The 52,194-nt window shown below is 42.4% G+C and overlaps 1 long non-coding RNA gene across 1 annotated transcript; it reads left to right on the plus strand.

The window, feature by feature from the left end:
- Positions 1-15,960: 15,960 nt before the first annotated feature.
- On the plus strand, positions 15,961-16,630 carry LOC119303994. Its single transcript, XR_005148040.1, has 2 exons — positions 15,961-16,073; positions 16,174-16,630. It is a non-coding gene; the product is annotated as an uncharacterized LOC119303994 (long non-coding RNA).
- Positions 16,631-52,194: the final 35,564 nt, after the last annotated feature.

Consider the following 52,194-nt stretch of genomic DNA (forward strand, 5'->3'; position numbering starts at 1 on the left):
GGGCGTGGTGGCGCACCGCCAGCCACGGGCGGCGGGGGGCTGCTGTTTGGCCGGTGGTGGCTGGCGGCTCAGGGGGGTGGAGGTTGAAGATGAACCGCAGGCCCTTGATTTCGTATCCAACGGCTGCAAAATCGACTGACTAGAGATGAAAAAGTCAGTCGACCGACGTGTAGCCTCACCTTGCTAGTGCGTTCAGTTTCGACAGCAAAATTCAGTTTCGACAGCAAAATTCAGTTTTGACAGTTAAGTTCAGTTTCGACAGTTAAGTTCAGTTTGTACAGTTAAGTTCAGAGATGAGCGGCTGATGTATTTTACATCTAGCACTTTGTAGTTATGTATTTTACGTCATGTATTGGAGATGCTATTAGAATTCCACTCAGGTTAACATTGTTCGTTGTCTCTCTTATCCTGCTTCAGCCTCGGCGTCGTACAACTTACTGGAGCTGCTCCAACGACGAAACCCTCCATCATAGCGGAGCAGTACCTCGGGCTCCATCTCCAGACGCCTAAGATCTTCTTCCCCTCCTCCGATAGCCAAGTCAGCCGGAGCATCCTCACCGGCCAACCCAATCACGCTGAGATCGACATGGCTTCGCCAAAGAGGTTGTACACTTGTTGCATCTCTTTTTTACTCTACATGTTATATATATTTTCCACTGAGCACTCGTAGTAACGGGAAATACAATTATTTTATCCTACTATATGACAAGCAGTGAGGTACCAGGAAACTTAGCTATCCGTGCGGGACTCTCTTGAACGCCATCATTATTTATCTCTGCGCGTTTGAGTTGTGCATTTGTCGATGGGCCTGGGAGTTGAGCTAGTATGGCAGTGGCCTGGGTCCAAAGTAATAGAAGTAGCACAAAAACATTTTTTAGTGTAGGATTTTCCTTTCTCAGGCCTGCCTACTAGAATCTCCAGTGCTTGAAAGGAAAAGTGAATGAAAAACATAGGAATTGGAAAGTTTCCTATGGTACTACTTTTCATGAATTTGGTGCAAAGGAATGGAGCAAAGGAAAACTGTAGGATTTGTTCCTTTAGTGTCTCCTTGAAAGAAAAACCGTAGGAATTATAATTTCCACTTCTCCTCCTTTTCATATTCCTATTCATCAAGCACAAGACTAAGAGATAGTAGCATAATAGCATTATAACCGTACATTTTCTTGTGGTTTGACTTAATCTCACCATGCTTTTTTGCATCCTGTGATCTTCCAATTGTTGTGAATCAAACACCCAGATTGGCAGAGATCTTGTGTTTTTAAATTCTCTATTTTGCACGTGCATTCCTATCCTATTACTGTCTATTTCCTATCCTTGCATTGTTAGAATCCTCAAATTCAAACAAGCCCTTACTCAATTACTTCTATTACCGAAATGTGTCAAAGAAAACCTTGTGTGGTTTGTTCTGCTCCTGCGGCGTTGTGTTCCACCCCAGCTCAGCTGCTCCAACGACGGAAGGGTTAACCACAGCAGGGATCCACTCTCCAGACTGTCTTTCATCGCCTCAGATCTTCTTCCCCGCCGCCGGCACCCATGACAACTGCATTACCATCATCAACTAAGTAGATGACCTTGAAGACTACACGGGTCCGCAAGAGAGGACACACTCTTCCGTGTCTGCTTACGTTATGCGTCGCTTAATATGATGACATGCTACATTATCGTCGTGTTCACCTATTAGACTTCGAGTCAGGTCCAAACTAAAGCTGAAACTTGAGTTTTTAAATGGTTGTGGGGTACATATTGGGGCAGCAATCAGTACTATCTGTCTACTATCTGGTTAATCTCCGATGTCTACTATGAGTTTCATGTTGGGTGCAAACAAACATTAAAGGAGCCATTATTTGTATTTTTTTAACTAAAGCTATTATCTGCCTGCTATCATTGGTTTTGGGTCTATCTACAGTTTGCTACCATCACTCTGGATTTGTGCATGCACTCCTTACATAATCTCACTATGTTTTATTCCTATGCATGCCAGTTATTGTACACAATGGAACTGATCATGTAGAGAAAAAGAGACGAGCCTTGCGTGGCAATAAAATTTCATGCAGACGTCGTTCCATGGCGTGCACAAAGGCAGCCCGCCTCCACCCATTTCGGATCGTAATCAAGAGGAAGATAACTATTATGAGGGGGATTCAGAAGGAGAAGACCACTCCTATTTACCCCATGAGGTCTTCGCTCTAACTTGGCATGCTGATGTTGGTAATATCATGCATATGGTGCCTTGCATTGCTTACTGTATACATTAAAGATGTCATCTACTTAGTTTAGACATGTTTTGTGTCAATGCCATCTGTTATTTTCTTTATCGTATATGTGAATCATGCAATGCCATCTTGTCTAGCCAGGCATCATATATGTGAATTTTGCAGTGCCACCCTGGTTAGCCAGTCATCTTATATGTGAATTATATCATGCCATCATTTTTTATTATGCGTTAAATTTTTCAACAATTTTAGTACATTCAATTACTCTTCCTGTGCATCAGCCATTCGGCACGGTCATGGAAAAATCTGGAGTGGAGATAAGGTCTTCAGAGCAGACAATGCTATCTAACGAAGCGCATGTCTTGCTGGTTACCAATAGCTCCTCAGAGGAGGATTCAGAGACAGATGACCAGTCATATTTCCCCCCCCCCCCCGAGGTGCATGTCCTAACTTGGCAGGGTTATGTTGCTCATATCGTGCGTATGGTATCTTGCATTGCTATGTCATTTGCTTAGTTTAGACATGCTTTGTGTGAATGCCACCTGTTTAGTGTCTAATTACCATATTTGTGAATTATGCAATGCCATCTTGTTTCAAGACATTATATATGTGAATTATGCAATGTTATCTTGTTGCAAGGCATTATGTATGTGAATTATGCAATGCCATGCTGTTTAAGCAAGCGTCATATATGTGAATTATATCATGCCGTCCTTTTTTGTATTTCTCATTGCTTTTGTTGACAATGTTTGTATATTCAACTGCTCTTCCTGTGCATCAGCCATTTGAATTGGTGATGGAGAAATCTGGAGTGAAAACAAGGTCTTCAGAGCAGACAATGCTACCTGCTGAAGCAGATATCTTGCTGGTTACAGATAGCTCTTCAGAGGAGGATTCAGAGGCAGATGACCAGTCCTATTATCCCCCTGAGGTGTATGCTCAAACTTGGTAGGGTTATATTACTCATATAATGCATATGTTGTATTGCAATGCTTAGTTTTTACATCATATACACAAGATTGAATGCCATCTCCTTAGTTGACACATCATATATGCGATTGCCCTCTGCTCACTTCCTTAGTATATAAATCATATATTTGAATTATGTCATGCCATGATGTTTACATACACATCATGTATCTGAATTATGGCATGCCAACCCATTTTCTAAAGACATAATATAGTTATATCATCTCATCTTGTTTACATAGTCATCATATTTTATATTATGTCATTCTATCCGTGAATTATATCATGCCATCATGTTTCCATCGACGGCGTGTTTGTGATTTATGGCATGCCAACCACTTTAATAGACACATCGTATAGTTATATCATGCCATCCTATTTACATAGTCATCATATTTTGAAGTATGTCATTCTATCCTGTTTAGTTAGCCATCATACATGTGAAATTGTGTCATGCTATCCTGTTTAATTAGCCATCATATATGTGAAATTATGTCCTGCTATTCTGTTTGCTTAGACAACATAAATGTGAATTATTTCATGCCCTGTTTTATTCCTTACTATCCATTGCACATGTCTATCTTACAATGTTTGTACATTCAATTACTTTTCTTGTTTATCAGCCATTTCAATTGGAGGGAGCGATGGCAGTATTTGTGGGAGTAAAAACACGGTCTTCAGAAAAGATCGTGCTACCTGTCGATGCAGATAGAACCATGGTTGTACTTGCCCAAGAACCAGCCCCACCACACATAACCCACACTCATGCAATTTGTACCCCTACCAAGTTGGACAGAGAACCAGGTACACCCCTTCTAACCCCAACCCCAGCAGATAGACACCCAGTTCCCATTGACACAGCACCGTCTCCACCACAGAGAACCCAAACACGAGCAGTTAGTATGGCAACTGCAGTGCCCAAATCACGAGGACCACCACTCTGAACCCGAAGTCAACGCCTAAAGCAGAAGAAGAATTGTTCTCACGTCAGGGTCCGTAGCTATGGTTCATACTATTTTGCTCCTTCATCACTGTATTTACTAATACCAACCAATTTCAAATTTGAAGGATGCAATTGAAACTCCAATGGCGCAAGAGGTATGTTTTAAACCTGTTTCTTCAACGTGTTTGGCTGTTTGCTATTGTAACTTGCTCTATGTTGATTTCAGTTTCAATTGAATAAACAGTTATGTTCTCATGCCATGCACATTACAAGTGTTGTTATTGCTGGGTAGTTTCCCACACTTATATTATGTCTATGCTATTTTGTCTTAAATAGATATGATTCGAACTGTATCTATCTTGATTTGGCAACATAATCTAGAATGATATAGACCATATAGTGACCATACTACATAGATATATGTTTGTTTCATGCTGTTATCCTGTCCACCTTACTACTGAACTGGTTTACCAAAATGAGTTTCATATACTACATTGTAAACCTGAGATGTGTTTGTTTGTTTCTCATTTAGAACGCGGATAAAATATTGGAGAAGAGTACCCTGTTATGCAATGGTAAAGGAAGTAATGCAGATAAGGTTCAAGATAGTGAGACATCCCTGTTGGTCTCCAAGAAAGCTGATAAAAACTATATTGAAGACACTAAGACAAGCCCAAAGTCCTGTCTTGATGTAGTGTTCGAGTTACTGGCTACCACTGCTGGCACCAGCTCTTCGAACTCGTTGCCTGAATCAGTTTGGCTTCTTGAGTCTCAACTTCAAGTTGAAAGATATCGATCAGATGTTATGCGATAGGAAGCCGAAGGACTGAGGAAGTCCCTGTAGAATTCAGATGCATACTTTCTGGTGCAAGAGCAAGCGCTGGAGGACTTAAGCGCCAAACAAGAGAAAGTTAATAAGCTTGCTAAGCATCTTGCCAGCATTATGGGTACCCAGGATATTGTTTCTTGAGCTCTTCTGAAGTGGTTTCAGTGCTGGACTTGTTTTGCTGCGGCGTTTATATGCTACTGTGTTCCCTATATTTGCACTGGTGGCGAACTTTGATGCCCAGTGGATGTAATATGTGTAATAGCCGTGATAGCCTAGTGTAAGTTGCTTGCTTATTTATTTCCTTGTTGTCTTGTTTATTTGTTTACTTGTAGTCAGTGCAGTTCTTTTTCTGCGCTTTGCTAGTGGCTGCAATAACCTATTTTTTAAAACTAGGCCACAATAACCATGGGCTAATATTTACGGTAGTGACACTGGGCCTACGGGCCGTAGAAACAGTGGGCCTTCTATGGGCCATATAAACAGTGGGCCTTCTACGGGCCATATAAACAGTGGGCCTTCTATGGGCCATAGAAACAGTGGGCCTTCTATGGGCCGTAGAAACAATGGGCCTTCTACGGGCCGTAAAACAATGGGCCTTCTACGGGCCATATCATCAATGGGCCTTATACGGGCTGTATGATCGATTGGCCAAACATGGGCCAAATAGACCGCATTCTTGCCGTAAACGGGCTAGAGTTGGAATCGTCCATTCATGGGCCGACCATAATGGGCCATCGTTAATAGGCCGTATTTGATGACGCTATGAAAACGGCCCAACGTATTAACGGACCACAAATGGGCCGACTGTAACCATGGGCTGAATTTGGCCCACAAGCAGAAAATGACAGTAACGGGCGGTAAGTAAACGAATGCTGGAAATGAGCCCAAGAATAAATGGGCTCTGAGAAGGCCGAAACATAACATGGGCTGGAAACGGCCCAACAGAATAACATGCCGTTAACGGGTATAAAGTGATACACTGTTATATACGGGCCATTTTCACCACAGGATGTTAATGGGTGTAAAGTGATACACTATTCATTACGGGCCAGTTTCACCACGGGCCGTTAATAGGCCAAGAGTTACATAGGGCCTCATATGGACCGAAAGACATCATGGGCCATACATGGGCCAGAAGTGAAAACGGGCTAGAATCATATTGGATGGCCAAGATGACGCTACTGGGCCTAATTCGAATAGGGCGTACGGGCCTTGGGTTAGCGGGCAGTAAATGGGCTATATGCGAACATACCGTTAACAGGCTTTCGATGGGCCGGCCCGCCACCTTTTGACCAAGTCAAACGGGCCGGCCTTTTCACAGGAATGGGCCTCTGTTGGGTCGTGCCACGTGTCGACGTATCATAGGTGCCTTCTGTCCAATGAGTGGATGACATCTGTCCCAGCGATGAGCCGACACGTGTTTCCTCCAGCCAATGATGATTTTACACATGGAAAATCCCCATTGGTCGGGGCTGTTAACGGGTTATCGGATCCAAAACCCGACCCGATAGCTTAATGGTGTTCCATTACGGTGGATGCCACGTGTCGGTCACCCTTGACGAAAGCAATTCTATGATGCGCGATTTATCGTCATGGAAGTGGACACTTCCGTGATGATAATTTTGGTAATGTCATGGAACACTTCTACGACAGCACAGGTATGACTATCTTGATTCTGTCATAAATTTTTCATGGATGTACATGCATGACAAAAAATGCGACCTACTGTGACAAACACGTATCATCACGGAAGTGTATTTTTTTTGTAGTGAAAGAACTCGCAACCAACGCAATAAAGGGGTTGTCAATATCTTCAGGGCCACTTGCGAAAGTGAGATCTGATAGAGATAATATGATAAGATAAATATATTTTTGGTATTTTATTATATAGATGCAAAAAGTAAAGATGCAAATAAAAGTAGATTGAAAGCTTATATGATAAAAGATAGACCTGGGGGCCATAGGTTTCACTAGTGGCTTCTCTCAAGATAGCATAAGTATTATGGTGGGTGAACAAATTACTGTCGAGCAATTGATAGAAAAGCGAATAATTATGAGATTATCTAGGCATGATCATGTATATAGGTAGCACGTCCGCAACAAGTAGACCGACTCCTGCCTGCATCTACTACTATTACTCCACACATCGACCGACTCATGCCTGCATCTAGAGTATTAAGTTCATAAAGAACAGAGTAACGCATTAAGAAAGATGACATGATGTAGAGGGATAAACTCAAGCAATATGATATAAACCCCATCTTTTTATCCTCGATGGCAACAATACAATATGTGTCTTGCGGCCCCTGCTGTCACTGGGAAAGGACACCGCAAGATTGAACCCAAAGCTAAGCACTTCTCCCATGGCAAGAAAGATCAATCTAGTAGGCCAAACCAAACTCATAATTCGAAGAGACTTGCAAAGATAACTCAATCATACATAAAAGAATTTAGAGGAGTTTCAAATATTTCTCATAGATAAACTTGATCATAAACCCACAATTCATCGGATCTCGACAAACACACCGCAAAAAGAGTTTACATCGAATAGATCTCCAAAAGAGAGGGGGAGAACATTGTATTGAGATCCAAAAAGAGAGAACAAGCCATCTAGCTAATAACTATGGACCCGAAGGTTTGTGGTAAACTACTCACAACTCATCGGAGGGGCTATGGTGTTGATGTAGAAGCCCTCCATGGTCGATTCCCCCTCCGGCGGAGCGCGGGCGAAGGCTCCAAGATGGGATCTCGTGGATATAGAAGGTTACGGTGGTGGAAATTGTGTTTCGTTGGATCCCTGGATGTTTTCGGGGTACGTAGGTATATATAGGAGGAAGAAGTACATCGCTGGCCGCCTGTGGGGCCCAGGAGATAGGGGCGTGCCCAGAGGGGGTGGGCGCGCCCTCCTGTCTCCTGGTCGGCTCGCAAGCTTCTTGACTTGCACTCCAAGTTCTCCGGATCACGTTCGTTCCAAAAATCACGCTCCTGAAGGTTTCATTCCGTTTGGACTCCGTTTGATATTCCTTTTCTTCGAAATACTGGAATAGGTAAAAAAACAGCAATACGGGCTGGGCCTCCGGTTAGTAGGTTAGTTCCAAAAATGATATAAATGTGTAAAATAAATCCCATAAACATCCAAAAGGGGTAATATAATAGCATAGAACCATTATAGATACATTGAAGACGTATCAAGCATCCCCTAGCTTATAAAACAGAATTTTTGATTTGGAATGCTACCTAGCATAATTCTCAACGTGATTTTCTTTATTGTGGCATGATTGTTCAGATCCAAATGATTCAAGATAAAAGCTTATCAAACATAAAAATAATAATGCTTCGAAGCATACTAACAAATAATCATGTCCTATCAAAATAGCATAGCCAAAGAAAGCTTATCCCTACAAAATCATATAGTTAGGCCATGCTTCATTTCCATTACATAAAATACTCCCATCATGCACAACCCCGGTTTCAGCCAAGCAATTGGTTCATACTTTTTAACGCGCTTCAGCTTTTTCAACTCTTACGCAATACATGAGCGCAAGCCATGGACATAGCACTATGGTGGTATAAGGTGGTGGTTTTGAGGACAAAAGGAGGGAGAAGATAGTCTCACATCAACTAGGCGTATCAATGGGCTATCGAGATGCCCATCAATAGATATCAATGTGAGTGAGTAGGGATTGCCAAGCAACGGATGCACTAGAGCTATAGATATATGGAAGCTCAACAAAAGAAACTAAGTGGGTGTGCATCCAACTCGCTTGCTCACGAAGACCTAGGGCATTTTGAGGAAGCCCGTCATTGGAATATACAAGCCAAGTTCTATAATGAAAAATTCCCACTTAGTATATGAAAGTGACAACATAGGAGACTCTCTATCATGAAGATCAAGGTGCTACTTTGAAGCACAAGTGTCGAAAAAGAGATATTAGCATTGTCCCTTCTCTCTTTTTCTCTCATTTTATTTTTTTCTTTTCCCTTTTTTTCTTTTTTTCTGTTTTCTTTTTGGTCTTTTTTCTTTCTTTCTTTTTCTTTTCTTTTTGTAAAGTCTGAAGTCTCATCCGACTTGTGGGGGAATCATAGTGTTCATCATCCTTTCCTCACTAAGACAATGCTCTAATAATGAGGATCATCACACTTTTATTGATTTACAAGTCAAGAATTAGCTAGAACAAGATATGTCTCTATATGAATGCCTCCGGCGGTGTACCGGGATATGCAATGAATCAAGAGCGACATGTATGAAAATTATGAAGGTGGCCTTGCCACAAATACGATGTCAACTACATGATCATGCAAAGAGCAATATGACAATGATGGAATGTGTCATAATAAACGGAACGGTGGAAAGTTGCATGGCAATATATCTTGGAATGGCTATGGAAATGCCATAATAGGTAGGTATGGTGGTTGTTTTGAGGAAGGTAAATAATTGGTGCATGATACCGGCGAAAGTTGCGCGGTATAATAAAGGCTAGCAAAGTGGAAGGATGAGTGTGCGTATATCCATGCACTCACATTAGTCATAAAGAACTCATATACTTATTGCAAAATTCTACTTGCCCTCGAAGCAAAGTACTACTACGCATGCTCCTAGGGGAAGGGTTGGTAGGAGTTAACCATCGTGCGATCCCGACCTCCACTCATAAGGAAGACAATCAAAAGAGCACCTCATGCGACAAATTTGTCACACAACTTTTACCATACGTGCATGCTACGGGACTTGCCAACTTCAATACAAGTATTTCTCAATTTCATAATTACCCACTAGCATGACTCTAACATTACTACCTCTATATCTCAAAAAAATTATCAAGCATCAAATTGATCCTAGTGTTTTATGCACTTTCTATGATAGTTTTTATTATACCCAACTTGGATGCCTACCATTCTAGGACCAATTTATAACCATAGCAAATACCATGCTGTTCTAAAAGACTCTCAAAATAATATAAGTGAAGCATGAGAGACTAGCAATTTCTTCAAAATAAAGCCACCACCGTGCTCTAAAAGATATAAGTGAAGCACTAGAGCAAAAACTATTAAGCTCAAAAGATATAAGTGAAGCACATAGAGTATTCTAGCAAATTCTAACAAGTGGGCTTCTCCCAAAAGGTGTGTACAGCAAGGAAGATTTCGGTAAACTATAAATCAAAGACAAATATAATACACGACGCTCCAAGCAAAACACATATCATGTGGCGAATAAAAATATAGCTCCAAGTAAAGTTACCAATGAACAAAGACGAAAGAGGAGATGCCTTCCCGGGGCATCCCCAAGCTTAGGCTTTTGGCTATTCTTGAATATGTTGGGGTTCCTTGGGAACCCCCAAGATTAGGCTCTTGCCACTCCTTATTCCATAGTCCATCAAAGCTTTACCCAAAACTTGAAAACTTCACAACACAAAACTCAACAGGAAATCTTATAAACTCTGTTAGTGAAAGAAAACAAAACCACCACATAAGGTACTGTAATGAACTCATTATTTATTTATTTTGGTGTTAAACCTACTGTATTCCAACTTCTCTATGGTTTATAAACTATTTTACTAGCCATAGATGCATCAAAATAAGCAAACAACACACGAAAAACAGAATCTGTCAAAGACAGAACAGTCTGTAGAAATCTGTAACTAACACAAACTTATGGAACTCTAAAAATCCTACAAAAATAGGAAGTCCTGGAAAATTTGTCTATTGATCATAACCACAAAGGATCAACGCAAAATCACGTTTCTGTGATTTAACAAAACTAAATTCGTGTGCGCAAAGTTTCTGTTTTTCAGCAGAATCAAATCAACTATCATCATAGGTTATCCTATAGGTTCTACTTGGCACAAACACTAATTAAAACATAAAAACACATCTAAACAAAAGGTAGATGCAAAATTTATTACTAAACAGAAACAAAAATAAAATTGGGTTGCCTCTCAACTAGCGCTTTTCTTTAAAGCCTTTTAGCTAGTCAGTGATAATTTTAATGATGCTCACATGAAAGACAAGAATTGAAGCGCAAAGAGAGCATCATGAAACACGTGAAAAACACATCTAAGTCTAACATACTTCCTATGCATAGGCATATTATAAGCAAACATATTTGCAAGGCAAGCAAAAACTAGCATATGCAAGGAAGAAGAAAGAGACGATAGCAATCTCAACATGACGAGAGGTAATTTAGTAAGATAAAAATTTCTACGACCATAATTTACTCTCTCATAATAATTATAAGTAGGATCATAGGCAAATTCAACAAAATAGCTATCACATAAAACACGATCCACATGCATGCAAAGTTGACACTCTTCCAAAATAGTGGGATTAACATTAACTAAAGTCATGACCTCTCCAAGCCCACTTTTATCAAAAATTTCATAAGATTGATCAAAATCCAAATATGTGGGATCTAAAGTTGACACTCTTCCAAACCCACTTTCAATAATATTGGAAACACTATTATCAATCTCATATTCATCATGGGGGTTATATAAATTTTCAAGATCAAAACAAGAATCACCCCAATCATGATAATTGCAACAAGTAGTAGACATAGCAAAACTAGCATCCCCAAACTTAGGGTTTTGCATATTATTAGCACAATTGACATCAAGAGAATTTATAGTAACATCATTGCAATCATGCTTTTCATTGAAGGAACTACCAAGTATGGGTGTAATAGCAATGATCTCATGTTTAACATAAGGAACTATAGCAAAATCATCTTCATAAATATTGGCATCATGGCCACAAGAATAGAAAGCATCATGTTCATCAAGGGATGTTTCAATCAAATCATCGGAATCATTATCTATAGGTTCATGCACATCATTATTTTCTTCCAAAGAAACAGTCATTCTCTCAATACATTCTTTGACATAGACATTATGAGCATAGTTTTCATAGCAATATTTAAGTATGTCAAAATTTTCAGATTCATAGAGAGTACTATCATACTTTTCAATCAAAGAAGCAACTTCATAAGCACCCTTAAAAGCAACAAATTCTTCAATTTGTTCTATATCATAGTAACTATAAACACCCTTTGCATAATAAGATAAGATTTCATTATCATTAAACTCACATAGGTAGGGAAGGTGTTTTTTAGGGTTCTTAGAGCAACAAGTAAAATCACAAATTTCACAAAGATTCCAAGCATAACACAACAAACTGTTTATTTGATCCCATAAGAGTACCCATTTTTGAGACACACGATGACGCACAAAACGAGCATGCTCATCTAAAGATTTCCCATCAACTAGGCTAGTTGGGGTTTCAGCACGAGCGCATAAGGATCGAAGATGATCCAAGTAGAACAATTTAAGTGGATCCATATCTATAGATTTAGCAAGCAAAGATGCAAGCACATAGAAGGTACATGGAGACACAAGCAAACATAAGATCGAACGGAAGAAGGGCGAAGAAAACGGCAAGGGTGAAGTGGGGGAGAGGAAAACGAGAGGCAAATGGCAAATACTGTAAATGTGAGGGAGATGAGTTTGTGATGGGTACTTGGTATGTCTTGACTTGAGCGAAGACCTCCCCGGCAACGGTGCCACAAATCCTTCTTGTTATGTCTTGAGCTTGCGTTGGTTTTCCTTGAAGAGGAAAGGGTGATGCAGCAATAGTAGCGTAAGTATTTCCCTCAGTTTTTGAGAACCAAGGTATCAATCCAGTAGGAGGCTCCTCAAAAGTCCCACGCACCTACACAAACAAACAAAGAACTCACAACCAACGCAATAAAGGGGTTGTCAATCCCTTCACAGCCACTTGCGAAAGTGAGATCTGATAGAGATAATATGATAAGATAAATATAGTTTTGATATTTTATAATTTAGATGCAAAAAGTAAAGATGCAAATAAAAGTAGATTGAAAGCTTATATGATAAAATATAGACCCGGGGGCCATAGGTTTCACTAGTGGCTTCTCTCAAGATAGCATAAGTATTACAGTGGGTGAACAAATTACTGTCGAGCAATTGATACAAAAGCGAATAATTATGAGATTATCTAGGCATGATCATGTATATAGGCATCACGTCCTAAACTAGTAGACCGACTCCTTCCTGCATCTACTACTATTACTCCACACATCGACCGACTCCTGCCTGCATCTAGAGTATTAAGTTCATAAAGAACAGAGTAACACATTAAGAAAGATGACATGATGTAGAGGGATAAACTCAAGCAATATGATATAAACCCCATCTTTTTATCCTCGATGTCAACAATACAATACGTGCCTTGCTGCCCCTGCTGTCACTGGGAAAGGACACCGCAAGATTGAACCCAAACCTAAGCACTTCTCCCATGGCAAGAAAGATCAATCTAGTAGGCCAAACCAAACTGATAATTCGAAGAGACTTGCAAAGGTAACTCAATCATACATGAAATAATTCAGAGGAGATTCAAATATTTCTCATAGGTAAACTTGATCATAAACCCACAATTCATCGGATCTCGATAAACACACCGCAAAAAGAGTTTACATCGAATAGATCTCCACAAGAGAGGGGGAGAACATTGTATTGAGATCCAAAAAGAGAGAAGAAGCCATCTAGCTAATAACTATGGACCCGAAGGTCTGTGGTAAACTACTCACAACTCATCGGAGGGGCTATGGTGTTGATGTAGAAGCCCTCCATGGTCGATTCCCCCTCCGACGGAGTGCCGGCGAAGGCTCCAAGATGGGATCTCGTGGATACAGAAGGTTACGATGGTGGAAATTGTGTTTCGTTGGCTCCCTGGATGTTTTCGGGGTATGTAGGTATATATAGGAGGAAGAAGTACGTCGGTGGCCGCCTGTTGGGCCTAGGAGATAGGGGCACACCCATAGGGGGTGGGCACGCCCTCCTGTCTCCTGGCCGCCTCGCAAGCTTCTTTAATTTCACTCCAAGTTCTCCGGATCACGTTCGTTCCAAAAATCACGCTCCCGAAGGTTTCATTCCGTTTGGACTCCGTTTAATATTCCTTTTCTTCAAAATACTGAAATAGGCAAAAAAACAACAATACAGACTGGGTCTCCGGTTAGTAGGTTAGTCCCAAAAATGATATAAATGTGTAAAATAAATCCCATAAACATCCAAAAGGGGTAATATAATAGCCTGGAACAATCAGAAATTATAGATATGTTGGAGACGTATCACACTCTTACTTATCGAAAGAGGCTACAATTGATCCCCTATACTTGTGGGTTATCAAGACCTTTTTCTGGCGCCGTTACCGGGGAGTCATAGAGTGGGGTGAATATTCTCGTGTGTGCTTGTTTGCTTTATCACTAAGTAATTTTTATTTGCTGTTCTAAGATGTTCTCTGTCTTTAGTTATGGATATGGAACACAAAATACCAAAAAAATTATGTGTACTTGCTACTCATGGAGATGGGGAACCTCCTAAAACCCTCGATGCTCATTATGTGAAAGATATTATGTATTACTTTGATAATCCTGAGAAAACCCCATTCAATTATGTTATGGGAGACACGTTGGGTCAACATGAATACTTTAGGGATTATTGCTTGACATAAAAAGGGAAACTATTATGGGATCAAATTTATATGTTGTATTGGAAGCTAGGAAACTATTCTTGAGATATGATTATACTTGTTGCTCTAGGATGAAGGCTCCACACCTTCCCTTTTCATGCATATTTAATGATGATAAAACATTGGATTCTTATGCTAATGGTATCTATAATTACTATGATGTGGAACAAATAGAAGAATTCGTTGCTTTTATGGGTGCTTATGAAATTGAATCTTTGTTTAAAGAGTGTGAAAATATTGATGATGCTGTTTACAGACCCGAAATTTTTGCTATACTTAAATATTGTTATGAGAATTATGAATACAATTCCTATATTGATGCATTTATTGAGAAACTCTTCGCTGTCCAAGAAGAGACTAATATTTTGCAGGAGTCTATGGAAGAAGGAATTGATGAAACTGTGAGCTCATTGGATGAAAAAGATGAGGAGGAGAGCAAAGAACAAAAGGAGGAAGAGCGGGTTGATCACCCGTGCCCACCTTCCAATGAGAGTAACTCTTTAACTCATACATTGTTTAATTCCCCTTCGTGCTTACCGAAGGATGATTGCTATGATGATTGTTATGATCCCGTTGATTCTCTTGAAATACCCCTTTTTGATGATGCTTGCTATGCTTGTGGCCAAGATGCCAATATGAATTATTCTTATGGAGATGAACTTGCTATAGTTCCTTATGTTAAACATGAAATTGTTTCTATTGCAACCACGCATGATAGTCATATTATCTTTTTGAATTCTCCAAACCACACTATATCGGAAAAGTTTGTGCTTATTAAGGATTATGTTGATGGGTTGCATTTTACCGTTGCACATGATGATTTTGATAGACATAATATGCATGTGCTTGCTGCTCTAACACTACGGGAAACAGGAGATTTGCCGTCAGTACTTTCTTTGCCGTCAGCATTTTATCGAGGAAGACGGCAAAGAAAGGGTTTGCCGTCATCAGCAGACGGCAAAGAACAGATGATGGCAAATACATACTTTGCCATCTGCAAAAAAAACCACAGACGGCAAAGAGTCTTTGCCGTCTGCAATTTTATTTACAGACGGCAAAGAGCTCACTTTGCCCTCTGTAAATATAAATGCGGACAGCAAAGACTTTGCCGTCTGTGTTTTTTGTTACAGACGGCAAAGAGCTCACTTTGCCGTCTGTAGAAAAAACCGCAGACAGCAAAGAAGAAAGCACAACACGCGGATCCACCTCGCGGATCGATGATGTGGCAGTAATCCACCACCGCGCGCTGCTCGTGTGCACGATCCACCTCCACCACGCCTCTCCTCTTCTCTCTCCCTTATACTCTTCTCTCTCTCTCCCATCCCCCACGCCTCTTCTCTCTCCCTTATCCTCTTCTCTCTCTCCCGTCCCCCACGCCTCTCCACCTCCACCAAGCACACCACGCTCTTCTCTCTCCCTTATCCTATTCTCTCTCTCCCATCCCCACGCCTCTCCTCCTTCCCAGCCGAGATCCACCTCCACCTCCACCTCCAGCCGTTCCCCAAGCAGCTGACGAGCACCAGGTCAAGCTCCGCCACCTCCACCTCCAGCCGTTCCCCAAGCAGCTGACGAGCACCAGGTCAAGCTCCGCCGCCCCTAGCTCCTTCTCCTTCCTCCTGCCTGTCTTCCTCGTTCTCTATGTCTCTCCCATACCTCATCCCTTGCCCTCTCCCTCTCAGGCACCCGACGCCATGGACGGCCGCGGAGCTTTTTGCCACCGACGTCAACCGCATCGCCGCCCCAAGGGATCCGTGCGCGTGGACGCGTTGAACCGCACGCGTGCTAGATCCATCTGCCGGTGTGTGCCGCCCCAGAAGTAGGTCCGGCAATGACTCTCGGCCCAGCCGTTTCACTGCTCCCACCCAAGCCGGCCTCTGCTTTCGGACCCCGTCACCGGCGCACTGCCATGCCCGTCCTCGTCGCACTGGTGTTGTCCTCCAGTATGATTGCTGGCTGCGACTGGGGCCTGTACACATTTGGTTCGGTTGCAGCGCTGCTACTTTTGATGGATCTAGGCTGCCCAGGCTAGCAACGTGTGTGTTGCTTTCTTGATGCGTTTTAAGTGCATATGAATTTGATGTATTTTGGCACTTGTCCGTGTGTGAATCTGATGTGCAGAACACTTATAAGTTGCTACTCATATGATATTCTTGCTCGTATGTATACATGTGAAGAATGGCTAGCTTGTAAATTCGTTTTCCTTTTGTTAAAGAAATATACATTCATTCTTATTGGATCTGTATTGCAAATCTGTATTGCAAATCTCTGTAGTGACGCCATCGTCCTCTTTTGCTCTAGCCACGCTGTGCACTGAAGTTATTTCTAAAAATAAAAACTAAAAAACATCTTTGCCGTCTTTAGTTTAGTCTCGATGACGGCAAAAAAATGTTTTGACTTACGGCAAAGACCACATTCTTTGCTGTCTGTTAATTATAAGGCTGGCGGCAAAGTAGATTTGGATGACGGCAAAGTATTCTTTGCCGACTTATCTTTGTCGTCTGAGTTTGCCGTCTGCTTTCTGACGGCAAAGTCTTTGCCGTCTGGATTTCAGTCTTTGCCGTCTGTGATCCACAGATGGCAAATTACCCGTTTCCTGTAGTGTAACTTGCAATTATTATGATAGAGGAACAACATCTCCGCCTCTTTATGTTTCCAACATGATAGAATTGCAAAAAACTGCTTAAACTATGCATTGGCCTTTACTTGGTGTGCATGAATTGTTCTTTTATGACATGCCAATGCACAGGAAGAGAGTTAGACTTCGTCATTACATGATATATGTTAATTTGTGCTCACTACTAAATCACAAATCATTGTTAATTAAAATTGGCTTTGATATACCTTGGGATCCAGGTGGATCCATTACTTGAGCACTATATGCGTAGCTTAATGGCTTTAAAGAAAGCGTTGCCATGGAGACAACCTGGAAGTTTTAGAGAGTCATTTATTTATGTTGTGTGCTTTCATAAAGTTTAATAACAAAAAAAATAAAGAGGGGAACCCAAAACTTTTTCAAAAAGAAAAGTGAAAGTGAGAAAGACGAGCATTGTTAAAGTGGGAGCTAGCCTTGAACTTTGTTCATGCTCACGAAAACTTTGTGAATCTTGATTACAGAAACTTTTCAATAAAAGTAATTATCCCCTTGTACAATTCCATTGTATTATAAAAATATTGTGCCAAGGTTTGCCTTTAGGATGTTTACAATGCTGGTTGGTTTGTGCGGTGCAGGACAGAAACTTTGGCTGTAGTGCGCGATTTTACATTTTTACTGGAACGTCAAACGGTTCTGAAACTTTTTGCACTGTATTTCTATACAAATTGTTTATTTTTCCTAATTTTGGCAGAATTTTTGGGGTACCAGAAGTATGGTTAATGTTCAGATTACTACAGACTGTCCTGTTTAAGACAGATTCTGTTTTTGATGCATAGTTTGCTTGTTTTGATGAAACTATCAATTTCTATCAATGAATTAGGCCATGGAAAAGTTATATTACAGTAGCTACAATGCAAAAACAAAATATGAATTGGTTTGCACCAGTACTTAGAGTAGTGATTTGCTTTATTATACTAACGGATCTTACCGAGTTTCTGTTGAAGTTTTGTGTGGATGAAGTGTTCGAAGATCGAGGAGGTCTCGATATGAGGAAAAGGAGGAGAGGAAAAATCTCAAGCTTGGGGATGCCCAAGGCACCCCCAGTAAATATTCAAGGAGACTCAAGCGTCTAAGCTTGGGGATGCCCTGGAAGGCATCCCATCTTTCTTCAACAAGTATCGGTATGTTTTCGGATTCGTTTCATTCATGTGATATGTGCAAATCTTGGAGCGTCTTTTGCATTTAGTTTTCACTTTTCTTTTATGCACCATGATGGTATGAGATAGTCCTTGGTTGGTTTATAGAATGCTCTTTGCACTTCACTTCTTTCGAGTATGGCTTTATAGAATGCTTCATGTGCTTCACTTATATCATTTGAAGTTTGGATTGCCCGTTTCTCTTCACATAGAAAACCGCCATTTGTAGAATATTCTTTTGCTTCACTTAAATTTGTTAGAGCATGGGCATATGTTTTGTAGAAAGAATTAAACTCTCTTGCTTCACTTATATCTATTTAGAGAGATGACAAGAATTGGTCATTCACATGGTTAGTCATAAAATCCTACATAAAACTTGTAGATCACTGAATATGACATGTTTGATTCCTTGCAATAGTTTTGCGATATAGAGATGATAATATGTGGGAGGTTCTAGTAAATGGTTGTGTTTAGTAAGGATATTGGTGTTTAGGTTTGTGATTCTCGAAGCATGCATGTATGGTCTCCTAACTATGTAACCAAATTGGCGTGCATTGTATTTTGATTGTTTATCTTTGCATGAAGGCCGGGGGCGCGCGATGGTTAACTCCTACCAACCTCCCCCCTAGGAGCATGCGTAGTAGTACTTTGCTTCGAGGGCTAATAAACTTTTTCAATAAGTATATGACTTCTTTATGACTAATGTTGAGTCCATGGATTATACGCACTCTCACCCTTCCATCATTGCTAGCCTCTTCGATACCGTGCATTGCCCTTTCTCACCTCGAGAGTTGGTGCAAACTTCACCGGTGCATCCAAACCCCGTGATATGATACGCTCTATCACACATAAGCCACCTTATATCTTCCTCAAAACAGCCACCATACCTACCTACCTATCATGGCATTTCCATAACCATTCCGAGATATATTGCCATGCAACTTCCATCATCATCATATACATGACTTGAGCATTCATTGTCATATTGCTTTGCATGATAGGAAGATAGCTAGCATGATGTTTTCATGGCTTGTCCATTTTTTGATTTCATTGCTATGCTAGATCATTGCACATCCCAGTACACCGCCGGAGGCATTCATATAGAGTCATATTTTTGTTCTAGATATCGAGTTGTAATATTGAGTTGTAAGTAAATAAAAGTGTGATGATCATCATTATTAGAGCATTGCCCCAGTGAGGAAAGGATGATGGAGACTATGATTCCCCCACAAGTAGGGATGAGACTCCGGACTTTATGAAAAATAAAAGAGGCCAAAGAAGCCCAAATAAAAAAAAGAGGCCAAAGAAGCCCACCAAAAAATGAAAAATAAAATAAAAAAGGGAGAAAATAAAGAAAATGAGAGAAAAAGAGAGAAGGGGCAATGTTACTATCCTTTTACCACACTTGTGCTTCAAAATAGCACTATGTTCTTCATATAGAGAGTCTCCTGAGTTATCACTTTCATATACTAGTGGGAATTTTCATTATAGAACTTGGCTTGTATATTCCGATGATGGGCTTCCTCAAATTCCCGAGGTCTTGATGAGCAAGCAAGTTGGATGCACACCCACTTTCCAGTTTGAGTTTTCATACACTTATAGCTCTTAGTGCATCTGTTGCATGCCAATCCCTACTCCTCGCATTGACATCAATTGATGGGCATCTTCATAGCCCATTGATTAGCCGCGTCGATGTGAGACTTTCTCCCTTTTTGTCTTCTCCACATAACCTCCACCATCATATTATATTCCACCTATATTGCTATATCCATGGCTTGCGCTCATGCATTGCGTGAGGGTTGAAAATGCTGAAGCGCGTTAAAAAGTATGAACCAATTGCTTGGCTGACACCTGGATAGGTATGAGGGGTACTTTGTGTTAAGAAAAGGGAGCATAAAAGACTATATGATTTTGTAGGGATAACGTTCTGAAGCATTGATATTTTGAAAGACATGATTGCTCGTTGGGATGCCTGAAGTATTGTTGTTTTTATGTCAAATGATAGACTGTTGCCTTGAATCACTCGTGTCTTAATATTCATGCCATGATTAGATTACATGATCAAGTTATGCTACGTAGCATTCCACATCAAAAATTATCTTTTTTATCATTTACCTACTCGTGGATGAGAAGGAATTAAGCTTGGGGGTGTTGATACGTCTCCGTCGTATCTATAACTTTTGATTGTTCCGTGCCAATATTATTCAACTTTCATACACTTTTGGGAACTTTTTATACTATTTTTGGGACTAACATATTGATCCAGTGCCCAGTGCCAGTTCCTGTTTGTTGCATGTTTTATGTTTCGCAAAAAACCCATATCAAACCGAGTCCAAACGGGATAAAAATGGACGGAGAATATTATTGGAATATTTACGATTTTCGGGAAGAAGAATCAACGTGAGACGGTCCCCGAGGGGGCCATGAGGCAGGGGGCACACCCCAGGGGGTGGGCGCGCCCCTGACCCTCGTGGGCACCCCGTAAGGCGGTTGCTGCTCTTCTTTTGCCGCAAGAAAGATCATTTCCGGAAAAAAAATCACGTTGAAGGTTTCAATCCAATCGGAGTTACAGATCTCTGGGTATATAAGAAACGGTGAAAGGGCAGAATCAAAGAACGCAGAAACAGAGAGAGATAGAGAGACAGATCCAATCTCGGAGGGGCTCTCGACCCTCCCACTCCATGGAGACCATGGACCAGAGGGGAAACCCTTCTCCCATCTAGGGAGAAGGTCAAGGAAGAAGAAGAAGAATAATAATAAGAAGAAGGGCTCTCTCCCCCTCTCTCCTGGTGGCGCCGGATCGCCGCCGGGGCCATCACCATCACCGCGATCTACACCAACACCTCTGCCATCTTCACCAACATCTCCATCACCTTCCCCCATCTATATTCAACGGTCCACTCTCCCACAACCCGATGTACCCTCTACTTCAACATGGTGCTTTATGCTTCATATTATTATCCAATGACGTGGTGCCATCCTATGATGTCTGAGTAGATTTTCATTGTCCTATCGGTAATTGGTGAATTACTATGATTGGTTTAATTTGCTTGTGGTTATGTTACTGTCCTTTGGTGCCCATCATATGAGCGTGCACATGGATCACACGATAGGGTTAGTTGTATGTTGATAGGACTATGTATTGGAGAGCAAGAGTGACAGAAGCTTCAACCTAGCATAGAAATTGATGCATACGGGATTGAAGGGGGACCAATATATCTTAACGCTATGGTTGGGTTTTACCTTAATGAACATTAGTAGTTGCGGACGCTTGCTAATAGTTCCAATCATAAGTGCATAGAATTCCAAGTCAGGGATGACATGCTAGTAGTGGCCTCTCCCACATGAAACTTGCTATCGGTGTAGTAAAGTAGTCAATTGCTTTGGGACAATTTCACAACTCCTACCACCACTTTTCCACACTCGCTATACTAACTTTATTGCTTCTTTATCTAAACAGCCCCTAGTTTATATTTACGTGCTCTTTATATTTTTGCAAACCTATCCAACAACACCTACAAAGTCCTTCTAGTTTCAGACTTGTTTTAGGTAAAGCGAACGTCAAACGTGCGTAGAGTTGTATCGGTGGTCGATAGAACTTGAGGGAATATTTGTTCTACCTTTAGCTCCTCGTTGGGTTCGACACTCTTACTTATCGAAATAGGTTACAATTGATCCCCTATACTTGTGGCTTATCACTGTCGCAACCCTAGAGTTCTGACCGGGTTGCATGCCAGCCATGAAGATCCCGACTCTGTTCAGCGTCTCAAAGGGGTCTGAAATACTGTTGCCATCGGAACAGCCCCCAAGCCCGCCATCTTGTAGTTGATACAATGAATCCGTCTCACCCATGGATGACTCACCATCAGAGTAGATGGCCGTCTCACCGCCAGACATAGATCCTTCAGAAAATTCCCCTCCATGGACGCATCCCATGAAGGCATGCTTCACGGCGGGCTGAGCTCGGGCGGGTCACGCACACTGAGCGTCTCGACGATGTCGGTGCAGATGTCTGACTCAGGGCCTGGCTCGCTAATCTTGTCAATGAAGACGTGGATTCCGTCGAAGGGGACCCGGTACCCGTACTCAATTGAGACGGCTTCGGGGCCCCAGCCCACATTGCCAATGTAGAGCTTGCCGCGACGACTGTTGGTCATCCAGCCCACAGCGTGTCCCTTGAGCCCTTCAAAGTTGCCCTTCAAGAACTCAAATCCACCGTGCGCATGGAAAGTGTTGGAAATTACTCAGTCGTTTTCGTTGACAGAAAAAGTATGCCTCCCAAAATATTTTATTTCTCAATTTAAGCTTTTTGCTCTGGCACCTTTACAAATCCCTACTTCCCTCTGCGAAGGTCCTTTCTATTTACTTTATGCAATTTTATTTTTATTTGAGTCTCCATCTTCTCTTATAAAGCACAAACTAAGGGGTACTATGATCGTACTTGAGCATTGCTTGTAGCTAATATGCGAGTGTGTTTCATGAAAGGATCAATGATTGAGCATGATGGGCTAGGGATAACTTGCTTTAGTATTGATATTTGGAAAGAGATGGTTGCTTGTTGATATGCTTGAGTATTGAAATCATCATGTCAAAACTAGACTATTGTTTTGAATCATATGAAATTCCATATGTCCATGCTAAAAAAAAAATAATATGTGATGAACATGATAGGCAACATTCCACATCAAAAATTCTGTTTTTATCATTTACCTACTCGAGGATGAGCAGGAATGAAGCTTGGGGATGCTGATACGTCTCCAACGTATCTATAATTTTTGATTGTTCCATGCTGTTATATTATCATTCTTAGATGTTTTACAATCATTTTATAGCAACTTTATATCATTTTTGGGACTAACCTATTGACATAGTGCCCAGTGCCAGTTCCTATTTTTTGCTTGTTTTTTATATTGTAGAAAATCAATATCAAACGGGGTCCAAATGCAGTGAAACTTTTTGGAGATTTTTTTGGACCACAAGACATCAATGGGCCAAAGAAGCACCTGGGGGGGGGTGCCCTGAGGGGGGCACAACCCACCAGGGCGCGCCTGGGGGCCCAGACGCGCCAGGTGGGTTGTGCCCACCTCGGTGGCCTCCCGCACCGCCTCTTCGCTCTATAAATGCCCAAATATTCCAAAAACCCTAGGGGAGTCGACGAAATTTTGTTCCAGCCACCGCTAGTTCCAGAACCACAAGATCCAATCTAGAGCCCTTCTCTCGCACTCTGTCGGAGGGGGGAATCATCACCGGTGGCCATCTTCATCATCTCGGTGGCCACCATGATGAGGAGGGAGTAGTCCACCCTCGGGGCTGAGGGTTTGTACCAGTAGCTATGTGTTTAATCTCTCTCTCTCTCTCTCTATCTATCTATCTCTCTCTCTCTCGTGTTCTTGAGATGTCACGGTCTTGATTTCTCACGGGCTTTGTTCGGATCATATGGTGTTTTCCCCTCTCTATCTTGTGATGAACTGAGTTTTCCCTTTGAGATTTCATTTTATCGGATTGAATACTTTTATGGATTTGATAACACTTGATGTATGTCTTGCTATGAATACCCATGGTGACAATGGGTATCGTATTGATTCACTTGATATATGTTTTGGCACTCAACTCGCGGATTCCTGAGGTGACATTGGGGTAATATATGCATAGGGGTTGATGCACATCCTTGTCCTTGTTTCTTCAGTAGAAATCTTGGGGCACTCCTTGAGGTTCTTTGTGTTGGATTGAGTATTATGAATTTGAATTTTCTTTGGTGTTATTTTAGTACGAACTCTTGGATAGATCGATCGGAAAAAATAGTTTTGAGGTGGTTTCGTATCCTACAAACATTTTCTTCTTATGTTCTCCACTAGATAGGAACTTTGGAGTGATTCTTCATCGCACGCTGAGGGATGGCTATATGATCCAATTATATTAGCATTGTTGAGAGATTCCACTAGCGAAAGTACAGACCCTAGGCCTTGTTTGCAATACCGTTTTTATGCCCGTTTACTATTGGCTACCTTGCCGTTTTTTATTGTTCCTATTACAAAAATCAATATCTACTAGCATTACTATGCTTTTATTACCATCACTTCACCGAACTAGTGCACCTATACACATTACCATTGTATTTGGTGTGTTGGGGACACAAGAGACCTTTTATTATTTGGTTGCAGGGTTGGTTGAGAGAGACCATCTTCATCCTACGTCTCCCACGGATTGATAAACCTTAGGTCATCCACTTGAGGGAAATTTGCTACTGTCCTATAGAACCCTGTGCTTCGAGGCCCATTATGAGTCTACAAGAAAAAGTTGTGCAATATACATCAGTCGTCTTGAGGAAGGATGCCATGGGATTGATTGGCTTCTCTGGTTATCAGAAGTGCACGGCCGCACTACGGGTTCTTGCATATGGCGCGACCGCTAATTCATGGGACGAGTATCGACAGGTGTCTGAGAGCACATGCGGAGATGCCATGGTTAGGTTTGCAACTGCCATAGTCAAGGTGTTGGGACCTCAGTACCTGAGAGAACCAACTGTGGTAGACACCTAGAGGCTCCTAGTAATCTCAGAAGCAAGAGGGTGTTCAAGTTTACTTGGATCTCTTGAGCACATGCATTGGAAATGAAAGAATTGCCTGAAAGCTTTACAAGGGAAAAAGCAGAGTCATGTTAAGAAGCCCACATCGTTCTTGAAGCAGTTGCTCACATCATCTTTGGATTTTGCATGCTTTTTTGGCATGCCCGGATCTCACAATGACATCATTGTGCTGCAGCAATCACCATTGTTTGCAAGGTTGATTGAAGGAAAAGCTCCTCCTTGCCACTATACTGTCAATGGACATGAGTACATGCTACTTGTGAGCCGCGTTGGAATTTCCTCGAAGAGGAGATGATGATGCAGTACAATAGAGATAATTATTTCCCTAAGTTAAGAACCAAGGTTATCAATCTGGTAGGAGAACCACGCAACACCTCGTTAGCAGTACATACACACAAAATAACAAATCCTTGCACCCAACGTGAGCAAGGGGTTGTCAACCCCTCAACGGTTACTTACAAGATTAAATTGTATGGTGCTAGATAGATAACTAAACACAAAATAAAATAAATAAAGAAAAATTGCAGCAATGGATTTTTTTATTTTAATATACAATGAAAAGCAGACCCGAGGGCCATAGTTTTCACTAGAGGCTTCTCTCTTGAAAATAACATACGGTGGGTAAACAAATTATTGTTGGGCAATTGATAGAAAATATATAATCATGATGATATCCAAGGGAATGATCATGTATATAGGCATCACATCCTAGACAAGTAGACCAAAACGATTGTGTACCTACTACTATTACTCCACACATCGAGCGCTATCCAACATGGATCTAGAGTATTAAGTTCATAAAGAACGAAGTAACGCCTTAAGCAAGATGACATGATGTAGACAAAGTGAATTCACGCATTAATAAACCCCATCTTTTTATCCTTAATGGAGACAATATAAATACATGTCATGTCCCCTTCTGTCACTGGGATTGAGCACTGCAAGATCGACCCCATCACAAAGCACCTCTCCCGTTGCAAGAAAAATCAATCTAGTTGGCCAAACCAAATCGATAGATCGGAGAGAAATACAAAGCTATAACAATCATGCACAAAAGAGTTCAGAGAAAACTCAAATAATATTCATGGATAATTAGATCATAAACTTACAATTCATTGGATCCCAACAAACACATGCCAAAAAGTCATTACATCGATTGTATCTCCAAGAACATCGAGGATAACATTGTATTGAAGATCAAAGAGAGAGAAGGAGCCATCTAGCTACTAGCTATGGACCCATAGGTCTCTCGTAAACTACTCACACATCATCGGAAGGGCAGCAAGGTTGATGTAGATCCCCTCCGTGATTGATTCCCCCTCCTCTAGAGTACCGGAGAAGGCCTCCATATGGGATCTTGTAGGAACAGAAACTTGCGGCGGCGGAAAAAGTATTTCAGGTGGCTCTCCGATGTCAGGGGAATAGTTAAGAATTTATAGAGGCGGAATTAGGTCAAGAAGTTCCACAAGGGGCCCACAAGCCTGGGGGGCGCCCCGGGGGGGGGAGGGGCGCCGCCTGAGCTTGTGGCTCCCTTGTGGCTCTTCAGGTCTTCTCTCAAACCTTCTAGGGTCTCTTCTGGTCTAGAAAAAAATTAATCCAAAGGTTTTACTCCATTTGGACTCTGATTGATATTGATTTCCTAAAAAACCAAATGCCAGCAACAACAGCAACTGGCACTCGGCACTAGATTAATAGGTTAGGCCCCAAAAATGATATATAATGGCATATAATTGCTACAAAACATCCAAGATCGATACTATAATAGCATGGAACAATAAAAAATTATAGATACGTTGGACATGTGTCAGGCATCCCCAACCTTAATTCCTGCTCGTCCTCGAGTAGGTAAATGACAAAAATAGGATTTTTGATGTGGAATGCTACCTATCATGTTCATCATGTAATTTCTCTTTGTGGCATGAATATTAAGATTTAAATGATTCAAAGGAATAGTCTATATTTTGACATAAAAACAATAATAATAAAGCATACCAATGAACAATCATATCTTTCAAAATATCAATGCTAAAGAAAGTTATCCCTAGAAAATCATATAGTCTTGTCATGCTCGATCTTCTTAACATAAAGTCTTTATCATGCACAACCTCGATGTTAGCCAAGCAATTTGTTCATACTTTTTAGCGTGCTTCAGCTTTTTTAACTCTCATGCAATACATGAGTGCAAGCCATGGATATAGCACTATGGGTGGAATTGAGTATGATGTTGGAGGTTGTGTGGAGAAGACAGAAAAAGAAGAAAGTCTCACATTAACGAGGCTAGTTAATGGGGTATGGAGATTGATGGAGTCTTGGACTAGGGGGTCCTCGGGATGCCGACCTACTTCTTATAGGTCGAACTAGAGGGCCATTGTGTGACTATCAGAAGGCCAAGCTATGAGGCAACTTCATGTCCGGACAGGAAACCCTCGAAGTCTTGGTGTGTCCTCCAACTCAAGATAGAAGATTCGACATGTTTATTTCCATTGTTGTAATAGACCATGTGTAACCCTAGTTACACTGGTGCCTATATAAACGAGAGGGTTTAGTCCGTAGAGGCTAGAACAGCAACCATCATCCTACTAACCTAGGGTTTAGTTCATCTGATCTCGTGGTAGATCGGCTCTGTAACCATCTTATGCACTTCAATATAATTGAGTGGGACGCAGGGTTTTACCTCTTAGAGAGGGCCCAAACCTAGGTAAACATTCTGTCCTTCATCCCCTATTCCCCATTGATTTAGGATCCACAGCTCGGGACCCCCTACCCGAGATCCACCGGTTTTGACACCGGGTGCTTTCATTGAGAGTTCCCCTGTTGGATCACCGAAGGATTGATGGATCGCCTGATCATTGGACACGGCGTTAGCACCGGGGATATCTTCGTCCCCATCCTGCTCTTCTCGTTTGGCAGCGTCGTTCTGCATGCCAATTCGACCGGTCATCTCGACTAGGTCGACAATTTCGCCCTTGAGCGCCAGATTAGTTTCGGTAACCTAGAGTACGTTTTTGATGTTTGGGGCGATCTGATCCTTGTGGGCTTCTCAACCCGATATGAGATGCCCATGGACCCCGAAGCATCAACTTTGGGGCCTCTCCCTGATCCGATCTCTGGATCGTCCCCTACCTCGCGACTGGCTTTGAGCCCAGACGCAAGTACCACGTTCGAAGACCGGGAGTCACCCTCGGCCAGACTCACCTACCATACCATAGACCCAGCTTTGATCCTTGGTGCAAGTTCAGCACCCGAAGAATAGGAGTCAACCCTAGCCAGGCCCGCCCCTCGCCTCACCATCACGCCGGAGGTTGACTCCTAAGAAATCTCATACGCCTATCCGGCCAGTCTCGCCTTGTTAAACGAGGAACTTGATCGGATTCAGATGATGACTATCTTGGATGGCCCATCCTCGGCCTCGCCGAGCGGGGCCTCAAGATGGCCCACCCACCACCCACTTAGTAGCCAATGTTGAAGACTTAACCGACATGCTGGACTACGCATATGAGGAGGCTGACGACATTGACAAAGACATCGACGCCATGGCCCATGCTGACACTACCCCTCCCGTCACCGATCGATGGATGACCACCTCCACCTATTATGTTTACATGATGGATACCCCCAACGACAATGGCAATGACAATAATAACAGGGATGACACCCCTAGGAGAGATAGCAACAAGCCCGGTGAAGAGCGGTCCAAACGCCGAAAACCATGCCGACGATCCAGGGGGCGTCAGGGCAGGGAAAGCAGCACGGGCACCAGAGAAGATGACAACCCGGACAATATGGAAGAACTCGGTGACCCCGCTCCCGCCAAACAGCAGCCAGACAATTCGGAGCAGCGCGAGGAGCAGTTTGATCCCGAGGACCTCAATGATTCTGAGGACAGTAATTACCTCCCTCTCAGTGTGGAGGAGGTTAGCCTTGGAGATGAGTATTTTATTGTCCCCGAGGATCCACTAGACCAAGAACGGTTTAAGCGACAACTTATTGCCCCCGCAAGAAGCTTGAAGAAGAAGCAACAAAAAATAAAATCCAAACAGGACACCCTCAACGACAGATGGACAAAAGTCCTACAGCCAGAGAAGGATACGACTATGAGCGGCAAACCAAGAGCTACCCAAAACAAAAGTTTCTGCCACAATTTGACGACGAGACCCTTGCCCCTGCACCAGCAAGGTATACTCAGGCAGACCAGCTCGATCGCCCCCCTTGAGGAAGGGACAAGCCTACTGGAGAGGTCGAATACCCACCCGCCCCTCCTCGCCGTAAAGGCAAAGAGGCGGCACAGCCAGAATACCAATATGAACTCTGTCATGACCTGGCCAATAGAGCAAGACAGACAAGATCCATTTATGGATCTCGGGAGTATGCCTCGGCTGGACAGGACAGATATCAAGCATGGTGCTGCCTAAACAATAGAATTCGGGAGCAGCACCTGACTGGTACGGCCACCTATCTATGGCAGGACGTAACCCAGGTTAGGGGCACCGCACACCCGATGTGCTTCATGGACAAGGAAATGCGGCACCAGTACCCCGAAGGTTTTGAACCCATAAACATCAAACAATACGATGGGACTACAAACCCAACCGCGTGGATCGAAGAATTTCTTCTCCATATTCATATGGCTCGAGGGGACGACCTCCACGCCATTAAATACTTGCCATTAAAACTCAAGGGACCAGCAAGGCATTGGCTGAAGAGCCTCCCCAAAGACTCCATAGGGAGTTGGCAAGAACTCGAGGATGCTTTCTGAGCTAACTTTCAAGGCACCTATGTCCGGCCTCCAGATGCCGATGACCTGAGCCACGTGGTCTGACAGCCCAGAGAGTCAGCTCGGCAATTTTTCAATCAGTTTTTGACCAAAAAGAACCAGATCGTTAACTTTCCGGACGTAGAAGCTATAGCTACATTTGGGCATAGTATCAAGGATGAATGGCTAGCGCGCCAGCTGGGTTAAGATGAGCCAAAAACAATGTCAACACTTACCTCCTTGATGACCCGCTTTTGCGCAGGGGAAGATAGTTGGTTGGCTCATAGAAGCACCAACCCAAAAGACCCTGGCACCTCAGAAGTCCGGGATAGAAATGGGAAACCATAGTGCAACAGAAATAAGCGACATCACAACAGCGGTGAAGCCGAAGACACGGCAGTGAAGGCCGAATTCTGCAACCCCAAGTCAGAACCGCGGAAAAAGCCATCTAAAGGAAACCAGGATGGACTCACCAAGTTGGATACAATCTTGGACAGGCCCCGCCAGATCCACGGCATCGTTGAAAAGCCCGCCAACCACACCGACCATAACTTTTGGGTGATAAAATAGGCCGGCAAGCTCACAGCTGAGGACTCAGGAAAAAGCCCCTGCATCAAGGATGATGAGGATCCTCGTAGGGTGAACAATGGAGGCCAAAAAATCCTCCTGAGGTAAAGACGGTGAATATGATGTATGCCACTCATATACCCAAGAAGGAGAGGAAACACTCATTTCGGGACACCTATGCCGTAGAGCCTGTAGCCCCGAAATTTAACCCATGGTCAGCATATCCGATCACCTTCAACCGCAGAGACCATCCAGCCAGTATCCGTCACGGAGGATTGGGCCCTGGTTCTCGACCCCATTATCGATGGGTACCACCTCACCAGAGTCCCCGTGGATGGTGGCACTAGCCTTAGTCTGATTTATGCAGATACAGTGAGGAAAATGGGCATTGACCCGTCAAGGATCAAACCCAGTAACACTACCTTCAAAGGGGTAATCCCAGGCATGGAGGCCCGCTGCTCAGGAACCCAGACTCTAGAGGTGGTGTTCGGCTCGTCGGACAACTTCCGGAGAGAAGACTTGATCTTGTACATTGTCCCCTTCCGCAGCGGGTATCATACACTCCTGGGTTGAGCAACGTTTGCTCATTTCAATGATGTCCCCCACTATGCATACCTCAAATTAAAAATGCCCAGACCTAAGGGCGTCATCACGGTCAACGGCAATACGGAACGCTCACTCCGGACTGAGGGAACACACTGCATCTCTGGCAGCCGAAGACTAAACCAGCGTCGAAGGGCCAAAGTACCAGCCCACCATCAAGGCCCGAGAAGCAGGCAAACGGGCTCGAGTCCTATCCCCATTCAGGGAGCCTCCCTACATTCGACGTAAATAGGGATACAACCCCCATGGTATGCGCACCCCAGTCGCACACTACGTGCCTCGCCAACACAACTTTGCACTCAAGATACCATGGGCTACCGTGGGTTGATGACCCACAAGTATAGGGGATCAATCGTAGTCCTTTCGATAAGTAAGAGTGTCGAACCCAATGAGGAGCACAAGGAAATGACAAGTGGTTTTTAGCAAGGTATTTTCTGCAAGCACTGAAATTGTCGATAACAGGTATTTTGATTGCAAGATAATTATTAACGAGCAAGTAATGGTAATGGTAAATAAAGTGTAGCAAGGTAGCCCAAGCCTTTTGTGGAAAAGTACAGGCCAAAGCGGTCTCTTCTAATAAGCAAAATGTTCTTGAGGGTACACGAGAATTTCACCATATCACTTTCATCATGTTGGTTAGGTTTGTGTTCGCTACTTTGATAATTTGATATGTGGGTGGACCGGTGCTTAGGCGATGTTCTTACTTGAACAAACCTCCTACTTATGATTAACCCCCTCGCAAGCATCCGCAACTACGATAAAAGTATTAACACAAAATCTAACCATAGCATTAAACTTTTGGGTCCAAATCGGTCTCTTACGAAGTAGCGCATAAACTAGGGTTTAAGCTTCTGTTGCTCTAGCAACCCATCATCTAATAACTACCCCACAATGCATTCATTAGTCCCAAGTATGGTGAAGTTCCATGTAGTCGATGTTCACATGACACCACTAAAGGAATCACAACATACATATCATCAAAATATCAAACACATATCAAGTTCACATGATTACTTGCAACATTACTTCTCACGTTACCTCAAGAACTAGAATAACTACTCACAAATTATAATCATGCTCAAGATAAGAGGGGTATTAAATAGCATAATGGATCTGAACATATGATCTTCCACCAAATAAGCCATGTAGTAATTAACTACAAGATGTAATCAACACTACAAGTCACCCACAAGTACCAATCTAAGGTTCCAGTACAAAGATTGAACACAAGAGATGAACTAGGGTTTGAGAAGTGATGGTGTTGTTGAATATGTTGATGGAGATTGGCCTCCCAAAGATGAGAGGGTTGTTGGTGATGATGATGGCTTCGATTCCCCCCTCCGTGAGGGAAGTTCCCCTGGCGGAATCGCTCCGCCAGAGGGCAAAAGTGCTCCTGCCCAAGTTTCGCCTCAAGACAGTGGCTCTCCATCCAGAAAGTCCTCACCTTATTTTTTTCTAGGTCAAAATGACTTATATACCAGAAGATGGGCACCGAAGGTGGGCTGGGCTGAGCACAACCCACCAGGGCGTGCTTGGGGGGCCTGGCATGCCCTGGTGTCTTGTGCTCACCAGGTGTCCCCCCTCTTGCTGTTATTTGCTCCAGTATTTTTTATATATTCCAAAATAATTCTCTGTAAAATTTCAGCTCATTTGGAGATGTGCAGAATAGGTAACTCTGACATAGCTTTTTCAGGTCCAGAATTCCAGCTGCCGGCATCCCCCCTCTTTGTGTAAACCTTGCATATTTTGAGAGAAAAGACATAATAATTACTCCATAAAGCATTATTATGCATAAAAACATTTGTAAATAACAGTAGGACAACATGATGCAAAATGGACGTATCAACTCCCCCAAGCTTAGACCTCGCTCAAGCGAAAAACCAATATCGAAAAACATGCCCACATGCTTAGAGAGAGAGAGAGAGGTGTCGATAAAAACAAAATACGGACATAGAAGCATCATGCTTAGTATTATAGAAGCAACAAACTTTATCATAGAACTTTATCATATAACTCTATCATATAACTTCTAACAATTTATCACAACATCGAAGTAAAAGCATAAACTCTATTGAAAACTGACAAACTATCTTCTCAGTCAACTTTGCAACTACAATTCATCATCTTTTCAGGAAGTGTCACGTACAGGAGCCTTTTGGCAAGTCCACATACTCAACCATCATATAATTTTCTATGATTGCTAACACTCACCTCATACACATGAGCAAAAAGTTTTAACCGGACACACGTAAAGATAGGGGCTTATAGTTTCGCCTCCCAAGTATTCACCTCAAAGATGATGTTAACAATAATAATTCATGCTCACTCATATCCAACTGGATATATGTGCCTAGATCTTTCCTAATGCTTGCAAAAAGAGAAAATAAAAAAGAATAGGGAAGAATACTTTGACTCTTGCATAAAAGTAAAATATAGGCCCTTCGCAGAGGGAAGCAGAGGTTTTCATGCGCTTTTTGGTTTGTATGTTCAATCTCTTAGTGCAAAAGACACCACGTTATATTGCTCCTTATGATATCAACATTTATTATGTAGTCTGTCGCTTTTATTATTTTGCCATCACAAGTTCGTACAACGCTCAATTTTCTCTTACACTAAATGATCCAACACATTTAGAAGCAAATTTTATTGCCTTATTGCACCGATGACAACTTACTTGAAGGATCTTACTCAATCCATAGGTAGGTATGGTGGACGCTCAAAACAAGAATCGCAATCCATAGGTAGGTATGGTGGTCGCTCGAAACAAGAATTTGGGTTTTAGGGTTTTTGGATGCACAAGCAGTATCTCTACTTAGTGCGGAATTTTTGGCTAGCAAAGATATTGGGCAAGCACCACATGTTAAAGGAACTATGACATATAACTTCTATGTGAATATGAACAAACATAAATCATTATGTTGTCTTCCTTGTCCAACGTCAACAATTTTGGCATATAATATTTTGATGGGGGATCACAATCATAAAAGATGTCCAAGATAGTGTATTTGCATGTGAATCTTCTTTTCCGTTATTAATTCTTTCATGAATTGCATCATTGACCAATGCTATGTTTGTCAACTTTCAACAAATTTTACCACTTGTACTTTTCTATTGTGATGTCATTACTTACCATAAGATTAGCATATGATCTTTTTCTTTTTCTTTTTCTTTTTATTGAAACATAAAAGTAAAGAAAGCAAAACTCGAACTAAACTTTTATTATACATCTCACACACGATTACATAGATAGATCACTAAGCAAACATTCAAAAATAGATTGAACTAAACTTTTTATTCAACTAAATCAAAAGATAATTAAAGATAAAACTAAGATAGATAAAGGCAAAGAAGGTGGTGGTGATACGATACCGGGGCACCTCCCCCAAGCTTGGCACAAGCCAAGGGGATTTCCCATACCCGTTGCTCAAGTCTCCTTTGGTGGGGAAGATGACGATGGTGGTGGAGTAGTCGTGTCACACTTCAGGCTCAGGAGGTACTCCAATCTACGAATGACGCTCCGGAGGGCGTTGATTTGCTCTTGTAACAGAATATTTTCATGAGTGAGATATTTATTTTGAACATGAACCGTTTTGATGATCCAAAAAGCTTCAATTTCAGTAGGGGTCAGATGATTGTATTAAGGTTGAAGGATATCCTCTTCTTCTGCTGCTAGCATGGCATGTTCTACTGCTGGGGCGTGATCTCCCGTGGCTTCCTTGCTCTTGTCCCCCTTGATGGCTTCCTTTGGTTCCTCTCTCTTCAGTTCTATCTTCATCAACCAAGAATCCTCTTCTATGTTGTTGGAGGAGGGAGAAGACATGATGCTAGCTCGAAGGATCTGACAGAAAAACAAAAAGAAACAAGAACAGAAGATTTCTCTACGATACGGTGGCCAATACGTTCAGGGTATTTTTTATACTGGGAAACAAGCAAAACGGAAGGAAAACGGAGTCCAGAAGGTTCCCGAGGTGGGCACAACCCACCTGGGCGTACCAGGCAAGGCAGGCACGCCCTGGTGTCTTGTGCCCTCCTTGGTTGCCTTCCTAGTTGTTTCTTATTTTCCTAATTTTTATATTCCAAAACTGACAGAAAATGTTTTTGCGGATTTTTTGGAGTCTGTTTACATACCGTATCACGTGCCTCCTCCTTTTTATTATTCTAGAGGGTTCTGGAAGGTTTCTTCCATGTGTTCCTATGGTGTCATGGTTTGCATAATGTTGTTTTCAATATTAATAAGCATACCTGAGATATAGTGTGTAATTCTTTGTCCATTGACCACTTTCGGGTTAGTACCTTCATCATTATTAATTTTGATACCTCCAGAGCGATAAACGTCCTCAATAATATATGGTCCTTCCCATTTAGAGAGAAGTTTTCCTGCAAAGAATCTGAATTGTACAAAAGAACATATTCACCAACTTTGAATTCCCGCTTTTGGATCCTTTTATCATGCCATCTTTTAACTTTTTCTTTAAATAGTTTGGCATTTTCATAGGCTTAGGTTCCCCATTCATTTAGTGAGCTAATATAAAATAACCTATTTTCACCGGCAAGTTTGAAATCATAGTTGAGTTTTTTAATTGCCCAAAATGCTTTATGTTCTAACTCAAGAGGCAAATGACAAGCTTTTGCATAAACCATTTTATAGGGAGACATACCCATAGGATTTTTATAAGCTATTCTGTAGGCCCAAAGTGCATCATCCAATTTCTTAGACCAATGCTTTCGGGACCTTTGACAGTTTGTTGTAATATTAGTTTTATTTCTCTATTGCTATGTTCAACTTGACCCCTAGATTGAGGATGATAGGGTGATGCAATTCTATGGTCGCCATCATATTTATCAAGCATTTTACGGAAAGCACTATGAATAAAGTGTGAACCACCATCAGTCATTAAATATGTAGGGACTCCAAACCTTGGGAAAATAACTTCTTTAAGCATTTTAATGGAAGTGTTGTGATCAACACTACTAGTTGGAATAGCTTCTACCCACTTAGTAACATAATCAACAACAACCAAAATATGAGTATACCCATTAGAGGAAGGAAATGGTCCCATATAATCAAAACCCGAAACATCAAATGGTTCAACAACAAGTGAATAATTCATAGGCATTTCTTGACGCTTACCAGTATTACCAATTCTTTGACATTCATCACAAGATAAAACAAACTTACGGGCATCCTTGAAGAGAGTAGGCCAATAAAAACCAGGTTGCAATACCTTGTGAGCAGTTCCATCTCCTGCGTGATGTCCTCCATAAGCTTAGGAATGACATTTCCGTTGGATTTGTTCATGTTCATGCTCTGGTACACAATGTCTAATAATACCATCTACTCCTTCTTTGTAAAGATGTGGGTGATAATCCCCAAGTGCAGGGAATCATTGTAGTAATTCCCAAAGGTGGAAGCGATAAGTAATGAGCGTCGAACCCACAAGGAACCAAAGGTAAGATCAATATTCTCTCAAGCCCTATCTGCCGCTGATACGACTCTACGTGCACCGAATGTTTGCTTCCAAGAAATAAAACTGTGTTGTGGGTATAAAGAGGATAACTTTGTATGATACCGGAGAGCTAAAATATAAAAGTAGGTGCTGTTATCATAAAGTTAGAATATATTACTAAATAATATCAATAGCGAGTATGGAATAATGATGGATCGGTGTGCGGAATTGCCCTAGGCAATTGTTAACAAGATCGATAGTCGTCATTGCAATTTCATATGAGGGAGAGGCATAAGCTAACATACTTTCTCTACTTGGATCATATGCACTTATGATTGGAACTCTAGCAAGCGTCCGCAACTACTAAAGATCATTAAGGTAAAACCCAACCATAGCATTAAAGCATCAATTCCTCTTTATTCCCATATGCAACAACCCCCTTACTCGGTGAGGGAGTGCTGTACTAGGGGGTGTCCGGATAGCCGAACTATCATCATCGGCCGGACTCCAAGACTATGAAGATACAAGATTGAAGACTTCGTCCCGTGTCCGGATGGGACTTTCCTTGGCGTGGAAGGCAAGCTTGGCGATACGGATATGTAGATCTCCTACCATTGTAACCAACTCTGTGTAACCCTAGCCCTCTCCGGTGTCTATATAAACCGGATGGCTTTAGTCCGTAGGACGAACAACAATCATACCATAGGCTAGCTTCTAGGGTTTAGCCTCCTTGATATCGTGATAGATCTACTCTTGTAACACACATCATCAATATTAATCAAGAAGGACGTAGGGTTTTACCTCCATCAAGAGGGCCCGAACCTGGGTAAAACATCGTGTCCCTTGTCTCCTGTTACCATCCGCCTAGACGCACAGTTCGGGACCCCCTACCCGAGATCCGCCGGTTTTGACACCGACACTCGGGTTTGTGTTTCAGTCACTCACCAACCCACTATAAGCGAATCATGAATGTATTGCAACACCCTACAACGGGAATCCCTCACGCTTGCGCGAGACGGAGGGCACCATAGGACAACACCAAAATAAAACATACAACTCGTACCAATCTAGACCATCAATCAACCCAAGGACAAAAGATATCTACTCAAAACATCATAGGATGGCAACACATCATTGAATCATAATATGCGGCATAAAGCACCATGTTCAAGTAGGGATTACAGCGGGGTGCGGGAGAGTGGACTGCGTAAAAGAGATGAGGATGGTGATGATGATGGTGATGTTGATGAAGACGATCACCGCGGCGATGATTCCCCTCCCGATGGCACTCCGGTGCCACCAAGAGAGAGGAGGAGAGGTTCTCCCCCTTGTGCTTCCTCCTCCATGGCTTTCCCCCTCTGGTCCTTGGCCTTCATGGTGATGATGGCCCCTCCGAGATCCTCCTCCATGGCCTCCGGTGATGATGGCCCCCTCTGGCAGGGTGCCGGAGAGGGCCTAGATTGATTTCTCGTGGCTACAGAGGCTTGCGGCGGCGGAACTTCCGATCTAGGTTATTTCCCAAAGGTTTCTGTATTTATAGGAATTTTTGGCGTAGGTTTCAAGTCAGGGGGGTCTCCGGGCTGTCCACGAGATAGGGGGGCGCGCCCTAGGGGGGTGGGCGTGTCCCCCCTAGGGCGCGCCCCCCACTCTCGTGGGCAGCCCGGGACTCTTCTGGCCCAACTCCGATGCTCCGTGGTCTTCTTTTGGTCCATAAAAAATCATCAAAAATTGGCACGTCAATTGGACTCCGTTTGGTATTCCTTTTCTGTATAACTCAAAAACAAGGCAAAAACAGAAACTGGCACTGGGCTCTAGGTTAATAGGTTAGTCCCAAAAATCATATAAAATGGTATATAAATGCATATAAAACATCATAGATGGATAATATAATGGCATGAATACTTCATAAATTATAGATACGTTGGAGACGTATTAGCATCCCCAAGCTTAATTCCTTCTCGTCCTCGAGTAGGTAAATGATAAAAGAAATAATTTATGAAGTGTGAATGCTAGCAGGTGCACAAGTTTGATCAATGATAATTTCAATCACCTTTTCTAGCATCAATATGTGTCATAATAGTAGCTTATCTCATAAAACTTTTCATGATGAAGTAACAATCTATTCACAGTGTCAAGTATGGTTCAGAAACTTCATTGAGAACTAAAAAACTATAATCTCAGTCATTGAAGCGATTGCAATTTATCATAACATCAGAAAGAGTCAAGAATAGAGCTTTTCAGCAAGTCCACATACTCAACTATCATATAGTCTTCTACAATTGCTAACACTCACGCAATACTTGTGGTTATGGAGTTTCAGCCGGACACTGAGAAAGATAGGGGCTTATTGTTTTGCCTCCCAACGTATTCATCTTTAGGTGATGTCAACAATAATAGCCCATGCTAACTTACATCCAATTGGATATATATATATATATATAATCTTTCAAACACGAGGAGCTTGCCGAAGGATAAAATGAAAAAGGGAAAGGTGAGAATCACCTTGACTCAAGCATAAAGTAAAAACATAAAGTAAAAGATAGGCCCTTCGCAGAGGGAAGCAGAGGTTGTCATGTGCGTTTAGGGTCGGATGCATAAAATCTTAATGCAAAAGAACATCACTTTATATTGCCCCTTGTATGTGGACCTTTATTATGTAGACTGTCGCTTTTATTGCTTCCACAACAAGATCATACAAAGCTTATTTTCTCTGCACCAATAAGTCATACATATTTAGATAGCAATTTTTGTTGCCTGCAACATGTCAACTTACTTGAAGGATTTTACTCAATCCATAGGTAGGTATGGTGGACTCTCATGGCAAAACTGGGTTTAAGGATATTTGGAAGCACAAGTAGTATCTCTACTTGGTGCAAGGAATTTGGCTAGCATGAGGGGGAAAGGCAAGCTCAACACATTTGGAAGGTCAATGATAATATAATTTAACTGAGATGTGAGAAAACATAAACCATTACATTGTCTTTCTTGTCCAACGTCAACTCTTTTAGCATGTCGTACTTAATGAGTGCTCCCAATCATAAAAGATGTCCAAGATAATATATTTGTATGTGAACCTCTCCTTCCTTATTACTTCCTTTTAATTGCAACAATGACCAAAACTACGTTTGCCAACTCTCAACAACTTTTATGCCTCATACTCTTTATATGTGAAGTCATTACTATCCATGTTATAAGGATATGAAACATATATAAGTTAAGATTTATGACATTCAATTTATTCCCCCATTTACTCATATGATAAACATGAAGCACATGAGTAAATGACAAACAACTCCAAAAGATGTGAGTGAAGGACACTGAGTAGTCAAATAATTAACTAGCCATGGGAGGGTTCCTTTTTTATTCAATATTTCAGATCCAATGACTTTATTCAAACAACAAGTAAAAATTGAAAATATGCTCCAAGCAAAACACATATCATGTGACGAATAAAAATATAGCTCCGAGTAAGGTATACCGATAGTTTTGAAAACGAAAGAGGGGATGCCTTCCGGGGCATCCCCAAGCTTAGGCACTTGAGCCTTCCTTGAATATTATCTTGGGGTGCCTTGGGCATCCGGAAGCTTAGGGTCTTCCGACTCCTTATTCTCCTCCTATCGATATCTCACCCAAAACTTGAAAACTTCAACCACACAAAACTTAATGGAACTTCGTGAGATAGGTTAGTATGATAAAGAGTAAACCATTCACTTTGGTGCTGTAAAAGACAAGGTTCATAATTGTTTTCACACAATGCCTACTGTACCATATCATTTCTACAATTTTTATTGCGAAATATAACTCATAGAAACTAGAAAACAAGCAAACTATGCGATGAAAAGAGAATCTGTCAGAAACAGAACAGTCTGTAATGATCTAAGCACTAACCATACTTCTGCTACTCCAAAAATTATGAAATAAAACGGTGGGCGTGAGGAATTTGTCTATTAATCTTCTGCAAAAAGAATCAACTCAAAAGCACTCTTCTGTAAACAATGAAAGCTAATCTCGTGAGTGCAAAGTTTCTGTTTTTTACAGCAAAATCACATTAACTCTCACCCAAGTCTTCCCAAAGGTCTTGCTTGACACTTTATTGAAACAAAAGGTATAAAACATGATTACTACAGTAGCTTAATCATGTAGACACACAAAAACAGTATGGTTAAATATTGGGTTGTCTCCCAACAAGCGCTTTTCTTTAATGCCTTTTAGCTAGGCATGATGATTTCAATGATGGTCACATAAAAGATAAGAGTTGAAACATAAAAAGAGCATCATGAAGAATATGATTAGCACATTTAAATCTAACCCACTTCCTATGCCTAGGGATTTTGTGAGCACACAATTTATAGGAACAAGAATCAACTAGCATAAGAAGGCAAAACAAGTTTAACTTCAAAACTTTAAGCACATAGAGAGGAAACTTAATATTATGGCAACTCCTACAAGCATATATTCCTCCCTCATAATAGTTTTCAGTAGCATCATGGATAACAACTTTGTTCTCATACTCAATTGGAACCTCTTCCAAAATAGTGGAATACTAACTAAAGTTGACACTCTTCCAAATCCACTTTCATAAATATCACACTAAGATTCAACACCCTCCAAGATAGTGGGATCACTAATTCCTAAAGTTGACACTCTTCCAAACCCACTTTAAATTATAGTATTATTCATACTCCAAAATATATAAGTGAAGTTCATGGAGCATTCTACAATTAATATAGACTAACCAATGTTCAAACTCAAAATATATAAGTGATGCACACGAAGCATTCTATAAAACCACAACCAAACGATTTAAGTGAAGCACAAAGAGCAATTCTATAAGATCATACTTAAAAGATATAAGTGAGGCACATGAAGTATTCTATAAATCAATGAAGAGCTATCTCAGACTAGCATGATTCTTAAAGAAAAATAAAAACACAAAGGACACAAATCATGTGAACAAAACAAAAACCGAGGTATACCGATATCTGTTGAAGAAGAAAGATGGGATGCCAACCGGGGCATCCCCAAGCTTAGACATATTGTCTTGTGGCTGCACACGGAAGTTTCTAGTCATGAAATATCATATGATCCCTCTGAGCCTGGGTGGCGAACCGAGGAAAAATCACAAGGGTACTCCGGGATTTCCCTTAATGCACAACACTGGATTCTCCAGGTGCCCCAACCAATCCACACAGATGTGTATTAAATTTGCCACCTTAGTGTTATCAAAGATTAATAACTCTCATCACTTCCATGTGAATCATGATCCAAACCTTGTCTACGAGCATGGATAAGCAATAATAGAGCATAACTTATATTCCCGGGGTGATCAAAAGGTATTAGGTTCCTACCTCAAGTAATACAACCAAACCACATGTTCCCAATCCTACTCATGCAAATATTTGAGGGCAGAACTAATGCATATTAAAAACTGGGTATAGAAGAGTATGATCAAAGTGTAACTTGCCTTGCTGACGATCTGCAAACTCTAGGGATTCGTAGTAACAAACTTCACACTCCGGGTAATCTAGCGTAGACAAACAGTAGCATACAAAAGCAATCACTAAAACGAAACAACGAGAAATCAAGAAAGATCCAAATCAAACACGAAACAAGAAAACGTCTAAACTACACAGAAAACAAAACCTAACAGCATTATTATCATGTGGATTAGATCTTAACAGCAGGTACATGTGATTAGCTACGCTTTGCAAAAATAAATGAAACAAATAGAGTTACGAAACTCAAGATACAAACTAAACAAGGTTGTTTACTAATGTGAGCTAAACTCAAATTTTAAATTGTCAAAATCATGTTCAAGTTAGTTAAATGGAAAGAAGAGATCGATGTGAAGATTTAGGCGCCAGTTTCATCTAATTTGGACCAACGAGCAAAAAGTTACGCTAGTTTTAAGATGAGGGGCTAAATCGCCAGAAAAACTATTTGCGGATAAGTCCTTGGCCGAAAATAGAACTAAAAAGAAAAAAATCTATTGAGCGAACGTTCGTTAACAGAACTAAATGAACGAAAACCGTTTGCTAACCAATCTAAACGAATGAACGTTCGTTAACTAATCTAACAAAAAACCGATCTAACTTAATAAACCAACTAAACCGCGATAAACCGAAAGAACCGACCGGTTCTTACCGGTCAACGGTGGCGGGTCAACGGCGGGGCGGCGGCGGCTCAGCTTAGCTCCAGTGGCGGTGATGCAAGGCGAGGCGAGGCGAGGCACGAGCGGCGGAGGTGGAGCGCAGCGGCGGCAGCTGGCGGCGGCTGCAGTGCGGCGCGCGGCGATGCGGTGGCGTGGCGGAGGGCTGCGGTGGCAGGGCTGGCTGCGAGGAGAAGAGGGGGGTCCTGACCCTTATAAGGGGGTCCCTGAGGTGGCAGCGCGACCCGTAGTCCAAGAGGACTCCGGCGGCATGTCGGGGCGGCTTCCCCGAGCGAGAAGGCGGCGGCGCGCAACGGGTCGGCTGGGCCTTCGACCCAGTTCGTTCCGGGAAGGTTTTTTTAAGTAATTTCACCGGAGAGAAAAAATTCTAATAAAATAAAAAAAATTCTAAAAATTCCGGAAACAATTTTCACCATCGAAATGTAATATTTAGGATAAGATGAAATTTTTCTGGACTAAAATGAAATTTTCAAAATGCAAGTTTTCTCTAATTAAAATAAAATAGCAAATAAAATACAACTAAAATAATAATTTGATTTCAAAATTTCTTCTCCAATATTTCTCTTAGGTTTTGAGGAAGTCATTTTATCCCCTCTCATTTATTTTTATTATTGGACATAATTGGAGAGAAAAATATTAAAATCAAATTGATCCTCTTTTCAAATTTGAAATAGATTTAAATATGAATTTTGTGAAACCTCCAACTCTCTCCTTGGGTCCTTGAGTTGCATAAGATTTCTAGGATCACAACAAAATGCAAATAAAATATGATATGCATATGATGATCTATGTATAACATCCAAATTGAAAATTTGGGATGTTACAACCGAGAAATATTCCTTTGTCCTCTTTGGGTACCTAAGGATAATTTTGACCGCTATCCAGTGATCCACTCCTGGATCACTATTGTACCCCCTTGCCAAACTCATAGCAAGGCACACAACTGGTCTGGAACATAGCATGACATACTTTATAGAACCTATGGCTGATGCATAGGGAATGACTTTCATTCTCTCTCTATCTTCTTCCATGGTTGGGCTTTGAGTCTTACTCAACTTTACACCTTGTAATACAGGGAAGAACTCCTTTGACTGATCCATTTTGAACACTTTCAAAATATTGTCAAGGTATGTATTCATTGAAAGTCTTATCAAGCATCTCGATCTATCTGTATAGATCTTGATGCCCAATATGTAAGCAGCTTCACCGAGGTCTTTCATTAAATAATTCTTAGTCAAGTATCCTTCTATGCTATCCAGAAATTCTATATCATTTCCATTCAACAATATGTCATCCACATATAATATCAGAAATGCTACAGAGCTCCCACTCAATTTCTTATAAATACAAGCTTCACCGTAAGTCTCTATAAAACCATATGCTTTGATCACCTCATCAAATCGTATATTCCAACACCGAGATGCTTGCACCAGTCCATAGATGGATTGCCGGAGCTTGCACACCTTGTTAGCACCTTTAGGCTTGACAAAACCTTTTGGTTGCATCATATACAACTCTTCTTAGAGATATCCATTTAAGGAATGTAGTTGTCGGATTACGGGTTCCGCAAACCCTTGAGAGGTTCGAACTCTAGGGTGCGTGCGAAGATCTCACTCTCCCCAGTCTGTCGACTCACTAATCTCACATCCTAATGCATTGAGTTCGAAGGAAATGGGACACAACAGTTTACCCAGGTTCGGGCCACCTTGCGGTGTAAGACCCTACTCCTGCTTTGTGGTGGATTTGCCTCGAGGGCTGAGGAAGAACTAGTACAGTGGAGAACAACCTAAGGAGGTGTGTTCTTTGGCTCAAGTGAGCTGGTGAGCTGGTGAACATGGAATGGGTCCAATCTCCCCCTCCTAGTGGTGGCTAGGTACTATTTATAGTGGCTTGGTCCTCTTCCCGAATGGAGGCGGGAAGGGATCCCACAACAGCCAAATTTGAAGGGGGACAACGTGTACATCTTATCCTGACTGAAGTGGCCTTCGCCTGCAAAAGCCTCTGGTCGTGACGCTGCGGTGGGCTCGACAATGGCCTCTTTCCTGCCGTCCTCGCGGTCTTGGTCTTGTTGCACGGGATTGGAAACCTTTGGCCGCTTCCTCGGTACTCTGTGTCTGCTGCTTGCCTCGTCTGCACCAAAGATAAAACAGGTACTCTGCACACGCTGGCACCCTCCTGGCACCCGCCTGGCCTTGATTGTCATGGCCCACATCATCTGAACCTCATGAGGTGAGCCTTGCATAGAAATCTCTGCTCCTCAGGGGCCAGCCTGAGGAGGCTGATCCCCTTGGAGGTCTTGGTGTCGTCCGCCTCGTGAGGCTTGGCCCCTCGCGAGGGTCTTGAGTTGTTGATGTCATAACTGGGTCATACCAGGCTGCAGGTGGAGCCACACCGCGGGCCGCATGCAGACAATTCTAGGTACCCCCGTATCCAGAATGCTGACAGTAGCCCCTGGGCCCAAGGCGCACTCGGACTTGGCTTCTAGGCAAAGCCAAAGGGCGAGTGCAAAGCGCCGTGGCCCCAACCGCCTGCGGCCTTGGGCGAAGCGTGGCGATTGATGGGACATGGGCGTATGCACTTCCCCACGCTGCCTTGAAATCCGCCAGGCCTGGCGGCCGCCCGTTTCTAGTGCAGTCCGCCTCCATTGATTGTCTAGCTTGGCCTTGGCTCCTTCTCTCCCCAAACTTGCAATCCTTCTCGCGGATCTGGCGTCACCGTTTTCCTTCCTTGCTTCTGCCATGGCCCTGCAGCAGAGGAAGAAGAAGGGGAAGTCCCATGCTCTGACCGAATTTGCGCCGGTCTTATAACCTGCTCTCGAGCGGTCGACGATGATCAACCGAGAGGGGCTGGCCAAGGTCCGCCCAGCTCTAGCCACCGATTCCAATGAGTGGAAGGAAACGATTGCCCGGCCTGCCTCTTGGTCTGCGGGTGACATGAGCTCCACCAAGATCCCTATCCATCTTCATGCCCTCTTTGCAGGCCTGATTCCCTCTTTCTCCCCTTTCTTCAATGCCATAATCTCTCACTATCAGATCCATTCGCTGCACCTGGATCCCCGATCCACCATCCTCCTTGCTGTCTTCACTTTCCTTTGCGAAGCCATGGTCAACATCTGAAAGTGCGTTATATCGACTAGAGGGGGGTGAATAGGCCATTTTTATGAATTCTTCACTAAGGAATTTGCTGGTGAGGAAATTCCTAAATGAAGAACTACATGTAGTGGAATAAGTAATCAAAAGTAAACATAGCAGAACACAAGCATAGTCATCATGATGAAATGAAGACAAGCACAAAGTACAGAAAGCGTAAGCACAGGATAACACAGGATGAAGACGGACAGACTGAAGAAATTGAACTAAGGAAATTGAGAAAGTGTTTAGTCCAAGCCTTCAAACAGATATGAACAATCACACAACAACTAAAATGAGGAAATGAGTTGAGGAAATAGAACCAGTAAGCTTGGTGAAGACAAAGATTTGGTAGACCAGTTCCAACTTCTGTCTCAGTTGTACGTCTGGTTGGAGTGGCTAGTTATTTAAACTTGAGGACACACAGTCCTAGACACACAGTCCTCACCGTATTCTCCTTGAGCTAAGGTCACACAGACCTCGCCCAATCACTCGTGGTAAGTCTTCAGTTGACTTCCAAACCTTCACAGACTAGGTCACTCGACGATCCACAATTCCTCTTGGGTGCTCTAGACCATGACGCCTAACCGTCTGGAAGAAGCACAGTCTTCAAAGGTAACAAGCGTTGGATCCACGCAGGATCAATCTCTTCAGTGATGGTCAATCACTTTGGGTTTGAAGGTGTTTGGGTTTGGGTTTTCCTCACTTGATGATTTTCGCTCAAAGTCCTGGAGGATGGGATGCTCTCAAATGACAAGTGTTAGTTTCTCTCGGAGCAGCCAACCAGCTAGTGCTTGTAGGGGGCGGCTATTTATAGCCTAGGGAGCAGCCCGACATGATAAGACATAAATGCCCTTCAATGATATGACCGTTAGGTGGGTAGATATTTTTGGACAGCTGGCGCATAGGAGAGCAATGGTCGGAAATTTGACTCTCAAATTCCTCAGGACTATAATGTTCCTCACTGTGTCGGCAATCCGCACTAGCAAATTCCTAACTCCTCAGTATGAACAAATTCGTCAGAGACCAGAAGAACTTCGTCTCTGTCACTGAAGAATATGACTGAACTGTGTGAGATTTCCAATGGCTTCACTCAAAGGGATTGGTAAGTATAGGATTTTGAGTTGAGCATCACATGGAAATTTTTCCTTAGTATTTCCTCGACCCCCTTTAATAGTGCGGTGTTTCCCATGACTCAAGAAAGAGAAAATGAAACTACGAAAATAAAAGTCTTCACGCTTCATGTTCCTCGAATGGTTGATAGGTCTTCAAAGTCACTAATTTCTTCACTTTCAAAGTCTTCAGAAAGTCTACAGAAATCCAAAGTCTTCAGTTGAAGAACTTCATTTTTAGGGATCGACTTTCTCTGTAAATATCAAACTCCTCATAGACTTATAGACATGTGTACACTCACAAACGCATCAGTCCCTTAACCTATAAGTCTTCAATACACCAAAATCACTAAGGGGCACTAGATGCACTTACAATCTCCCCCTTTTTGGTGATTGATGACAATATAGGTTAAGTTTTCAACGGGGATAAACATATGAAGTGTAAATACTGATATTGAGGAATTTGATTGCAAGATATAGAACAACTCCCCCTGAAGATGTGCATAGTGAGGAAATTTTTTTTGAAGCAATGCACACTTGAAGAGTATAATCATGGAGATCTCCCCCTATATCTTGTAATTCATACACGCATTTGACATATAGTATGAAGAATTTGAAATGCATGATGAAATATGGTGACTGATGTAATTCAGCATGCGTGCATTAACATTAATGAGGAATAAGCATGCATAAGAACTCAGCAAAAGTATCAGGCCACCTTAGAGTTTAAGATTACAACACGATCCAGCAAAGTCATCAAAAGAATGAGAGTTGTAACTCAGAAAAAAAACGCCCGTATAAGATAGACCCGCTTGAAGACTAACTCAAATTTCTCCTGCTTTGACATTGAATGACCAAAAGGTTGAAAATGAGGACTAACGCCCTTGAAGAATATCATGATGATGGAGGAGCGCCAGCGTTGTTGGGGTCTTGAGTCGTTGTAGGGCCTGCCGCAGTGCCGTCCAAGTCTTCATACTCGTCCGTGTCGCGTGATGAATAAAATGAACTGGCCACCAAGGAAGGAACCTTGACCTTCTTGTATTTCTTCGGTGGAGGAGCAGACCAGTAAAAATCTTCCTTGAAACCCATTTGCTTCAGATCTTCTTCACCATAGAGATGTGACAGAATAGCCCAGGTGCGATCGAAGACTTCATGAAGGTAGTAATGGTTTTTCTTCACTACATTATGTGTAGCAGTCATGTTGTGAAGAATAGAACCAAACTGACGCTTAGCCCATTTGTGGTTTCGATCCACCTTCTGGTGAAGACTAAGAAGCAGCTCACAGTCAGTCATCACACGAGGAGTAGTGGCTTGAAGATTTGGCTTGGATGCATTGGCAGCAGTATCATGAGTGGTAGAGTCATCATTTGTGGAATAAGATGCAGCTTTGCAAAACTGACCATCCAATGGACGAATGCCTTCATCAATAACAGCTGGTGCCTTGCCCTTCTCATCAACTGAGGAATATGTCCGTTTGAGGACTTCAATCAGGGCCTAGTAGCTGAGGGGATTCTGAAAATCAGCTTTGTAGTTGAGTGAAGACCTTGTTCTAAGGAATCTCATAATCCAAGGGGCATAAGGCTTCAACTCAAACAGAGAAAGTGCAACATTTGCAAGAGTCCTCATGAAGAAATCATGATAATTGACAGGGATTTCATGCATCATGTTGAATAGCAGATTCTTCATGATGCCAACAATTTCCTCATCAGATGAGTCGTGGCCTTGGGGCTTGACCGGGCTTCAGAGGCTTCATCAACACTTGCATGTAATGAGCAGTAAGTTCAGGTTCTTGGTACAGACAACGAGCACCTTCAGGTGGAGGACTGATTGGCAGGGCATGAAGCAATTCAGAGGCCGGTTCCTTATAATGAGTGTTTTCGGTCATCCAGTCCAACACCCAAGTGTTGATATCATCAGCATCACCTGTGATGTGCAGCGTTGCGTAGAACTAAAGAATAAGCTCTTCATTCCAATCAACAATGCCAGAGCAAAAATTGAGCAGTCCTGCATCATGAAACACATTGAGGACTTGAGAGAAGCAAGGCATTGATTCCATGTCCACGTGAGGAATATGCTCGTGGTCTAAGACTTTGTCCTTATTGAAAAGCAGTGAAGAATAGAGATTGTCCTGGCTGGCAGTCCAGAAGGGCTTCCTTCTAAGACGAGCATTGTCATAAGGATTGAATTCAGTGAAGAAAACATGCTCGTCGAAGAAGTCATCAGCCTTGTATTTCTACTTCTTTGAGAAGGGATCCTTTGGCTTGGGCTGAGGAGTGTCAGTCAATTTCATCACCACCTCAGGAATCACAATCTCAGGATCCACAGACTGACGAATTTTAGGCTCTTCTTCAGCTGTAGCCCGGGTCTTCAATTCTTCATTTACATTTTCGTCACCACTAGTGGCTGGAATTTCTTCATGGACAGATGGGGTTGCATGAGGTTCTTCAGATCCCATTTGTACTTCAGGAGCAGTAGGGGACTGAGTAATTGCATGAAGTGGAGTGAACATTGGAGAGTTGGGGTGCTGACTTTCCCAAAAGTCATCATTCAACACTGGTGTGGTACAACCAATGTCCACATCCTCTTCTTCCATTTCTTCAACGCCTGCCTCTTCAGCAGTGAACTGAGGCATAGGAGAGGAGACAACTGGTGTTGAAGGGATTGCATCCACTTCAATTTCTTCATCCAACTGCTCTGATGAAGCAATAGAAGGGTTCTCTTCATCGAATTCGCTTGGAATCACATAATCTTCACCAAAAGGAACAAGGTCCTTTGATGGCATGAATGAGACATGAACGACATCAATTGGGTTGTCAATTGAGCTTATCAAAGGCTTCATCTTCATTGGAGCTGAAGAATCTGGTGAAGTTGATGCCTTCCTTTTCTTCACAGCTGCGCGCTCTGCAGCCTTGGTCTTCTTCACATCTGATGCAGATGGAAGGATCAGAGTTGGTGTATTGACAGGAGCAGTAGAGGAATTTGGTTCAGTTTCTTCAGGCACAACTGACACAGTTGCCCTGACTTCTTCATTTTCTTCAGGCGCACCACTAGTGGATGCCCTGGCAATTTCTTTAGCAGCTGGAATACAGTCATCAGCCCTGGTCCTTTCATTTTCTTCAGCAGCCTGATTGTCATCAGCGGTGCTGGCCTGCTCTTCAGTAGGCTGAGCAGATGCTTCAGCCTGAGGATTTTCTTATTGCGTTGGGACCGCAACATTTGAAGTGAATTTATCAGTAATCTTCACAAATCTGACTTTGGCTCCAAGCCAGTCAGCATAGTAGCGATCAAATTCATCACTCAGTTGCTTGTTTTCAACTTGTAAGGCAACGAGTTGTTCAGGGTAAGAGTGAGGACATTGTCCTTTAGGTAGCGCTGCTTCTTGTACTGCGCTTTCTTCACTCTTCTTTTTTCTTCAAATTTCCACTTTTCTTCTTCAATGAAGGCAATCAAAACATGACTTTGACTAGGAGTGAGGTTCATCTCCGGCAAAGGTGTGTTCGGATCCTTGTGCCATAGATCAATGAAATCTAGGATCAACTTTGGATCCAATAACAGTGGCACATTGCTGCATTGGGCTCTAGCGGCCCTAGCTTGCCTGTCTCTGATGATTTCGGCAAGTTCTTCATCATCGGCCTCATCATCATCAGAGGGCACTTGAAAGGCGACCTGCTTCTTGTGAGGACTTGGTCGAAGGCCTCGTCCAGCAGTGGCCTTTTTCTTCAGTAGAGAGGGGCCAGTTGAGGAATTTGGTGCAGCTGAGGAACTCGCAGACGCTCCTGAGGCAATTGAGATGCCTGTAGTCCTTTGGCACATGGCGAGATGCACAGGTGCAGAGGATTTAGTGGGAGCAGCTGAGGACTTTGTCGGAGGAGCTGATGACTTTGAAGGAGGAGCGGCTTGAGGAATTGGCCGTGAGGGCTTTGAAGAATCTGGCCGTGAGGGCATTGCTGAGGAACTTGGCTGAGAGGGCATTGAGGGTGAAGCACTTGGCTTGTGAGCAGACTTCTTAGGCATGGACTTCTTCAGCTTGCTTGTAGAGGCCTCAGCAGTGGTAGCAGTAGCAGCAGAGTCTTCATTGAATTTCCTCACTGCTTCCTTTGCTTGTTTGGCCAGTTTGGCCAGGCGCTTTGCCCATTCATCAGGATAGTCCTCACCGCGCTTAAGGCTGGTGGGATCTGCCAATTGGCCAGGTGCTAACGGAGGTCTTGGGCATGGAGGATTGAGAGTGAATTTCTTCATATACTTGGGAGTAACATATCTGTACTCCCTCCATTCTCGTGCCCATCTCCTCTCAATCTTCTGAATACGCACTTTGCGCTGATTTCTATCCTCCTCAGGGGGTGTGCAGTACCCAGCATAAATGTCATCAGGGATTTCAAAAGCAGTATTGATCTCAGGCCTCTTTCCACCCTTCTGTGTCTTCTTACCATCAGCCATTTTCTTCAGCTGAGGAATATGACCAACTGAAGTTTCTGAAGAGGTATGCAACTTTTCTTCGAGGAATGCTGCAAATGAGTTAAGTTGATGAGAACCTAGTGATTTAGTAGTAGACATGAGTACCTGTGAACAGAGTATAGTTGCGAGGAATTTGGAGAGGTCATATGCGTTCTTAGAAGGTTTTCCAAAAAGAATAAGTTTGAGGAATTTGACCAGATGAGTCTTGAAGAATTTCACTAAGCGTTCTTTGTCTTAGGTTCTAGAGTTGTATAGATTGGAAATCCACACAATTGAGGAATCTTGAAGAAAATCATTGCTTAGAGAAACGAATCAAGAGCAGATGACATGTGAGGTGTTCAGTGTGTGAAGATTTGAAGAATAAACACCTTTGAAGATTTTCAAGAAAGCATTTGAATCAAAGAGGGCAATAAAAGTAACTTTTAATTACCCTTGATGAAGAACACGACGAACTGGGAAGTGTAGATGTGAAGTTCGTCAGTTCAGATCTTCCATGCCCTAACTTGGCAGAGGAAGACAGCTACGGCAGCGGCGGAGTGAAGAAATCCGCAACCGGCGCGAGTACGACCGCGACGAGGTCGAGGCAGCGAAGCTCTTCCTCACCAGAAACGATGAAGTAGCAGTGGCGCTGGGGTTTGAGAATCTCGAGTGGGAGTGAGAACAAGCGGAGTAAAAACAAAGTGAGGAAGAGGAGGGGGTATTTATAGTCGGAGTGAAAAACTGTACGCCCGAGGAAATCGGACGAACGTGCCCCTGGCCCTTCTCATTCGCTTGACATGTGTAACCCACGTACTGAGAGGTGGTGATCGTGTGAGATCGTGGGTGAATAGAAAAGTATTATCGTGGGATGCGGAACTGTTTGAGCGGCAAAGCCGAAAATTTAGATAAGATAAGTTAAAAGTTCCGTTCGCAAACTCTTCAGCTGACAAGGACACAGTGAAGGTTTTGGACGAGTTTCAAATAGAACGCACATGAAGAATTTGTGAACAGACTTGGTTGAGTTTAGCATAGTGGGGGAAGGGTCCGATCACATTCACTTAGCAGAAAAATCAACTTGAAGAATTAGCAATAAGTGAATGGTGTAGAGGACA

Source organism: Triticum dicoccoides, chromosome 1B (assembly GCF_002162155.2).
Source record: "Triticum dicoccoides isolate Atlit2015 ecotype Zavitan chromosome 1B, WEW_v2.0, whole genome shotgun sequence".
NCBI lineage: Eukaryota > Viridiplantae > Streptophyta > Magnoliopsida > Poales > Poaceae > Triticum > Triticum dicoccoides.